The sequence below is a fragment of the Temnothorax curvispinosus genome, unplaced genomic scaffold, assembly GCF_003070985.1.
Source record: "Temnothorax curvispinosus isolate PA1 unplaced genomic scaffold, ASM307098v1 QBEX01004532.1, whole genome shotgun sequence".
In the NCBI taxonomy this organism is placed as follows: domain Eukaryota; kingdom Metazoa; phylum Arthropoda; class Insecta; order Hymenoptera; family Formicidae; genus Temnothorax; species Temnothorax curvispinosus.
Window position 1 is genome coordinate 1 of NW_020214312.1, and position 72,089 is coordinate 72,089.

Genomic DNA, 72,089 nt, shown 5'->3' on the forward strand with positions numbered 1-72,089 from the left:
GGTTTGCCTAGCTTCGCTTCGCCATTGACTCGTTTTTGCATATACAGAATCTATGTTAACGCGGGACGTTTCTCTCTTTCTCTCTCTGCCTCTCTCTCTCTCTCTCTCTCTTACATACACTCGATACAATCCGCATCGCAACAAAGTTTTCTGTTTTATTCTGAAAACCGAACGGTACTCCGAATAACGCGAAGAGGACGAGAAGAGATTGGAAGAAACTTTCGCGCAAAATACGCGATTTACATGACTTGGCGCGCCGTCGCTCAAAATATATTTCGCAGATAGCATTCCGTGACATTGATTATCTCGTGTATATTAGGAGATTCCGCGACGGTTCGACGGACGAGCAATCGACAAGTATTTCTTCAATGGACCGCGCAGCACCGATCGAGGATCCTATCGTCGCGCGAAGAAGAAGACGAAGTAGCAGAAGAAGAAGATTTCGGAAAAGGAGGATTAAGAAGAAATTCGATGAATCTTGTATGTATCTTTTGTCTCTTCTCGATCGGTGGAATTATCAGTCGATTCTCGGCGTGGGTCACCTTATTCTCATCTCGAGCAGTCTCCACCAAATGTTCTTTCTCCTTTCCTTTTTATCGCGAGACTTGTCCTCGATTTATATTCGTCCAGCGACGTTCCTCTTTATTTTGTAGTAGTTAACGATTATTAATAGCGAGTAGCAACAATAGCAGCAACAGCAGCAACAGCAATGGCGGCGCATTCTTCCCCGCCTTGTCCTCTTTGTCTTCAACAACAACGTCCGACAAGATAGCGTCCTGATTGCGTATCTTTCGCTGTCGAAAGACGTTCGTCGTAATACTGATTTACGCAGCTCGATTGACGAGATTGACTTATGCGCATGCGAACGTCGAGCGCAAGAACGATACGGAAACGATCGCGACAACGCGTCGTCATTATTGTTATCGTCGTCACGTCGTCAACGATCGGTCCTCCTCACTTGCCCAATCCAAATTTCATGAAGATCAGCTCCTTTCCCTTGGAGAGTATATCGCCGCCTGCGCTTGCACCCGCCATCTCGGTGAACTTCTGCATTAGGTTCGGCCCGGTGCTCTGTTGCTGCTGCTGTTGCTGTTGTTGCTGCGTTGGGTTAGGCTGCGTCTTGGACTGCGCCGTCGGTAGCACCGCCGGTATCCCTCTCATGGGCTTGTTAGCGCTTTGAGGACCGCCGACCATTCCGCCTTGCATCCCGAGACCGCCTGGTTGATTCTGCTGCGAGAACGGCTGACCCATCTGACCCATTTGCTGCTGTGGTTGCGATTGTTGAAACTGTTGCGACGATTGCTGCGAGTACCCTTGATTCGGCTGTTGCTGCTGCTGCTGGTACGGCTGATTCGGTTGTTGCTGGTACGGCTGATTCGGCTGTTGCTGGTACGGCTGATTCATTTGCTGTTGGCCTTGATAGTCCTGCTGCTGGAGATGCTGGCCCGGACCCTGCATACCCGGCATGTTACTACCAGCGACCCGATTGACCACGCCGCCCCTCCCCTTCCCCTAAAAAACAAAGAGATATGGTTAATTCGATCTTTTTTTCCTCTTGTCAATAATTGTCATCTTGCTTTCCTGTTTTGCTGACGTCCAATCGCTAATAAAGACGAAACGAATAAACCGTGTCTATTTTTTTTCGCCTAACTCAACGCGCGCTCTATCATTACTTCCGCTAGTGTCACTTCTGCGATGCTATTCTTCTATCATTCCGAAGATTCTACAGTTCGCTAACGCAAACAAATTGTCGGCAATTCGAAAGACATATGCGATGATTTCTGTTTTACATAATGGTGAAAATTAATTGACGAAATCCTGTGAGTGCATGTGTTGAGATAAAAAAACATAACATAAAGATAGAAACTTTATAAAGATTTTTATGTTTTATTTCCAATCCGTCCTCTTGCTTATAGTGTTGTGTTAGTGTTAGCGTAGGACATTCATGATGACTTATCGAGGCGCAAGGTACGTTTTCTTTTCTTTTATTTTTTAACTGCAATGATTTTTATTATTAAAATGACGAGAGATCAAATAAGACGAATGCTACGGCATGCTGCACGATTTAAAGCGTTTCACATAACATACGAAAATACATTGACATGAGCACACGTAGCTCGCGTGTCACGTGTCACGTCCGGCACGCGTGCTTCGCAATAAAGTACGACTCGTACTTGTACTTGTAAAAAGAAGAACACATACTACTAAGTAAAATGCAAAAATACTGACTCAAATAGTCGTCAGATTTCTCTAATCAAAAATACGAATTTCCTAATCGACTTTGCGAATTCTTTTCAGTCCACATTGCATAAAATTAATAAAATTCTCAAAAAATTTACTTGACCTTCTGAAATAATCAAAATCCCTCTTTTCATATCGTAGACATATATTATATATATATCTTGCAATATATTTTGCATTCATGCAAAGAATTGAAGATCATTCAATATTTATAGTAAAGATAGAATCGCGAGTTAAAGCTGACAGCGAAGCACAGAAAGCGACATGTAATAAAAAATGCATAAAAATACGAGACCATATAATTTTTTGTCAAGCTCCAGTCTCTATAACTCAATCCGATATCTATATTTTATCTATATGCAAAAAGTAAATCAAACAAAAAATATTCTGTCGATTCATCACATCCTAAACAGACAATGCAAACGTAACGAGAAAATATTGATTCGCTCTAGAATTTCGCAGTGTTCTCAATAACAAAAAATTCGAGTTTTCCTCTCCCCATTTCTCTTCGAAAGGAAAATTAGCAACTTGTGGTCACGCGTGGAAAAACGACTTGTCGATCACGGACAGTCGTTGAACGTGGAAACCTCGGTGTACCTCAGGAACAAGCGCACAAAAAGTGTGGATAAAAAGCACACACGTTTGACAAAAAGCACACGAGAAAGAGAGAGAGATATATATATAGAAAGAGATAGAGAGTAAGCGCACGAAGAAATTCACGGAAGAGGAGCGGGCTCACCTGTTGCTGAAGGTGGGGCTGTACGGGACCTTGCTGATGGGCACCCATGACACCGCCGCCGGGTGGCAAGTGACTGGGCCCATGCTGATAGGACGTGGTTACGGTCGTGTAGCTGTGGTGATTCGCTTGTTGATAGGCTAGATGCGGTGGATTGTTTTGATGTTGTAGTTGATGTTGTTGGTTGTTCATTAGTGATGGTGGTGGTGGTTGTTGTAGTTGTCTAGAGTCTAAGTGACAGACAGGGACAGACACAGGCACAATGCAGGCATCTAGCAACAGAGAAGAGAACAGAACCGTGTTGTCATTCATGGCGCATTTATCTCTTACTTTTCTTGTCTTTTCTTTTCTTCTCTATTTTTTTAAATCTCTTTTCCTTCGAGTCGATCGAGCATGCCGGAGTATTTGTTATTCCGAAAAGCCGCGAGACAGATCGTCCCGAGACGAGATCGATAGATCATTCGAACAATTCGGCGAAGAGTCCCGGAATTACTTGGCGAGGTCTCGTAAGTCACGCGAGTCTCAACGTCGCCGTTCATTTTCCCGGTATTTCTGGACGAAAGTCGCGACCGTCTGTCGTTGTACCGTTCGTACCGTTTCGATCAATGAACAAATGGAAGATTAACGTAATCGTAAATGGCCAGCATGACAACACGACACGAACGACAATCATGTGACACGACGACCATCGATCAGTTCAGGCACACAGAAACAGATCATGTCGGTATAAAGTAAACTGTTATATATCACAGCGACATGATCGTGTGTATATAATCAGTCGATTAAATATATATATAGTGTAAATATATAATATATACGTATGTATATAATATAGACAGAGAGAATAGGACAGATACGTAGAGTAATAGTAACAGAGGCAGATAGTGCCCGGAGAGAAAAAAAAATATATGTATATAAAATATACGTATACACGTAATTGTAATCATATATACGTATATAAAAAATACATATATATGTTAGATATATACTTATATAATAGAAGACATTGAAAGCAGCTTGGTGTTTTATATTGCATATATATATAATATATATATAATCTATCGTCGTGTGTATGACAGCACGTGTTTTCGACGGACGTTCACCAAATTCACTTTATATATACATGTGACGCGGAGAATTTCTATCGGTGTGATACTTGGTAATAACGTTTGACGATCGTGGTAACAGTTAACAGAATAACATGACGTTGTTGAATGCCTACGAGAGCGTGGGTATCGGATGTATACACTGCTGGTGAAGAAACCGGCGTGCGTGTGAAGCGACACAACGAGGCCCCTCTCGTCGAGGGGCACGTGTAAGGCGTGTCGGACACGCGGTTTGCACACTTTGCTCCAAAATAATTCCATCTAATTATACGCCGCATGCTCATTCGGCTCGAATTGCATATCGATTCGAACTCGCCAGATTGCGCAACGCTAACAATTAATATATCAGTGTGTGGCCCTTCTGCCTGTCGTCTGGCACACATCTGGTTTCGTGTCTTGTGTTGCTTGACGCTTGCATTTCCGTTTTTTTTTTCGCCCACACCGACGCGACGGTATCGCTTATACTTATCGATTGTATCTCAATCATGAAACGATCTAACTGCACGTATCTTTTCATCTGACTGTGTGCTTCAAACACTGAAATAATGCGTCGCGTCGCGTCGGTGTGAAAACGTACGTCAACAACCCCTCGAGCCAGTTTCAACATCCCGTTTGGTTCGAATCGCAAGGAGATTGAATCTCACTGACACGCGAAAATCTCTAGCTTACAGAAAAAAAAACCAATTCCTTTTCTTAACAATTTGGCAGTTTGCGTTTTTTGCATTGCGCTGCGGATGCTGCGTTACATCAAAACACTCACTCGTGGTGATTGGGAAACAGTATCAATGTACATACGGAGGAAAGGAATTTGGCTGTCAAAGCAAAACCGTTATTACTGCGATGCGACAATGCTTTCATTATCAAAAGCAGTTAGAATTGACATTAAAGCGAAATTTATTCTCTTTTGATAAAATGGAAAAATCTCGCCGAGTGAATTTATTTGCGAAAACAAATTAAAAAATACAAATAAATACAGTAAAAAAAATTAGTATTTTTAACGAATTTTTTTTTACTGTCCATATATAATAATCCGGATATGCCATAACAATGTAAAATACGTTAGACCGGCAAACTTTTTTCTCCGTGCAGAACACAGTTAATTCCGATGTTCGTTTAGGCTTGAGGAGCTATTCGTGCCCTGATAATTGGACTATAAGGAGGATTTGATGTATATGAATGGTATGTGATTGCGTGTTTACCTTTGCCACGTCGGTGACCGGCCGGGGGTGGTTCTCGAGGAGGTGGCGGTGGCCCCCTCGCGCCCGGCCCTTGGCTCTGGCCGCCAGGTCGCCTGCTACCCTGCGGCGGTTGCCCCTGATTCTGTCCGGGTGCCTCGGTAAGGAAATTACTCGGCACTAAACCGCGCACGCCGTTCAGCTCGCCCATGTAAAATCCGTCATCGTCCATGTCGCCGTAGACATATATCTCGTTTCCGGTTTGGAACGTTAATTCGACTTGCTGCAAAATTAAGGCTCAATCAATAGCAAATAATGAAAACAGCAAAAATTATTACAAATTATTATATAAACGTGCAAATGTGGCAATCAATTAACTATGGACAGTTAACGGATTTTTAAAACTCCAATTAAACATGTACCTAAGTAATAGTGAATTTTCAAATTTAGAGTATTAGGATAAAAATCTTACAGCATCAACGTTAGGAGATAATTCGTGAGGATCATAATCATAGAGAGCTATCATCTTCTTCATAGGCATGCTCGCATAAATGTCTCCCCATCTCTCGCTCTGTGCAGGTCCTCTTCTACTCGGCTGAGCTTGACCTGGTGGATCTTTAACCTCTTCCACCATGTTGTAAGGAACATATCCTCGCCTATTGCGACACTCGCCCCAGTAAAAACCATCGGCATCTTTCTCACCGTATACCTAGGATAAAAAACATTGTATAAGATTTTTATATTTCATATAATGCAGTGATTATCATTTTGCAGAGATATTAATATGAATCAAATGTGAAATTTTTAATGTACTTAGAATTCATCTAAATTTTTGTAAAACAGCTGATAATTTTTTACTTCAGAACATTTAATTTACATTTGATTTAAACTTAATTAAAATAATTTCAATAATCACAAATATTAAATGAGAATGGTGGTTGAATAAGATGCAGGAATGATATAGGATATAAGAACCTTGATGGTATCGCCTTCGGAAAATGGTAATTCCTCTTCACACGCATCTGGATTCGGTGACATAGTCGTAGGATCGTAGTCGAATAGCGCCACGAACCACCGTTGTCTCTTGTTCATTTGTTGGGCTACATTCGGTGGGTGACTCGCCCCACCTTGAGCCTGCGTTACTCGTCCACCACCACGATAAACCGGTCCCCTCCCTCTTTGAGATCCTGAGCAATATTAAAAAAAAAAATGGACATAATAACATGTGACTCGTAGATTCATTTTGTTACACTTAAGGTTGATAGATGAGTACACACAGTATAAATTCTTATTTTACGTCAAGGCTTCAGCGAGAGAATTGAGAGTCCGAAAGAGGAGAAAAGTGTCACATAAATACACATCACATTCAGGGTTTATCTTCAGAGTTATATAAACAGCAATTGTTCGAAACAATTAATTAAAATAGAAAGGAAATGAGTGTTAAATTAGAAATTGAGGCAAAGAATGCACAGAATTCCATCACAGCAACACAGTGGCCATTATATCTACCCGTTTGATCATAATAAGGATCTTGTGGTCTACTGCTGGGGCCGCCCATGCTAGGAGACCTATGTGCTCCAGGCGGGCCCTGAGGATCCATTTGCGGCCCATATCGATGATGCGGGCCGTGATGCTGTGGTGGCATTCCCCGCGATCTTCGCGTGGGATCGTCCTCCTCGCTATAATTCGCTTCGCTCGCAGAATCTTTTGTGATTTCCGGAATTCCTAGACGAGATAATTGAAAATCGCGATTAAGCATGAGTATATGGATCGAGCAGGGAAGCTTGGGTTGTACGGAAGTCATTTATTGTCGAACCCAGATTCCCTTGCTCCTTTATATTTTTGGATATTTACCCATCTGGGGGATGCTCTGTCCGGGGTAAATCTCCTTGTCGGAGAGATTCTCCTCCGTCTCGATGATAACCTGACCGTGGGCGTCTACTCTGTTGCCCACGTGTCGTCGCATGTGCGCGGGTATATTATGTCGATTTTGGCCGACAACGCCGGACATGTAGATCCCACGATTGGGATCATTCTGCTGGGGGCCCATAGTAGACTGTTGGGGCTGCCGTTGATCCATGTGTGGAAGTCCATGGGGCGGCGGCATGTGAGCGGCGGCACCACCCCGAAGCACGCTGCAGGGTATCGCTGTTGCGCAACTATCACCCGACTGACTTTCCCTGCTCTTAGTTCTGACGGTGATGTGCTTCGGGTTGAGACCCATGAGCTTGTGTATGTCGACAAGCGCGTGATCTCCGGTGGGGCTGTCAACGTCGGTGACCTTCTTACCATCGGCGTACACCGCGTAACCGGTGACGGCCGAACCGTTTAGGGCAACAGGCTGCCAGGTCACTAGCAAAGTGCCGTCCTGCGGTCCAGCCTCCACCTGAAAAATTGGATAATGTTATGCATTATTAATGCCTAGAAAATTTTTTTCTTAAGGATCGTTGACAGAAATTCCTGAAAATCTAATATCTAGTTCTGGTCGCTGAATTTTTATTCTGTTTCTGGAAAACTTCAGAATTTAACATTGCTTTCAGAATTTTTATCCTAATAAAAAAAAATTGTAGAATTGTAAGATTGAGATACAAATGTAAAGTGATTATATTATATTTATATTAACCTGGATATCGACCGGAGGATCCGGTAATCCCTTGGGCAACGTCTTAAAGTGGACGTGGCAAGCCAGGTTGTTCGCCGCCTGAGCATTTTGGTCCTCAAAATGCGTCGCCCGCAGGTTCTTCGCCTTGACGGTCACCCTGTATATCGTTGACGGAGCCAGGCCGGTGATGGTGTGCCTGTAAACGCCCGGCTTCACGGTTCTCACTTCCACGTTGTTCACGCATACGACGTGCTGATGATTGCTGTTACTAGGTAGCCAGGATATCACGGCACTAGTCGCCGTGACGTTCGATGCTTTAACGGAGGTCGGGCCCAGCGCGACGTCTTTACCGATCACCATCGTGCAAGCGGCGTCGCGCGACGTCCTTCTCGAATGCGTAACCGAACGCACGCTTATCCTGTGCGGCTGCATCAGCGAAAGAACGATTTCGAGGTAATTAAAATGGATTACACAAACAGAGATGTACATTTGACATTTTTATACAAGTCCTTTTATACAATCCTTCATTCTTATACATGCCCTGAAATCTCAGGGCTACTTAAACTTCATGTGCCAGTCTAAAAAATTTAAGACAATTAATATTTTCTATAAAAATCTTCATATCGCATATAATATCGCAGGTTCTATAAAAAAATTCATATCGCGGGTAATTATTTCTTATATTACATCATAGGTAATTGTGTAAATCGTATTAATTAATAATTATAATTATTTCAAATTAATTTTAATTTAATTAAATATTTTAATTTTATTCAAATTTCAAGTTTTTCTTTGAATTTGTAAGTTCTTTTAGGGGAATCTGATGAATAAAGATTTTTATTACGAACCCGTGTAGAATCGACTCCCTCCACCAAAGCCCTGGTCCTCTCGGTGGCCTTCACCGTGACTTTCAGCACGCCGTCCACGTAGACGTGGTAAGACTCGAGTTGATGTGTGTTGTCGGGAGCGGTCCATCCAATCAGCACGCTCTTGTTGAGTTGCCGTTCGAGCGTGAGGTGCTGCGGCGCCGGAACTAGGTCCGAAAACATGTAGACTTCTTCAGGAGGAAAAGACAAAGACAAAGCCTAGCTGTAGCTAAGGATCTCTCACTATTGTCTATCTCTCTAAGCCAGCCTAAATCCAGCCAACACTTAACACAGTGCAACGATTCAGTTTTCTGTGTTCCCCATTTTATTTTGTGACTATTCGCTCCGTGAAAACCGGTTCAGGCTTGGACGTTTTATCGTGTGACAGTGTGACGTGTATAGACGTCTTAATCCAAATTAACAACATGCAACAAATAAGGCAAAGGAAGGAGCCACAGAAACACGCTGAGGATTTGGTATTGTTTCTTAAGGTATTTCACATTGAATTGAACATACATGCATACACATCGAACAGAATCGACAAATTGTGGAAGCAAGATTTTCTCTGGAGAAAAAATTTTTAGTTGCGTCACAGATCGCGTTATTTTGGTTTAACGTGTATAGTTGTCGGAAAAACGTTTCAAACACATCACTGAAAGCGGATTAACTTTTCTAGAGATGATCCAAGTACCATATATATCTACATATTTACTGGATTACGGACGTAGATTTAATATACATTACATTCTCTAATTCAGAGTTAAAGACATGCGTCATGCAACGTTTTGTAGATCAATGAATTGTTAAAGAGTACTAACCTGGTGGTTCCTGCTCATCCTCCTCCGCGATATTGTCGAGTTCCGCATAAGCGGATAATTCTGCTTGACGATTCCGGTTCCCTTCTTCCAACGCGGCTAATTCTAAATCAATATCTTGCAGATAGCACTAAAATAGATCAAATTAAAATTATTATTATCATCTATACAATTAACGTTCTCTAAATAAAATTTTGATAATATTCTTATTTTCTTCTGATTATTTTCATACATCAATACTATCGTATTTTCAAACATTAATACTATTCTTAATCCTATTTATCGCAAAGATATAAATGCAGGTAGAACACAAATATAAACGCGTTGGCTCGCCAAGTACCTCGTTAGCTCTCATATTGCTCACTTGAGGGATATTCGTCGAGACGGAATCGTCTACGTCCCTGAGGCCGAGAACGGCTTGATGGAATTCCAGAAGATCGTCGCCGATCAATTTCTGCACGAAGTTGGCCGGCACCAGACCGCGTCTACCGTCGAGCGTTTCCGCATCCAGGAACCCGTCTTCATCAGGCTGGCCCCAGACCAGGAGGTAATCGCCACCCTGGACCGGTAGTTCCGCTTCCGGATTCGCGTTCGGTGAGTGTTGGAACGGCTCGTAGCTGAAGCGAGCTATGTAAACGTAACATCTGCCCTTGCCGGGCACGTCCAGCATATCCACTTGACCTTCGGGTACAATGTCGTCGGTGTTAGTCAATCGGTCCAGGGGATTCGTCAGTATACTTGTAGGGATCTTCGGCATTTGCCTAGGACCCCCCAAAAAATGGTGGCCGGTCGCGGTACCGGGCGCGGTCGGCGAACTGGCGCGCAAGCTCTGCTGGATCTGCTGGATAATCGCCTGCGTCTGAAGCTGACTTGCCTGCGACTGGGCGGAGAATTGCTGCATCGCTTGTAGAGGATCGCCTATTGCTTGTAACAGACCTCCCGAACTAGTACCTGCACAGGCACGTGTTATTATCAGAAAATTCATTTGAATAATGCTACGACTCATTTTTTTAAAGTCGGAAAAAAATTTAATTTATTCTTTACCTTCTTAAAAGTATTATACTAAAGATTAATCTTTCAATGATGTGTGTTAATGCGATTCTGACCTGAGCTTACGCCCGGCGTCCCGAAAGCGTTGGTCCCGACGGTAGTGGAGTATGTCGTTCCACTGGTGGCGAAAGTGCTCTGACCGCTGGAGAAAGGAAGAACAGACTGGGGTACGCTCGTGAGTCCGAGAGTGGAATGATAGGACGTGGGATACAGCGGCAACGAGGGCAGCGTCGTCTGCGGAATGTTCGTCTGCGACATAGTATAATTGTGATGCGGCAACTGGGTGTTGTAGCTGGTCGCGCCTGTGCTGTAAGTTCCATTTGGATGCGAGGCCATGGACAAACTAGGATATGTCGTTGCCTGTGCGTGAGACAAATCAATCATTGTGAAATTTATAGCCAGCTTAATCTTCTTCGTAATTTTCAATGTTTTACTTTTAACGATATTACGATAAAACTAAAATTAGAAATGTACTCGTCATAAAAGATTGCAACACTTGAATCAACGTTAATTTATAACTGTTGGAAACTATTCTAGATAAATATTTCGTAAACTGGGTGCTAAAAACAGTGCCATCCGTTCTATCTATAGGCCTCCAAGAATTCATTACTTCGTTTACCTGCTTATAAGAAAGTAATCATAATTGAATAATTGACGACATACCTGTTGACTCCCATTCAACTGATAATTCTGGGCAGTCTGGACAGGCTGTGTATAGTGAGGTATCACGCTCTGGCTGGCCGATGTCAGGTACGTAGTCGAGGCCGGATGCTGCTGCTGCTGCTGCGGTTGCTGCTGTTGCTGAAGCGGTTGCTGATACGTTTGCGTATGTGGATAGCTCTCCTGATACTGATTGCTTCCGAAGTGTGAGGTGTGCGTTTGTTGCTGCTGTTTCTGTTGGGATGGTAGGGCGCTTTGAGAATGGGAACTCGACAACTCGTGCGGTTGCGATTGTTGCTGGTACTGTTGAATTTTCTGCTGGAAAGCGGGCTGCGACTGACTGCTGGAGAGTGACGGTGCTGGCGGGATCGGCTCGCTGTAGTGATATGGTGGTCCATTCGGCGTCAGTGGAGGACAACCAGGCATCATCGGCGTTAATGGCATTGGTGAACCTGCGTACTGTTCGAGAAAGAGAGAAAAGTTCTTATCAATAATCAGCAAACACATCAGAGGGAGAGAGTACTAGTACAAATTGCGACAAGAAAGTTAATTATTTAAATAATTAGTCTTGTTCAAATTAATGTTAAATTTCTCTCAATCTTTTCGTATAAAAATTAGTGAGAAAGATTGTGTAACATTGTATAATATTACGTAAACGTACGTGACCCATCTGGGTAGGTATCCCGAGGTTGAGGGCGTGTGGATGAGGTGGATGTTGATGCTGACCGAGGTTGGGAAGATTCTCTGAGCTGGACCTAAGGATGCTCTGCGTAGCCGAGGGTTGCTGCGTGGTTATCGCGCTCCGCGTGTGGTCCAATTCGTGCAAAATTCTGCCGCTAAATTTATTTTGATTAATAAAAAATCCGTGCGATTCACTTACAAAAGTCATACGTAGTTAAAACAACTGACGCCTTTACAAATAATGTTTACGCAAACGCCTTTATACTTAAATATATGTATAGAGTATGTGAGGAACGTCAACTGTGTCACGCTGACGAGTTTGCAAAGCCAATTTGTCTCGATTAAAAAAATCCGTTTTGTCGATCCGCGTACCTATTGTCCTGCTCGATCTTGGCGATGATTCTATCAATCTCGGAGCAGGTTGGCGGCCAAGTCGACGTCGGGACGCTCGTGGACGTGACGTGACTTATAACCGGTCCCCTACTGCGTGCACGTGACAAACTGGTCAGCTCCAGCGACAGCTCCTCGTGCCTCACCATCTGCAGCTCGATTTTCTTCTCAAGCTCTCGGATCTTGGACTGCAACGCCTCGATCGATTCCGGGCCCTGATAGCGTCCTGCTATCTTCTCCCGCAGCTGGTTCTGTGCGTCCGCATGCTGCCTCTCCAGCTCCGCTCGTAGGGCTTCCGTCTCCCGCATTTTCTGAAAGAATCGATCGTATGATTAACGTCATAAATAAATTTGTCAATATCCGACACAAATAAGACACATTCTTCGGCGCGTGATCGACGTTATGCGGTAGTCGTTACGTAGACACGACAGCGATTTGCTAAGGTTGCGCCGATATCTCGATTAATAGCTGTTTATACAGACGATTTATTGCTCCGAATCACGCAGTAAAATTTTATACGAAATGGATGTTTATGTATTTTTATAAATGTTTGATACTAAAAATAAAATTTAATTGCAACGTACACTCCGTATGCTGTGGTAAATATGAGGCAACTCCACATTACACAGGAGTTTTATAATAAGATTTTAATATAATTTCACAGAGTTATCTAACGTTTCACACAGAGAGTGGAAATAACGGATAAAGAAAGAAATCGGTTCGATTTCTAATTTTGCGGTCGCGAGACTTTGTTTTTAATAACCCGGAGCGACGTGTAGTTGGATACGCGACAAGAATGTCACGTTTGAAATGAAGGGGCCGGGCTTTTGTGCTTCGATTGCCCGGAAGGTGCGCGCAACGGATCTCCATTATATACAATCTAGCTGTAGAAATCTCTCGTCGAAAAAAAAAAACGATATCAAGAAAACAAGAGGATAATACCGATAGATGACATTCTCTTTGACATGTCCCCTTTAATAGCTTCTTTATAATTAGCCGGCAATTATGGCCGTGACGCCGCGCCGATCGCTTTATAAACAGTAAAACTGCTTACCACTTCGCGAAATTAATTGGCTCAATTATCGCGATTGCGGTAGATTGAACTTCGGTCAGGTCAGTATTAATTTCCCGCGTACACAGATTTCTGGGGTCCGCTTCGAAGCGCGCTCGCGGCGTACAAGGGACATAAATTTCGGTCGTTAACGAAGTTTGAGCGGTTTATTTTACGCGTGGCGAAGCCGCGAATTAAAGTTCCCTCGAGAACGAGCAATCATTACCGGAACGCATTAATAACAACTTTTGTTTTTCGTATTACGTGCGCTTTATCGAATATCGGCGAGCGCGGCGCGCCGAGAATGAAAGAGAGCTTTTCACGAGCCGCAGTTCATTGTCGATGGTTTACACGTAACTTTCGCGCGCTCACGTGTATATTGGTACATGTGTATATGTATGTATTGATTACACGCACATTACCTTTTCCACATAAATCTGTTTAATTTCAAGGACTTTCGATTCGCGACAAAGTGCACGCACGTGTGTTTCGCACATTCATTAATATCGCTTCGCAGGATCTTTAATTTTTGACAACTGCAAAATATCTCACAAGATGCTTTTTCCGCAAATTCAGAATAACTCAGTTTTCCCTAATGTAAAAAGCAACACGCAAAAGTCTCACCTGAAAACATTTAAAAAAGAAGAAAATAAAAATGGTCGTTAAAACATTTTTCACTATCTTGGAGATTGTATTTAATAAAAAATTAAATAATTATCAATAATACACAAACGAGTAGAAGTAACATTTTCCAAACTGCGTACGAAGGTAATTAATTAAATCCAGATAACAAATTCTTAAGATAAACATTTAAAAAATAGAAAAGGCACGCGCGCGCGCAAAATTGTTTTATTACTCATCGCTGATAACGCTCACCTCCAGGATGGATTCGAGAACGACTGCGTCCTGCATGTTGGTGGTTCTCGTGGAGGCGGTAGCCCCGACAGCGGATCCGGTACCGTGCAGCTGCGGAGCCTGAGGTGCCGTGGAAGCGCCACCTCCAACACCACAGCACTGCAACATCCCTGAAGTCTGAGACCCTCGCCAGTCTTTATCGCGGCCGGTCTCCCTATCGATCTAGCGTGTGTGTCTAGGAGCTATCTTAATTAATTGGGCGGCCTTTGCGCGGCCCGCCGAGCCGCGCCGCGCACCGCACGACGTTCCCACACACACGCCTAACAGTGCGGCTCTATCGTAGTGCAAAAGGGGACACTTATTTCTCCCATCACGTGCGTACCCTGCCTCGGGAACGAGCCGGGACTTGGTCTCGTAGCACTCTCGGGAAACGGGGGGACCTCGCGTTTAAGGGGGACCAGCGTTCTTTCGCATCGGATCGCAGGCTGATTCGCAGTTAGATATGGGGTCATCCTAGGACAAAACGCACGTATGCAGAATATTTTTTTTTAATCGTTAATAAGTGGCTCTCTCTGACCACGCCTCTTACATTTTCAGATTCCGGAAATAAAATGGATATTTAATGAGAATGAAATTATTGACGTGCTCGTTAATTATAAATCTATAATACAAAATGCGAGGAATGTATGTCGTCAGCCAAATATAGCGTGAATTAGGTTGCATCGATTTGGCCCTTCATTTGATAAAGTTGCTTTCAAGCATAGCCCGATTTTCTTATCTTGCTTATCCATTTTACGTGCTGCCGTTAAACCAGACATCTTTTTGACGCGCTGCGTAAGGCTCTCCGCAAGTCTTCGTCCAATTCAAAGAAGAACAAAAAGATTATTAATTTAAAGACCATATTTTGTTGTAATAAAAAAAAATCTTTTCTCAGCTCGATTCTATGTCAAATAAAGGGCAACTCCGTGATTCGACTATCGCGCTATTAAGCCTAGGACTCAAGGGTTGTTAAGCCGCTAGATTTACTGCGAGAGTTCCCTGTTAAGTGAGAAAGTCAATCGGCGCCGATTATTGGCAACAGGTATTGGCGCGAGGAATTCGATCGAGTTCGTAATCCGCCTGTAGAAATTCTCGCTCCGGTTTGCCGGACTTCATGGTCGACGATCGCTCGTCGCCGTCGCCCACAATGAGCCCAACCGACCGCGAACACGTATGTAACTTTAACACCGGCGGCACAGCCAGGGAGTATTAACTACAGGGCAACTACGAGTTGTACAGTCGCTCTCGTGCGATATTTCGTGTCGACACGTCGCGTGCGGCCAAGTGCCCGATCGTGGTTTCCACGCGAAAAACTTGCCGCGATTGAGCCCCACACATGCACACAGGCACGCATACCCACGCATGCACCCGCACGCATACGCCGCGCTTGTCACAGAATCTCGTTAACGTGTATGTTGCGATCGAGCGACACGTGCCTCGTTCGAGGCTTCAGTTAGCGATTTACGCGCATCGCCGAGTTTCACGCCCTCGTCCCGTCGTCTCTGCGTCTGTGCACCGAGATAAAAGCGCACAGCAAGCGCATCCGGCTAACTCTTTCCCCCTTTCTTCCTATCTCCACGATCATCAGAGATCAAACGTGAGTGCTTTTTTTTTTACTGCGACACTCCAATTGTCGTCAGTCATCTACGTTTGTCGCGCGAACGCGGAAGAGAACAGTGCCGCTCCGACCTGCGTTACCCTCCAGAAGACTAGAGCAAGAACTCTTTACGTATATTTTTAATTAAATGTCACGCAGTTGGAGAAAACTTATATCGGCAAAGATATACCGAATCGATGTAAGATAACTTAGCGAAAGTTAAATTGTTTGCATTATAAACTCAAACATTCGTTATATCGACAGGATTAAACGCGATAATTGACGTAAGAGCGTGTTGTAAAAATCACTCGCGCACATTGTATAATTGACAATGAAGTGCAAAGAGAAAAACATCTCTCGCTAGGCGCGAGCCTCTCATTTTTCTTTTCTTTCATTGCCTTCCTATTAATGCGATTGGCAACTCCCTCGGGTACGCTTCCATTCCCTGATGCTATTTAATTGCCGTGCATGTTCCCGCTCTTTGTTTCTCTTTCTCCCGACACTAACGAACACAGTGAAAGCGAGACGATCAGGAAATTATCCGCCTTTCTGCCGCGCAAGTTCATGCGTTGACGGACAATCAGCGACGTAACAATGTGCACAGAAGGAATGAAATGCGATAAAACAGGCTACGATACGAGCCGAAGAATCGATATAGTATCCCGAAATAGCCGAGTAGTAAAAACAGAACTTTCCGCCGCGTGCATACGGAATTAAAAAAAAATAAAAGAGAACAAATATATCGCGGATATGTATTATGCAAATATTTGTCGTTAGGCTGAGCGTATACAGTTCCGTGAGAAGAAATATGTGAAATCTTTAGAAAACCGATAGAAAAACCGTTCCCGACCCCTCTATCCACGCATCGCGAGAGTTAATGCTAGACTCCTATATTAGTGCCGAATTATCGATTTTATTCCGCCGCACGCGGTTCAGCTCTCGCAGCTTAGGTAAATACATCTTATCGCTGTTACTTTATGGCTACTTTGTTCCTCGCGGCGCGGAACTCTTCCCGCTTGTTAACCCTTTGACTGCCGATATACTTCCGAATGATATATAACGAATGATCGTCGAACGTGAACCGGCTGAATTCTACATTTAAATTGGAAATGTTCACGTTGAGTCTATAAATAATTATGTAAACAATACATCAGTAGAATGCAGAATAAAAGAGATATATTGTTGAAAAAGATTTCAGAGTTTTCATTAGCGAGACTTGCAGAGAGAACAATTTGCGATCAATTGTCATTTATACGTGTTAAGAGATTTAACACTTGAATGGATATTCATTAGGTTCGCAAGAGAATTTATTTCGCAGATGTAAAAGTTCTTACACAATTCTTTTGTAGGGTAAAACATTCCGATTAAATTACACGACGATCTCGGACCGTTTTGAGTTAAGACGAGAATTTCTTTCGCTGAGAACGGATTCTTTGATACTTCTGGATGCTTAGTTTAACGAAGAGCACGGAAATCGCCGCGGGAAATCGATATCATAAAATTTCATGGGTCTGATAACAACACGGAACGTAACGAAAGCTGTGGAAATAGATAAAAGCAATCTCGTTGCGATGAAGCAACTGAACGTGTGAATGGAAAGTAATGTGCGGAATACGGGCAACGAAAGAAGACTAGCGAGATAGATTGAGAGAAGCGGAGGCAGCGATAAGGAGATCTATCAAGACGAGGGAAGTCCTACCGGGTGCTGGCTGATGACCAATTCGATCCAAGATGCAGACGAGAAGTGCTACGCAAGCAGTTGGATCGGGCGATATCGAGGAACACCTCGATGGCGGACGAGATAGCGACTGATACACGAAGATAAACGGGCGGAAATGAGCACTCTGGCAAAACCCGAAAGTGGAGGAGTGCAAAGAAGTCTCGTTTGACCGCCCTTCGAAGAAGAAACGGAAAGAGAAGGAGAAAGAGGTTCTGATAAAATACTACACTTCCGGCCACTGAAAGCCAGCTCTTGACGATGATTCGGAAGGCGAATTCACCTCCGGAATACTCTTAGCACTCTTTGACGCTCGACGTGCGGCTCGGAATTGAGCCTCGTGCAATCAAATCGACAGTCAAGACGACGTCAAGGAAGGAACGGCGGTGGCGAGGGGTTGGAGGAAAGACGCGCGATTGTAACGGGGAACGAAGGTACACCAGAGACCCACGGAACGACTTTCCCCGGCGGGGGCACGACTCGAGTGGCCACGGCACTGCTTATTGATCTCACTAAAGGGCGAAAGGTACGTAGCGTACATGTGAACCCGGTGCGCGCCGGACACCACTGCACGTCGGGCACGTAGTGCAACCACTGTCGTAAGCAGCAGCGGTGACGGCAACGACGACGGCGGTGGTGGTGGCGGTGGCGGTGGCGGTGGCGGCGGCGACACCACCGACACTCCACGATTATCGTCCGCCATACTGGTCCGTCGTCCCGGTGCCGCTGCCGCCGCAGCCGTCGTCGTCGCCGCTGGCCACTCTCATCCCCATCACTGACACTCTTCCGCTACGGACTGTCACTGTGAGCCCCGACACGTTGAGATTGACGAGATTGACAGGGTTGACCGGATCGGACAGGCAAAGGGCTCACTCCCGGGAGTACGTTTCGCGCGAATTATACGTTCGGAGGTGCCGCCTGCGACGTTCCGCTCGCGTCCGCGGCACTCGCTCGCTCGTCGCGTCTCCTGGTGTCTCGAACATCGGACGTCGCAGACCGGCTGTCGAGCGGCTAATCGAGTTTTCCTTTCGCACTCCCGTTCGCACTCTTCATCAGACACTCCTCTCTGTCGCTCGTTCTCTCGCTCTCTTTCTCTCTCTCTCTTTCTAGCTCTCACCCTCACCCTCGCACCGGACTTGCATCAGCTTCCACTCTACCTCCTCGTCGACGCGACACTTACGATGACCGAATCGAAGGGATTGTGGCAGGCCAGGGCTGCTGCTGCTGATGAGCGAACTCTCCTCGGTACTCGCCAAGCTTTTTCACTCGGCTATCATCCCGTACAACCCCCAAGATCTGCTCGGCCGTGGAAGGCAGGCAGGGCTGCTGGAGTCGGGGGTAGGGGGTGATGGTGATGGTCGCTTGCCGCTGTCGGGGGCGGGGGGTGACGGGTGGGGGTACAACGGCCCGTGTGGGGCGGAGGTGTACCCCCGTACGGCGTACAAGCGGACGGCAAGTGCACGGGGGTGGTCGAGGAGAGGGTAGATGCGCGCACCAGGATGCGAGAAGCGTCGTAGGGGCGGTTGGAGAAGCGACAGGGGACCGGCGGGGGCGAGGGCAGGGGCTCCCGTCACCGCCAGATATGGGTCACTCGGCGATCGATGCCGATATAGAGTCGCTGTATCGCCGGCGTCCGTCGCTCACGATCTCCCCTTACATCACGTCTCGCTCGCTCTCGAGTCGCGATCTGGGGGAATGGAAAGTGGTCCCCTCTCGCCTACGTCGCGGGGACGCGCGTCAGCTCGACCGCTCGCCGGCGCGGCGCGTTCGTTCGCGACATTATCATCGGCGACGGGGGGCGACGCGGCGTTAAAGGGGGGTTCGATCGACCGTGCCAAACATGGCGGCATTCACCACCCTAGTAGCCGATACCCTGGAAGTCTAGTGACTTGGCGAAATGGTTCGCGTCGCGGCTACATGGGGGTGTAGTTTTCACAAAAGACCAATCAATACGCAAGAGGTGATCCTACGATATCTCTACTCTCTCTCTCCCTCTCATTGTCACTCTCTTTCCCTCCGCTCTCTCTCTCGCTTTCTGTTTCTCCCTCTCTCACACTCTCTCTCCCCCAAACTATCCCGCCACTGACTCTTTCCAACCCCCGTCTGCTCTCCCTCTCCTTCGCCTCCCTTTCCTCCACCTACATCTATTTCATTTATCTAGCTCTGTTCCACGACTCCCTTCTATTCGTTTCATTCTAACTCGTCGTGCTTTCTCCTCTCGCGCGATTTTTCTCATGGACGAATGGCCAATGTAGAATGACACGAAGGCAGGAGGGGGTAGATTCGCGAAGATTCGGAGAAATAGTCCAATTTTAACGCGGCGTCGCCTGTTAATGCACGCACGCCTGTCCAAAATTTCCTGGTGCGGGAGAGACGACAGTACCTTCCTCGCGGTCTAAAACGATCTTGCCGTATCACCAGGAACGTAACAACTTCGCCCATGTAGAGATTCTGAGTATGCTTCATGCCAGTCGAAAATTTCGTAAGATGATTGCGCGACTGCCGATCGCATCAATCAACGCATAAATGCAAAGGTTCTGCGTCATGCCTGCGTCTCGTTTAACTTTAATAATTTACAACAGATAAAATAGTTTTAGATATTTTAATTAACTCATAAAAGAATATCGTTATTAATTGTAAGTCAATGATAGCATGCAGTTAATGATGGAGAAATAAGGAAGTGGGAGCCTTGGCACACTGCCACGCAGACTAATTAGAATGCAATTTCCTTCAGTTACGTTCCTGCTGTCGTTAAAAGAATTATGTGTACTCAAGTAAATAATAGTCTCAACAGTTATGCTTCCGATCGCAGATTAAATTAATTCACGTGTGAGCTATTCGAGATAAATAGTTTCGCTGTGTGTACGATACGGCGAAAAAAATCGGACGCGTTGCGACGCTGATGGTTCGCCACTGCGATTCAGGACTCGACATAATGCTGCGCAGGCGTCCGTTGACGTCATCGGGTCTAAGGCACGGGGTGTTATACGCTTATCAATGAACGTACGACGCCTACGGCGAGTACCTGTTCTCCAGCCAGCGCAGCACCGGCGAACACACCCTCCGCCGATCCTCCCTTACTCACCGGCCTTGCGACCGCGTGCCCTACGTGCTCATTCTCGTCGGTAGCCTTGCGCTACCTGATCGCCGTTCATCGGCCAGGTGTACTTACTGGGAGCGAGAGATGAAAGCTGATGCTGCGATACCCCACGACCCATTTTCTCACGAACGCGTAACACGAGGTCTAGCCGAAACGCAGACGGATAGAAATATCTTACCCGGGTTTTTTTTTTTAACTTTTTAACAACTACTAATTGTCACAAATTAAAATTTTATCTTGAAGTTAAAATATTCAGAAAACATTATCTCTGAATTTCTTTTTCTTCTGAAGACTGTCTTCTGAAACCGTTTTCAAAGTTATATAATATGTTAATGTTAAATTAAATAATCAATATTGAGATTCGTGTACACTTATACAGAGTTGAACATTAGTTTTCCATTTGCATGATTTTGTCTTACAAGATTGTGCAACACAGCAAATTCTTTTCTAATAGCCGCTCGCTGCATAACTGCATTTTCCCCATTGAGTAATTCGAAGCTCTAATCGATCGTCGGACCGCGCGATTCGCCTTCAATCAAACGAGCTGCATCAGCGTCGCTTCGTCATCAGTTCAAACGTTTACTATTAATTAACATCGTATAAGATATATTGTATTCTTTTTTTTTTTTTACGTGGAGAAATCTACTACTGGCCATTCGACCGATAGCCCTCTCTTGCGGGAGGGGGAAGACCCCATCGCCTCCGTGATAGGCGAAGAGAGTGCCGGATTTTTACCGGCTAAAACTCCACGATGGTCCTGGGGGAGTCCCGGGAAACGCTGTGATTCTTCCGATGCTCCCCCGGAGATATATTGTATCCTCAATAAAGGATAAACAGAAGATACTGTTTTCTTCCAAATTTAATAATATGATTCAAAATTAGTATTTCCATAGCAATTCTTATAAAAACAATTTGTAAGAATAAATAAGAAATAGTTGTCATGATTACGTGGACACTAAGAAATTACTTACAGTTTCCAGTTTATATCTGCCGATCTCGACACACGCTTTCGCTTTCACATTTTTCACTCTCCATGGTTCTCGGTGATTATACCAGTTATCATGGTCCCGGACTCCAACATGCGAGTTGCATTACAGGAAATTTCTCTCGAGTTACAATCTGTAAACAAAATGCCCTTCAAAATATTCATTTGCTGGAAATGAAGCTATTTTCGATCTAAGATACTTTTTAGGCAAATTTCAACTGTTTCTCTCCTCTAAAAAAAAAAAAAAAAAATATATATATATATATATATATATATATATAAACAAGTAAGGTCGTGAATCTCTTTCTCTGGCAGCAAAAAAACATCTCTATTCTTAATTAAGGGAATACCTCTATTATTAAGTCTGGGTCTGTTGTTGCTGAACTGGCTGCGCTAGTTTAGAGTGGCATTATCTTTTTCCTTCCAATGTGTGGAGTAAAAAAGATGAACTCTGAATTAGTGCAGCCAGTTCAACAATAGAAAACAGACCCTATAATCTCGTCATATCAGCTCTAATCTTTCTTTACGGTGACCGTTTATATTAACATCGCTTCTCTTGCATGCCATTTACTTACATAACATCACAACGCAACCGGTTTTAACATATGTAAGAGGGGGATATTTTCCTTATGCGCGGGCCACTACAATATCCGATGCAACCGACGGCGCGAGTTAGAGCACGAATTGCAGTTGCCCACGGTGTGTTCGCCGAACGTATACTCCGCTCAGTGCTCGAACGCGCGTATTTCTGTCGAGTACGATTAACTGTTTAGTTACGTAAATAAAACATATAGATCATCTTAAAAGTATATATTTTTTTTACGCTGAGTATATTTTTAAACGCGACTTAAAATAGTCTATAGTCTATATTGGAAAACAAGCAAACTATAATTGTAGAAGCGTACGTAAATCGAACGTTATTAAAAAACTTTCTTGAAAAATAAAAAGAAAATTGGATTCTGTGCAACAAGTATCGTGATTAATCAATCTTGGAGAAGAAAACGGTTTCAAGCACGATCTTTGACGACGTTTCTTGATTATCTTCAGGTATTCGATTTTTTTTTTTAAATCGACAACAAAAAAAAATCGTTTTTGTAATTCTTGTGACTAGAATTAGAATCATGAAGGTATATTAAAGTTATTTTGTGTCTTGTATTTACGTTTTTTAATTTCCATTCGTAAAATTTCTGTTCATGTTAAAACCGTTCAATCGAAAGTCATCGTTACATGTACATATATCCAATTGTGTGAATAATGCACATATATATGAATTCAATACTCTACTGTTAGAACATATGAAACGCACATTAATTTATGCTGGCGACACCCGCTATATAGAGATCGATACGTCAATATAAATATACGCGATACTGTCGCGAGTATCGTTGCGCACGCACATCTTTTGTTCCCTAATCTAATCTAATCTAATCCCAACATATACAATATTTTTGAATGTGAGATACAATTTTGAGAGTGTTAAAAACAATTTTAGTTTTAATCCGAATGCCGAGAACGCGCAACAGTAATTACTGTAACGCCATTCGAGCGAGATTACATACCAGCTATTCGCGAGTGACGGTTCTTACGTTTGCGGTGAAAGTTTCATTATACGCGGGAAACCTATATGGACCGCATTTCAGCTCCACTTGACTTTTATACACTCTGGTTTTTGCGAACTTTTCATCGTATTATTATCTCGCGTGTTTACGTTCAGAAGTGCTTTTAATTTTGATAGATCGTTTCTTCCCCCCCTAAAAAAACATTTAACGAGATTATTATACAGTTGTTATCTTATCTTAATACCGATTTTTTATAGGATGAAGTTTGGCCACACGATCGATGATTCGCGGAAGGAATACCCGGAAATCACGGACGAGCTTTTGGAGGATTTGCAAAAATGGGCGAAAGAACGAGGCCTCCCCAGAATTCCCGATGAGCAATTGGCATTATTCGCGCATAGTTGTTACTTTGATGTGGAGGCCACAAAACGATGCATGAACGTTTATTATAGGATGCGAGCCACGGTTCCGGAATTTTTTAGCGACAGGGATCCCAGTCTGGACTATCTACAACGTTCTTTGAAAGCCTTGTAAGCACTTATCAACACCTCTTAAATAATCTTCGTTCAACTAAACGTTAAGTAACGTGAAAGGAAAGCTTTGTTTCGCAAGTAAAAGAAAATTTTGTCTCGCGTCGCGCGTGTATGGTCCTCACGTCACGAATATAAGAAATCGCGGGAATAATTCGAAAAAAACCGACAAAAAACCTTTATAATATACATTTATGCGGATTGAGCTCATCGATTCGACACAAACATCTTAACAAAAACATGTTATTCAATATGATTTCACTCCGATAATTTCAACACGGATGCCAAACGATTTCTGCCTCGATCGATCCTTCTTTTTCTCTTTAAATTCCTTCACGCCCTTCATTTCACACCGTGCGTACAAATTGCGCGTCTGCCATTGGACCTTACGCTTAATACGGCCGCATTAAGTATCTTTATCGCTGTAATTTTTCCGCGTCACGCTACTACGGCGCAAAATCCACTTGGTATCGAGAAAGAGCCTTCCACTTTTGCGTCCTTGACTTTTCGATTCCGAAAATTCAGTTCTTACAAAAACAGATAAATTTTGTCTCATCTGTCTACGACTGTCCATTTCTGTCATTTTCTTTTTATGCAATGTATTAAAAGTATTAAAAAAAAGATCAACTTTTAACTGTGCTGTAGGGAATTTGTGATGCTTCCCAAGCCTGATAAAAATGGTAACCGGATAATTTTTCATCGCCTGGCGGATTCGCGGCCGTCCAAGTACGTATTCAACGACGGCGTCAAGCTGCTGATGATGTCCGTCGACGCGAGCCTCTACAGGAACGGTTGTTCGGCGGGATACATATTTCTTTTCGACATGGCCGGCGTGCGACTTGGTCACCTGACCAGACTGTCGATAAACAGCATCCGCAAGTTCTTCGAGTACCTTCAAGAAGGCATGCCGGTGAGGCTCAAAGCCATGCACGTGCTGAACGCGGTCTGGTTCATGGACAAGGTGCTTGCGCTCATCAGGCCGTTCATGAAGCGAGAGCTTTACGAAATGGTAATTTGATTTCCCAACGGAGTGTGATTCAACATGATGAAATCTGACAAATCATCCTGCATTATGAACGTATTCTCTACGAGGTGCAATCGCTAGATTCTAATTTTTGCGGCTGCCGACTTTTTTAATTTAACTTTGTGAATTAGCTTTGATCAAACTCGAACCGATCGGGATTGTACGAGTTGAAAACTAGATTCATACATGCGTTTACATACGTGCCATGAATACACATTTCTGCGCACTGACATTAAGAGGATACGTTGACATTTCTGGCCTCGTGCATCCGGCAGGCGGTCACGCCAGCGGTTGATTTTAACTTTCGTCACTCCGTAGCTTCATCTTTACACGGGTGACGTCTCCGACGTGTATCCACATGTACCGCCCGAGTGTCTACCGAAGGACTTTGGTGGGGAATTGGACTGTGTTGCAAATCTTCATAGTAAGTACATATTGCGCAATGGCAAATAGCACCGATATATCGGCAACGACATGTTTTACTGCATAAAAGAATTCGGTTTATTATTAGAACTAACTTTGTCGGTCGCAAACCGACAAATAATTAATATTGATCGTTTTAATTTGCAGAAGCGCACTGCATGAAGTTGGATCAATTGCAGAAATATTTCCGGGAGGAGGAAGCGCTGTTTCGTAATTATTCGCCTGACAATATGACGAGTCCCAAAATTATGTCGGACACTATCGAGGATCTAAAAAATTGTCACAACGGCGATGACGGCTGATGCCCAATCTTACGTTAAAAAAAAATAACGTTAGTTGGTTGGTGCATAATGTAACAAATAGCGTAAGACACTTATCGTATGATGTACAGTTAAATAAAGATACAATCGCGTGGCGTCATTACCGCTTTCTAATTCTCATGCGTGACTTCTCGCAGATAATCGCGTCCTTGACTCCAAAGAGATGCTATCTGCTCCTTATCCTCCGTATTCCTTTCTTTTTCATCAATTGAAATTAAATGTGTGCATCAAGAAGAATGAAGGATTTTTCAAGTCCTTTTTTAAGAAATTTAAAATAAATGTGTCAGAGAAACCTAAATAAAGATCTCTTGTGAATAGAATTCCAAAATATTATCAGGGCAAACCATTTTGTTCTGCAACCTACTTCTCTACTACTTCTCAATAAAACAAATTAATTTTGTCTTAAATTTTAAGTTAAAATGTGTGGAGTAACTTGGCTAAATAAACTTTGTAAGAAGAGAAAAATAAAGAAATACGTAAGATTTCCTGTTCTCAAATACAGCGCTTCGAGACAAATTCCCTTTCTTTGATCAAATAATACACAATTGGATATCATAAATTAATGAAAGTAACCGTAAAATTTATAATAGACGTAATAACGTCGTCTAAACGGCTTCAAATATCGATAAAAGTACCTCCGAAACCAATTTCAAAATATGACTCTTGAAAAATCTCGTCAAAGTTGTTAGAGGAATACATTTCGTCAAACGTTCAGTTATTAAATCAAATTGAAGTGAGTTGCGACTTAAGTATTTAAATTTAGTAGTTAAATTTTCGATATTGGAACATCATTTAGCAAGTAAATTGACGAGTCTACGACCCAAAAAAATTTTCTTTGCGAATGTATAACGGATATATTAATCTTAATTAGCAAAGTTAATTAAACTTATACATGGTACTTATATATGGTACATTTATCAAAACTACGTTATATCTCGCTGGAGAATTTCTTGACGTCGGTAACTCTAGCAGGTTTGATTTATTTACGGTTGGCAAAGTTGGCAGGAACATTACCGAATATAAATAACTTATCGGATCGGCATCAGTCTTTCGTAAATTAGAAAACCTTTCAATAAAATTCAAATTTTCAAAAATCGACAAAGTATTAGGAGAATATAATTAGATAAGAGGTGGCACTAAAACAAATCTCATGATTGATGATTCTACGAATTCCTTAGAATTTTATGCTTGAAGATTTGAATTACAAAGACCCAAACTGGTAAATTAATAAAGTATCAGAGAAATATAACGCGATGAGAGGTACGTACAAGTCAAAATTCCGAGTTTCGCAAGCTCTACGTGTTGCAAATTTCTTTTTTTTTTCGTTATTTTAGCATAATTGCCGTGTCGAGACGTATAAAGTACTGACGCCATCTAGAGAGACCGTTCCTTTCCAAAAAGGAAGAATCAGAAGGCTCGACGGAGAAATTCTCGACATCTACAGGATCGCACCATATGTCGATGCGATTCACGTTTTCGTATCATGTTTACATTCATTTATACATAACCTTTCGGAGCACGTTGGAGATGAAAAAACACCTTGTTGATATCCACATAGCTTCGGAGATACTCGGCCTGTTATCACCCGGCGATGCGTATACACAAGTCGCACGAGTCGATGTCGCTCGTTCTTCAGAGTCTCATCTCGCGTGATCGTACCTGAAAGTTTTTCGATTATAAATATATTCAGTTGATGCGCGCATTAAAGCAACAGTGAAATTATAACAAGAATTTAACGAGATTTAATCGGAGCTTAATCGTCGTTATGTAACATTGGTCATCGAACGCACAATTGACGTCCTCCAAAAATAAAATCTTGTTGCGCGGTTTTAGAAATAATCGTGCAAAATGTTAATCACGCGATTGCTGGGCGAGATTGGTAAAAAGTGGTTTAACTTTCGGAAAACCACCAGGCGGAGTGTGGAATCCGCCAGAGACACGGTTTTCCGCGGTGGTGTTGTTGTCATTAGCACCATCTTCATAGTATGGCTATCCATATTTCTTTACACGGTTTTTTACTATTCCTACATGCCCAGCATGTCGTACGTACGTCCCGTGCATTTACAATTCAAGTAAGTTCCACTTACGGTTCCGCATTTTGTGTGTTAATTCTAAAGTATGACAACGACAATACTTATTGTTAGATACTTTTCGAGGATGTCAAGGTCTAAGGATTGTGAACAAAGTTCACTACTGAATTTTCACGATAATAATATTAATGAAATATTAATAGTTAATGAAATAATAATAATAATAGCTGAGTGTCTAGTGACATCCAATGTTTGCCTATGGAAGATAATGATAACAATTCAGTCGAATTATGTTAAATAATAATTGGATTTAATGGTATTTAAATTTTGTTATTAATATTTATTTAGATCGTGCGACGAGCAGAAGGGAATTTGTAGCTTTCCGCAGGCTCATGTGCAGTTGACCAAGAAACAACAGCTTCTGATGGTAGGGCAGCCATACAAAGTAAATTTACATCTGGAAATGCCAGAATCGCCGGCGAACAAAGAGCTCGGTAAACCTGATTGTGTGATTGCTGATTTTAAGAATGTTCAATCGTGTTCTATAGCTAGTTAATTTTCTCTCAAGGTATGTTTATGGTTTGCGCGCAATTGCGGAGCCGCGATGGATACCTGGTGGACCATACGTGTAAATCAGCTATGTTGCATTATCGCAGCACACTGTTACACACGCTTACAACTCTCACGTTTTCACCTATGATGATATTCGGAAACGCTGAAGAGAAGCAGGACATTGGTCTAGAATTGTTTGGCAACTTTGAAGAGGATCAGGTAAGGATTTTAGTACACGGAAAAAAAAATGAAGTTGTTTCAATTAAACGTCAACGTCACGGGCTGCCACAAGCATAAATAGTTAATTCAATTGGATATTATTGGACCAAATATTTAAATTATTAAAACAATTATCTGATGTTTTTTATTCATTAATGTCAATGTTGCATCAATAAATTTTATCTCGATAACACTGATGCTGTTGATACAAAAAATGATGCTGTTGATACAACATCATTTTTCTTCCGTGTAGGATTTTTTATACAATTATTTTATACAATTAGTTTATAAGAAATATTTTATAAGAAATATCTAATACTGGAATGTAATTTTAAATATTCCAGAGTCATCCGGTAACAATTATCTTTATCGAGATTCAATCACGACATATAGAATTCTATTCTGCTAATCTTATGATAAATGCCAACTTATCGGGATTACGTTACTGGATGTTTTATTGGCCAATTCTATCAGCCTGTGTTGGTATTGGTACAAACTTGTTTTTCATAATGCTTGTGTGTACGCTGTCATACATACACTTTGGAACTGAAGAGGAAAATACGGATGAGAATTTCAGTTATGAAAAGGGCGAGGTAGAAGAAGATAATGATCTTAAGAGCGATTGTAAGTTATTTTGTAATATGTTGAGTTTATTTTAACATACGACGTGATGCATCAGAATTATTAAAAAAAAAAAATTATCCTTTAAAGCGTCAGACCCATACGATACATCATCTCAAGAAGATACATTGTCCGTAACAGACCTCAAAAGTGAGGAGAAGAGTATAGAAGGAGAAAAACTTGTTAAGGGAGAACCGAGCTATATCCAGGAAATTTCCACACTAATAGCTGAGTCATCGAGTGGAGCGTTGGTTAAATAATTTATTACGCTTAGAAATGTGATTAAGTCTATGTAATATAAGAATGCATTTTACAAATAGTTAACTATAAGTAATTTATAATTATCGAGAAATACTAATAAGGGAAGGAAAGAATTGAAATTGAAATATATATATATATTTTCTTATTTTCTACACGCATTGTATCTATAGTACCTTTTTAAACCCATACGATACTACTCGATATAATTTTAGAAATGCTTTCTGAGCATCCATGAATATGTCGATCCTGCATCAAAATATGTTACAGCTGCATATGCGTCCCGATGGAATTCAAGGACGGCAAGTTTTTGTTACCGTCCTTTGCTCTAGCGCTTCGGCAGAGTACTTCAAGAAATTGTACTTGATACGCTACTTCGATTTCAATTATTTTTTATGCAAACCTTTTGTGCTTTTGTATTCGGCTCTAAGAATCATCGAGAATTATTAAATCGAGCGTCTGAGTTTTTTATTTATTTCAAGAAATTTCTCTTAATTATATTGCTCATTCGGATAACGTACTTTGGTTTAGCTTATTTCAATTAGGGACATACGATCGGAAGAACCTTGTTTCCCATGCTATGGAGCGTCAAAAAAGTTTTATGGACCCCTGAATCTGGCAACCCACAATACAACGGAGTCGTGCCGGCAAGATTCATTTATCTTTCTGGAAGAAAGATTTCATTAGAGAACAATAAGACACTGATGACATCAAGTCGTGGCATTTCATTGAAAAATTATAATCCAAGTTTCAAAACAATTCAAAATTTTATTTTCGTAGAAATCTACGATAAATGAATTTAATATTAGCATCCAAATGCTGTCATTGTATTTTAATAAACTTTGCAAAGGAAAGATATCGTTATATAATAAGTACATAAAAAAGGATCTATATATCTGCATTTTCATAGTATTCTGTAATATTCTAAAAACTCTGAATTTAATTGATTTTTCTACGTATGCATATATTAAATGGCTTTAAGCATTATAAATGTCTTTCCTAAAACGAATACATTTCCTCGTTTCGTTAATTCTCTATTTCTTCATTTCTTCAATTCTTTATTTCTTCATTTCTAGATACATTTTAGGAAGTAATCGTCTGATAATTGGAAGATATTCGAGATTGCTAATACATGCAAATGTTCGCGATTATTCTTTTCGAAGATGCAAAGCATCCGCCGACAATCTTGTACAACTTGATGCGGGTTTCATGGGACGTGTCGTGGTCACGGAAAGTCGATTGTATCAGCGTGGTGCCTAAGGGATCTCGACAAGCGTCGTGTTTTCGGATAATCTTCAGGGTAAGCCGCGGGCGTAATTCATAATATTCGGACGCGTCGGTGACGCGTTGAGAGACACTGGCTGCCCCGGATGACTGGTCGGTTAAGTTGAGATACCGGTCCCATCGTAGAACTAGCCGGGGCTCGAGAACCGAGTGTAGCGATAGTCATTCCAGCTTCCGTGAGATCTCATGCACGAGCACGCGAGTGCGCGTGTGTGTGCGCGCGCGAGTGCGTGAAGAGTCGAGAAAAAGGAGATGAGGCGCGCGACGCGTGGAGAAGAGGATAGGAAGCTGAAGGGACGGGACGCTGAAGAAACACAAGTCCGAAAGGGGGAAAAGAGAAGGAGTGAGAGAGGCTGGGGGAAGATGCTGGAAGAGAGCGCGGAGATATAATTTAACAACCGTGTACCAGGCGTTGGTCGTGGTCGGCCGGTCGTGCCCGCTTCGGCCGTCCTCGCGGAGGCTCGTGTAGGTTCGGGCACGCGAGAACCACGCGCATCAAGGTCGCGGCCATCCACCTTTCCCTCGCGGCAAGTGCACGCGCAAGCTACGCCGTCGACGTCGGGGTCCGGCCGACCCGGCGGCCAACGCGGCAACCAGGATGACCGGCTGTCTCGATCCCCCAGGGACGCAGCCGGCGGTAGAAAGGGTTCCACGAAGAGCGGATCCGATGATCCTCTCTCGATCAACATCGCGGCGAAGAATCTTATTCGTTATCCATTAGCCTGGCTCAATTTCTTCGCGCTTCCTCCGCGGGGTACCTTCGAGGAGAACCCATTGTTCTATTGTAAAACCTTTGTGGAAACGGGATACTTTTACGAGATGTTGGTTCCATTAACGCCTCTTTCGCACGGATTGCAATTATTTCTTTTTTATAGTTAATTTAGGGGACGAGGAGTTGAGATGAAGAAAATGAGAAAGTTGAGGTACTTTAGAGGCGTTTTAAAGGAGATACTTCGGCGTGCATCTTCTTTAATGTTAATACAGAGTTTACGCGTCTTTTATTCTTTTCATTATTACATTGTATATTGAAGGCTACGTGGATATATGTGTGTACAATATATTCACTTGACGTTAAAAGTCGTAAATTAACAATGTAACAAAGTAACGCTTGAGACAGCATTGTCTAAATTTTAATATTTTTTGCGCGAGTGCAATACTGTAATACAGAAAAAATAAATCACCGGAAAATAGTACAAGGTATAGGTACTCGAGAGAATTAGAGATCGCTTAGCTTTTTTTATGTGACGTCTGTATCATTTTAAAGATATTTAATTGATATTTAGATATTTTCGTACACTGTTAAATTCGGAGTGTCAATTATACTCAATTTGAATCATTTTTAACCATTCCTGTTAGGTTCGCCACTGCTTCTATTCAATATGACGTTAATTTGACTTAAAATATGACTGTTAATTTAACTAAACCAATGAAAAGTTAAACTAATATTGTTTTGTGTTAAAGTAATAAATTTCAATACACGTGGTAGTTAAAATAACAAAACGTTATTTAACTCAAGAGATTGGTTTAAATTTCAACCTTCAATATTTTAACAGTGTATAATGCATATAGAATTTTAGCCTTTTTATTCCCTGGTATTTGATACTGGGAAAATATCTAAATATCTATTAAATATCTTTAAAATGATACAAGGCGTCACATAGAAGAAGCGATCTCTAATTATCGAGTATACCTACCTCGTATTATTTTCCGGTGATCTATTTTTTCTATTGCAGTACTGCATTCGCGCGAAAAGTATTAAAATTTAGACAAACTACGGAATTATTCAACGATGTAGTGTCTTAATTGGTGGTGGTATATCTTATAATTAACGCAGGCTAAAGGGAAGAGTGATACAATTAGTAAGTTACAGAAAGTTTTTAACGTTAGAACAGGGTCGACAATTAAAACTCGAAGTTTAACGAAAGGGAACAAGCTAGTTTTTTCGCGACTTATTTTTCGCATTATTCTCCCGAATACAAAATGTATTTCTAGTATCTTCGCGGTACTCATTTGCGAGGAAATAGGCAAAGCTGCGGCCCTGGCTGAGAGAAAGGTGTTGTGAGCGGAGTCCGTCCTTCGAGAAGAAGCTGGGGTCCAGAACTAATCGTCAAAATATAAGGGAGCCCGTCGAGCCACCTGCTTGATTCGATAGGATACCGGTTACAATACATCAGCGAGAGGATATAGCACTATATTGAAGAAAATTATGGTGAGGCGCCGGCCGCGGACGGTACGCTGCCGAGGCTGCCGCCGCGCCGCGCCGCGCGCTTCTCGTATTATGCTTGAAGAAAGAAAAAAGAGAAAATTCGACAAAGCTAATTTCCTTTAAATTCCGCGCACGTAGGCAGGTGTGGGAATACGCGCGTGTGTTTCTGCGAACGGCTGAAATCAATAAGCGCTGCATGGGATATCTGTAATCCGTAACGATCATGGACAGAGAATCGGATTGATGGCGGATCCAATCGGTATACGCGTACCGAGAGACAGTCGAACATCCGTTTCAATTGAACGTGGAATTGCAAAGAAACAGTGTCAAAATTCTCTCTCTATCGTGTCGAATTCGGACTGGCGACTCGGAACCAATTTGCGAAATCTAGTGTAACGCGCGCGCGCGCGCGCGCGTGCATCTTCGTTCCCGCGATCATCCGCGCGGCCAGCTTCCCCGGCCATCATCATCCGGCACGATCTATCCGCTCATTTTTTTCTAGCCCCATTACACGTAATGGCGCAATTTGTGTGTAATGCTGGAACTCGGACGCTTCCGCCGGTCCTCGGCTGCGTCCGGCCACGCGAGCAACACGCGATCCGGCCTGGACCGGTTCGGGGAACCTGTACCCATCGGAGTCTGCGGAGGCGCAAAAGGGGAGAGAGAACCGGTTGCCGCGCGCGTATCTTTCCTACCTGCCGACCTGTGCGTATATAAACCCCACCCCTTCAACCTCCTCAATCTACCTCGCCCTCTTATTCCACACGGGTTTCTGTGTGCGCATACACGCTGATTTTTTGCCACGAGAGGGGAAGGGGGGGGAACAGGGAAGGGAGGAAAGAGAGAAAGAGGACTGGGAGCAGCGGGCAACGGAAGCGGGGCGGTGGAGATCGGAGCGAGGTATAAGCGGCAGCAGAAGATAGCCGGGGGGTTTGACCCTGCCAAGAATCCCGCATCTGCCTCTGCTCCTTCTCTCTCTCTCTTCCCAACCCCGCGCGCCGTCCGGCCGGCTAATTTGCCGTCTCCGACTGACCGTGGAACCTGTTAGCGCAGCGAAATCAGCGCGAAGATACAGCCGAGCGAGAGGCGGTTCGAAGATAAACAATCCGTTCGCCACAATGGCCGGCAAAAATATATAGCCGATTAATAGATCGGAATTATTCAATGTCTCTGTCTCTGCCGCAACGATGTTCCACACCCATGCTCGTAACCGTTCATAACCGATTTATTAATCCGCCGGTTTAGTATGTGCTTAACGCTTTCCTTTTTTTTCCATGGTCCCCCATCGGCAATTACCAGGCCCCGTTAACGCGCGGCGCGTCGATATCTTCATCTCACGCGAGCTAGAAAATATCGACGCGCAAGAATTTAACGCGATCGCTTACAATTTCGAGTTTTATATATCGCGATATCGCGGTCGGAAGAAAAAACATATGGGCAAGAACGGAAGGAATAAGGGCGAAACACTGCGTCATTGTTACCGTCGCGCTACATCACAGGTTTTCAGAAGTGCTGAATAAGCGTTTTTAATGCGTCACCCGCGACGCACCCGGGCGACGGCGACGATGGATTAACTTGTCTTTCTAATTCATTAAAAGTTTTGTGCAACACGTTTCAGATATTTATCTCGGCGGTTCTTTTTGTCCGGTAGGAGCATGATTACGCTTTTGTTTTCTATACACGACGTCAGATACACAGGACCACTCCTTTCTCTCTCCCTGTCCTCCTTTCTCTCTTTCACTCGGCCCGCCTTCTTATAATGCCCTTGCGCTCCCTCGTTCTTTCTTTCGGACGCGCGCGGTAAGGCTGCTGGCATCGGGTGTTTGCGGTTTCCCGCAGCCCCGCAGCGGAGCGGAGAATGCACCTGGACCGACTTGCGCGCCGACTTCTCCAAGGTACAATCGACGATCGCCGTTTGTCGGTTGTGCTCGGATTCCTTCACGACTGTAGAAAGAGGTAGAGAGAGAGAAAGAGAGAGAGAGGGAGAGAGAGGGAGGCCAGGAAGAACGAGAAAGAGAAAGAAGTCATTTCTCTTTTGCGGACCGAACCGAAAAATAATTCGCTGTAAGATTTATCAGCGTTCCGTGTTCTTCGCGACGTAAGCATCTTGTATGGAGCAAAGAGCGACAACAACTGGCGGAGTTGTTTTTTTTTTAAACTTTAATGACAGATTCTTTGACGAAGTCGACTCGCTTTCAGCGAGGATGTCGTGATGCCGATGCCGCTCGAGCTATAAAGCGAGTGCAAAGAGATGCCCTTGCGAAATAAGCACATAGATAAAAAAAAACCTCATCCTTTTAATATTGGGACACAATATGCAATTATTCCCTATCGGTTCTCGATAACGTTAGTCTGTGAAATTTATAAAGCCGCGTTTATTTATCTCGATTTATCCACGACAGAAATCCACATTTTGCGAAAAATACCGCGATCGTATTACCATTGAAACCTTTCGACGAGCGAGTTTCTCGGCAACGAAGCCGCCATTACGCTTCTGCTAAGCCGTCTTAGCCGGTTTTACAGGTTTGGATTGACCACAGTAAGTTCACACATTACGTTGTTTCGTTTAAGCGAATGCCTTCACAACGGGCAATTGAAGTTTGAAGCTAAACTGCATATAATGATACTTATAAAGTAGCGCTTTGAGAGACTCCGTAACTCCCCGTAACGATCGCTTTCCTCTTTACGCGAAACGCGTCTTTATTATAATATTAATTCCACTTTTTCTTATTTAAGAGCCACCAGGCACTTACTGTATTAGTCAAAACGCTTATTATCTACGTAAATGCGAAAATAAATTGCCTTTTGAGCGCGGATTATCGAAGGATACACGTTCCTCGCGTCCCGTCCGACCTGATTTCCCTAAACCTGGACGTTCCCTGTTCATAAAGGCCTCTCCTATAATACGCTCCCGGTCGTGGATACGCATCTTCTTACAGAGACGGCCGGCGTGCACACACGAAGCGAACAGATTCGCTAGTTGAGCAAGCGTCGTCGCTGAGGAGAAGCGATAGGATGCTGCGCACCTGCTTGCCTCCAGGCAACATAGTGCTCGCTTCTTGTCTGTATCCACCTCTTTCTGATCTATTCCTCTTGCTTTATACCAGCGGTTTCCAACTTCCCTTTACGCTATATTTTTATTGCGTATACCATACTGAAGTCTCTTTAAAACCAGTTACGTATATATACGTCACAGAAAACGAAAAACGAACTTTTTAAAAATAGTTTTGAAATAGTTTAAAAATATAATAGTTTAGTTTAAAAATATAATAGTTTTGAAATATTTTTAAAAATAGTTTTAAAAATTGAAGTTTTAAATTTAATTGTGCAACTATTCGGGTCAGAAGCATTAAAAAGGTATAAAGAAGGACGATTCGCAATTCGATTTTCGTTTAAGTGACGAGTGGCCCGATCTTTTATTCATAAATTATATGTTAATCAAAGATAAGAGTAAGGATTAAACGCGCGTGCCATCAAAAGCAGGAATTAATTTTAGTTTCAGTATCTCGCATGAATTCTAAATGTCTGCCTTTAATTAGTCACTAGTAAAAAAAAAGAGCTACTTTTATTTTACATATTTCTCCGTTTCACGAACGTGCGGCGCCGCGGCGTCGCGACCGCTCTCGTTCGTCCAACACGAAGTTGAAAGCGTTTCGCGCGCGTGTCGCTAAAAATATCTTTAATTAATGTAAATGTTAATGAGTTTTCCCTCTGAATTCCGAATGCGGGACCGTTCGGAATGCCCGTGGACCCGTAAACGTCCACGAAACATCAGTTGGGAATCTCTGTCTCGAAGCGAACACGAACACACTGTGGAACATTCTCCTCCGTGATCCGGTTACTCTGGACATTATGTAGCCCAGTAGCAAGAGCGATATCTTACCAGAGCTCGTCGCGATATAAAGGCTCTATTAAATTTAATTACAGCGAATAATCAATATTACAGCTCAAACTTTTTAAATCGCAGATGCATCGCACATATATATATATATTGTATCTTCTTTTTTTTATGTATATTTCTCTTTCAACTTTCACGTCGCGCGTTCGTCGAAGAAAAGAGATGTTATATATTAGATGCGCCTTGTCATAAAGAAACTAATAATCTAAATTCTATCTTGTAGAGATAATTGCAGCTAATTGCTTTTACGTCTCTTCGATACTTGGGAAGCAACGCTGATTTCCCTCGTGCGATATATTATTAGTGATAACCAGGGTATAAGTAAATGTGTAACTGTAAATTATAGATATATGTGTGTCACAGAGGATTGTAAATTACGCCCCGTGCACTTATTTACATCCGCGGAACGGCATCGCGCGTCTAGTCTCGGATTACATTCATGTATTGTACATGTCTACGTATACATCCGGGTCGGAGAGATTCCCTTGCCGTATCACCACCTTCACGCCATTATCCTTTCCGCACACGTCTGTCACCCGTCCCCCACCCCCCCCGTACGCGCGGTCTAAAGTTTCGCGCTGGGAAATTAGCGCGAAAATTAGCGTGTCCTCGGTCTCGGGCAAAACGGCGCCGTTCGGCAAAATCCGCCTGTTCAGAATTCGCTATCGGGAGATCATGGCGTACAAAGAAGCCCGTGACACATACCCGGCGGTTAATGAACTTGCCGAGGGTGGAGTTGGGCGATCCGCCACTCGATAGTTAAGACCTCGGAGAAACAACTATTACGTTGAAGTTTGCACATTAATTTGACCGTTGGCCCAGGCTTCTCCAAACTTTGTCCGACTTGAGATATTCTTCAAAGTAACCGTACGAATCCCCCCGCCCCACCTTCCTGCCGGGAAACTTGCTGGCGTCGCGCTATTGTGGGCAAAAGGGCTTTCATTAGGAGCGGATGGGCGCTTTAGCTCGGCGCGCGGCGTAGCCTCGGCAAACCGACGCGACGCGACGACGCGTTATCGACGCAAAATTATTTCCGCGTGACTCGACAATTTTTGTAAAATTTTAAATTTTCGAGTTTTACGGAAGAAACGTATTACGCCGCTTGCGTCATCGCAATTTTATTTCACGTACGCTTTAATACAGAACGAACTAAACCGAGTAACGGTAATCGGAGTACATCTCGTTGCGTCGGCGCGATATGCCAGTGCAGAGTATACACACATCCGCCTTTTCATGCTATTTGTATACCGTAGTTCCCCGCGCTCTCTTGCGAGAGGATAAAAGTAATTTGCAGGAATGGCAAATAACGTTTTCGTCGGAGGCCGCGGTGAACGTATAAGCGATTTCCGCTTATGACATTTTAACATCAACGGCATCATTGAATCCGTCTCGAGTATCACAACGACGGGCTAGCAGAGACTCGGCGCGCGTGTTTTCACGGTCGCAAATGGAATATTTGCGCGGTGTAACGGCGAGGGGCAAGTAAATATTTAGGATGCACACTATGCGCCGCAATTTCCTCGTTCACAGAAACCGCCCCGGTACCGAAGCGAGAATACAACGCAATTTCCACCGTGAACTTCCCTATACTTTTCCCTCTACCTAGGAACGTTTTTACGGGAGTAGTTTTAACGGAAAAGTCGCCGGTGCAGCGATGGTACGTCCGTCGATACGAGCGATAAAAATCTTCGTTGAAGATTCCAAAGAAAAAAAAACGATAAAGGATATTACTTTAAAAATTTATATTTGACAGGTTCGTGTTATAAAGAAGTACTAGAACAAAAATTTGTGTTAAAATAAGACCTCTATATTAGATTCAGTTTATATCGTAATAAGCTGCTTTATAAAGTAAGCTGATACACAGCTTAATTCCTTTCTTTTCTTCAATTTAACACGCAACAGTTATTTTTCTGCAGTTTTTATCAAACAAAAGGAAGATGCGAGATATGTTAATGTTATGAATTAATTATAAGATAAATGTATGTAGAAAATAAATGGATAAATAACAAAGGACTCTCGATAATGAAATTAAGTGACGAATAAAAAAGAGTTTTAAAAGTTAAACGCAGTTAACGATGCGTAAGATTACATTATATCGACCTTTAATAACTACTAAGGTACATAATTATAAATCGGACTTCAGCGAGCCGAAACGATTGGCCGCCGACTGATTAATAATATAATTATGTATCTTATTAAAGATCGGTATAACGTTAACCTACGCACCGACAACCACGTTGAACTCTCAAAGTTCGAACCTCTTTCTACTTGTCACTTGTTGATAGAAAATAAAATAATGAATTAAATATTCGTACGTGAGGGACCGAACGTACCGCGAAAGCGCTTATCGACACGAGACAGACGGATAATTGAAAGCGGAAAGCTCGTATGGGGACACGACTGACTACCATCCTCCGTTCTCGCGATGCACTCGAGTGCAACAGACACTGGGGGGCGTCATACAATCGCCGCCGACCCGCTGACACGTTTTGTTTTCGGTTCTCGTGTCAGCCGACTCAATTAACTGACGTGGCGGCGGCGACGGCTGGCTCCCGCCGCCTTGCTTTCCTTCGTTTCTTTCTTTTTCTTTCCCCATTCGCGCACGCATCAGCCGCACGTCTGCCTGTCCGTTCCTTTCCGACTTCTCTCCTTGCTATTGCACGTGCGGGCCTGCGTTTCATTTTGACGGCGCGCGTATCCGCCGTCGGCTTTCGCGGGGACACGTACCGCGACGCGTTTTAATTGCACTCCCAATTAGTACACGCGCTCGATCAAGGGCCACTCCACCACCGATTGAAACCCACGTGACCAATTTGTTAACGTTCGAGCCTCTTCGAGAGATGATGGCGTTACGTGCAGTATTTACGGCCTTTTTCTCCTCTCATGATCAACATGATCTGTTGACACTGTTGTAATAAAGTCAGCAACGAATTTCTACGCGTGAGAGAAAAACGTAATACCCGCACACACGCAGATGCAAATGGACGCCTACTGAGAACTACAAAGAACGATATACCAGAACGACAGGCACGATACCATCCTACCCCATGAATTTAAACCGCAGATCAACTATCTACTTAACAAGCACGCAATCATCAATAAATTATACGTTTCTAGGCAGAACGTTGCTCGCTCTTATTTGTTAACTGTCATTCATTCGATCTCTTTCTTCTCTCTATCTATATTATGTTGGATGATGTAAAAAAATGATTCTCGAAATATAATGATTCCTAAATCTAAAAATATTGCGAGAGAAATTCATCTCTTATTAAATTTCGGCCTCCTATCAAAATTCCAATGACGAGAAAGATATGTAATATCTACGTATTTTATTTTTGAATGATAAACGCTTATATTTTGACTTAATAAAATAATAAGATATAAAACAAAGGTAGGAAAGAAACATCTTGAAATATATGAAAAATGACAAAAGCGATGGTCGCGCGATTACGACACGCTTCTAAACGGTGAAAATTTAGTCCCATCGAATTATACAGCTTGTTATCGCGCGCAAACAGAGAAGGCACGGACAGCGGGAATGACATTAACGAATAACCGCACATGAGAGGCCTCGCCAGCACTCTGTCTCGCTTCCCGCAGCCACCAGCCCTCGTCCCACTTCCACGACCCTACAATTTCTCCGCCGGTCTCCCCACGCGACCCTCGTGACCGAAGCTGCACGCTTTAACCGACCTCGGGGTTGTGCTTTCGTGAAATCTGGCCAAACTTTCGTCATAAATAAAGGGTAAACAACGCCACCTCACCCTTCCACTTTGCTCTTTCTCTTGCCGAGTCCTCGTAACTCATGGCCCTGTACTCCTTATGTCAGCCACCACTATTCGATCAGATTTCTTTCTCGGACACGACATTCCTCGCATTGATCTTCTACTAAAAATTAATAACAATACTTCTCGTGGATTACTTAATACTTAGGGCAAAAAGAAAATTTTATAAAGCAAATGGTACCTTAAGATAAAATAGATTGCATTTACTTTTCTTTCTATTAGTTTATTCGTTAGTGTGAAAAATGTATCGCATATATCTTTCTCTAAGATGCGTATAGATCAACCTTTCGTTTGTAACTAAACGCTACCGATAGTATCGCAAGTTGGAAACTTTTGGTTTGCTTCCTTTTTTTTTCGATTCTACTCTGTGGCTATTTATAAGATGTTGTGTAAATGTCTGCGTCACAGCGGGAGTAAAGGAACGTGGGATACCACACGATCGAGGTTAAAGTCGCGAACGATTAGGGCGAAAGCGTTTCTCGAGGGACGGTATCTCACCCCCTCCTGCAACACTACACCAATCTTGTTTGCGACCTCACATTATAACTTCCTTAAAGCCCGCGCCGTCGCCCATCTCAGGGAGACATTCTCATCTCGTAACCCTTAATCGTAACAAGCGGGGGATCGCGGCGATTTTGATCCCCCTTGTAAGAGCGGCTCACGTATCCTCTCGCGGATTATCAGCCGATTTAAGACGGCGCGACGTCGTTCTAACGAAATTTCCCGTTATTGGCATATCCGCGCGCGCGGATTTTCCTTTCCACCCTTTCGAAAAGTTTTCGCTCTCGTACACACGGCACTTTCGGTGTTGGAGGATTTATCGCTCGTTCCTGCCTCCGGCCCCGGCGATTTAACTTTAGCGCGTTTCGATCCAGCCGAGTTTTGTCCTTTGTATCTATGCGGCGCAGGAGAAGCCGGATCTGCCAGCGACGAGATATATGAGACGTCGGCTGGTGGTGCGCTCTTTGAAGATAGGAAAATTGTTCGGCAAGAATTAGGTTTCAGCGACGTTATAACGAATACGCGCTCCTCAGAGACATTGAAAGGCTATCTCAAATCGATGGCAAAAAATACGACGAGACACAAATTTATGTAACTTTGCGAGAAGCGTACGGCGGTTTCCGGAAAAGCGTTTTAGTATCCGAAAGACTCTGCTTTTAAACCTCATCCATTTTCCTCGGCGATGTTTCTGCCCTAAGTGGCGTTATGTCTAAGTCAACCGTGTAAAATTGGCAAAAACACCTTGGGGTGTAAAGTTAGAGTTTCGAGCTTTAAAAAGCTTTAAAAAGCTTTTTTTGAAAAACAGTTTCGCGATATGCAACGTCATAAAAATTGAAACTATATATTAAGAAATAAAACTGTATTTCTGGATTTATAAAGGAATTTTTAAATGCGTTTAGAATTGTGTGCTTTCGTCGAGATCAATAAGTCGTTTACATTTATATTTAAATTTTGCGAGTAGAAGATAGTAACGCGAATGAGAAATATTTCGTGATGTAACACAAGTATATTTGCGTGCAGAAAATTAATTTATTGTATATAACTACTGGCGCATGAGCAGTATCAGTGAATTTAATACTTCAGGAATCCCTAATTATATCGTATCATATGTATCAAGTGCATTTAATCTAGTGTACGTGTTAAAAAATTTCATTTTTCTTTTATTTATGCTGAAAGCGGTATATAACAAAGTCTTCAAATGTTTAAAAGTTTTTTCCAAATTTCGTTAAGTTAAAAAAAGTGTTCACGGCAATTTTTAAACATATCAATGTAAAGTATTAAACAAGATTCCAAATTGTAATATTTTTATAGAGATGTACGTGTTAAAACATCTATGCGACGCGACGAATTGTTTTACATGCAATTTAGCGAACGCTCGAAGCGGCTAATATTATATGATCGAACCGTTCGTTATTTTGAATATTTAAACGTCAAAACGTAATACGAGCATAATTATTATAGCTATTGCAAATCATTAAATCCGTTTGGTTGGCACTCAGTGACATATCGTAATTTCAGTCGCAACGTCGAATAATTGTTATTAAGCGCGCATAAATACTGGTATGATCGCGGCGCTTCAACATCGCCGGCATATTTTTAACATTAGATTTCGCAAAACCGTGCAAATTAGATAATGCTATAATACTCATAAATAAATCATACTCATACATAAATCTCACGATTTTATGTACGTACTGATTGTCAAATTTTATAATTTATTGCATCCTCATTATAATACATATATACATGTGGATTTTTTACGTTTTGCTATATAACATTGTTTGCAAATATAAGAGAAACGGGTTAATTAAGAGTCATACGCGGTAAATAATGCGCGAAAGTTATTTCTATTTAAAATTTTTTTTACATATTTTCCAACCTTAGTATGTGAAAATTTAAAATCAAAATAACTTTCGTGCATTATTTACCGCGTCTGGCTCTTAATTAGCCCATTTCTCTTATATTCGTGGATTTTCAACGGAGCCTACATATAAAATTATAATAGAGAGAGGGGGGGGGGGTTCTTTTTAAGTTATTTCAGTAAGTTATTTCTAAAACAGCTCTCTCTTCTATATGTATATAAAAATTATTTCAGAAATAATTTATTACAAAAAAGCTCATAAATATACATCTCTACTGTATCTATGATGCCCCATAGCTGTAATTAGCTACCTACTTTGATACCAACGTTATGACTTTCGCATGTCGTGCTGGTTTTGAAGGAAACCAGGTTCTCTGTGCTCAAAGCGCTTTGCTTAAAGAGCGTAGCCAAAGCTAGGAAACTCCAAGTAGTGGTTATGATGCGGTTATCCGAAGCAGGCTTTATAATTAATTCTATTGTTTGAATCGGCTACATGATAAATGTATACATAAGTTTATACACACGCAACATACATACATATATGTATATATGTATGCGCTCTTTTACATATATATAAATAATTTTGTATATTATACATATAAAATGTCAACAATTACAGAGAAACCATGATCGGCCGTCTCGACACCTTTATGCAGTATGGTACACCATTAATTGCGTCGTGTGCGTTATACCGTTCCGCATCTCTGTAGCGAGATCAAACGATTACACGTGGTCGCGTGTGACGTGTCACGAAAGGCGTCACGGGAATACGGGAAGAAGTAATTTTTATGCATATTCACAATGGGCTGCATAAAAGCGTTCAAAAGCAAGTTTCTTTTTACCGGGGCTATTAATAATGGAGGGACAAATTGTTTTTTCTTTTCGCGGTTACAGTTCACTGAAGCTGTCTAGATGATAAAGCGAGATTGCCTCTCGCCCGGGTACCGACGACTCCTCCCTTATTGTGCAATCCGATGAACGATTTTTCCGTTTCAAGCAAAGCCCGCGAGTCTAGGAGGCGTCATCCTTCCTAACGGGGCGGAAACGTTTACACGTACCAGTACGCCCGAGAACACGCCGGAGTCTGACGCTCAAGCCGCTTAACAGAGTTTTCACGAGAATCTCGTAAATGCCACGTTTCGAGGACGGCTCGCAAACCGACGAGAAAGCACGCACGTACACCGTGCGCGGCGTAGCGCGGCGCGGCGGACGGGCTGCTTGAAGAATGGCATGTTGCGCGAACCGGCCTGAGATGCTCGTAAGGGTAAATGGACGACGGGGAAGCTCGGCGAAGGAGAAGGATAGCGGAGGGGGTGGGTGGGTGGGAGGGGGACGAGGGAGGGTAGGACAGAGAGCGGATGGTGGATAGGTAGGCAGAAGGATACGGAAGAAGCTTCGTTCGCGCAAAGGAATGATGTATGATCTATCCGTGCCACGCTCTGCGGTGGCGAGATTTTCAACCCCTTCATCTTTCCGTACTTAAATCCTATCCCTCTCGTGCCGTGCCCAGCCGTGACCAGCTCGCCGCACGAATTGATGGTGACCGTCTTCATAAAAATGACCGTAATGCATTCCCGGGGTAAACTTGATCCAGTTGCGAGCGGCTCATCATTTTTCTCTATACTTCCCTTTTGACGTACGAAATAATTTTGTGTAGTACGATTCTTGTCGGGGATGCGCGTATATGAAATTTATATTACAAGGAATTATTTCGATATTACCCTTTTTTTTTGAATGATCTAAATAATGCCCCAAAGAATTATTCTCATACATTTTAAAATAAGATTTAGTGTCTAGAAGAAATATATATATAACAACTATATAAAACTTAGTTTATATGTATCTATTATTTAATTAATATATTATTATTTGGATTTTTCTTTGCTCCCCAAGAAATAAAAAATATATGATTTGTTTCTAATTGTTTTCGTGTAAAAGTTTTGTTCCCCATTTTTTTAGGCCAAAATTACGGCATTTCCTAGAGGAAGTTATAACTCTTTGCAACCCTTTGCTCAAGCATAGGAACCATTTTGCCTAAACAGTACACGAAAGCCTCGCTAGATGACATCGCATGTAATATTGGGGGTTGATTATGCATATTTACCGCATAAAAGACTTTTCGGCATCTGATACAACTTCGTGTATTTTTCGCTTCTTATATTACGCGGCGCGCAAGACCTCGTTTTTTTTCTGCGGACGGGATGAAAGTAAGCTTACTTCGCATTACGTAACATGTAGAAAACCTTAAATATAATCAAATATTAAGAGAAGAATGTGCGAATTAAAATTCTGTGACGAGGTGCAGCGACAACCGTCTGAGACTTATAAAAAAAATAATGCTTAACAGAGCGCTTAGGGGTAAACAATAGTATTTTTCGTTATGTCATATTAGACTATATTTTGTGTAGCGTGTAAAGCTCTTCTCACGCTGTTCCGCATGGTCCACGAGACGCGGCAAGACCCCGCGAAACAAACAATGCACTTTTCGTGTAACGTATATTACGTACCTTTCTCTGTAGCCCCGTGGCCCATGTGCCGCGCGATACGCTTCGTTACAAGGTACACTGCGTTTGTTTCTCAAAGCACTGCGCCACTCTGCGTAGCGCATATTATTTCTTGCAAAAATTCCTTTTTATGTTAATAAGAAAAACGTAATAACCATGTCTTTTGAGACCAACTGATTTTCGCGCGACTCGTTTTGGAATATTCGTTATTCCGCCCAGATATTTCCCTCGCGGTACACGATCGTTTTCGCTCGAAATAGACAAACTGTCTTGAAATAGACTATTCCACGTGAATTGGATCACGATAGAAACGCCATTTAAAATATTTGCTGAATTATGTAGTAAGAAAGAGAGAAAGAAAAAGAAAGACAGAGGGGTGGGAGGGATTTTCTGCCTTGAACGTTTCTGATTTCACTTCATACATTTATTTTCGCGGCTGGATACACTTCTTTCGACCGGCAAGGCTGTGAGCTAATGTAACGGTTTAATTAAAGAATTTTACTTGGTAATTAAGTCACTTGTACTTAATGCAGGCAAAGGGATACTTTGCAATGACAAATAGTTGAAATAGTTTGTCGTCTGCGCGCAACTTTGCGTTATTTTGTTGAAAAATAGTTAACAAGAAAATTTAGCAATTAAATACATTTGTAACTGAAGTGTATTATAACATAATTAAATGAAAACAATTTTAGCACAAGCAATTAAGTTTTCATCATGTAGCGCGATATAAGATGAATCTTCGGCAGCAGTTAACTTCAAAAATTATGTTATATAATATCGCAGCGAGGAATAAATAAAACTCGAGGCGCGCGAAACTTTCTCCCGAGTTATATATTTGTTAATCCCTTCAAATTTAATCGGCTTAGGTAAAAGGATTAAGTTACACAAAATGCAAAGAAGAAGGAAAGGAAGGAGATGTTTGGGACAATCACACCGCCTATTTCTCCGCTAGGTTGGACAAACTTTCGTAACTCTTCAATTTCCTCCGTATATCGTAAACGTAATTGAAATTTCAGACGAATAACCTACCGAAGCAACTTTATATCTTTCTTCTTAATCTCGGGGGGAATAACTCACCCGAAATATGTAGCAATATCTTATAGTATACGTGTAAGCATAACTTTCCGCAATAAAAGAGGTAATATTCTATCTTCTTTTTCCAAGTTCTACATCATTGGAGTTCTACACGTCGGTTCATTCAGAGATGTCCTGTACGATTTAAATGGTAAAAATCCCAACGTCAATCTCTTCTGGCGCTCGGTATTACAAGCAATTTAAACTGCATCGATATGCGGCGGGGAGATTTATGGAACTCATGGATAGTCAATTCATGGCGCATCGATTGACAGATATTTCTGAACAAACGGCCTAATCAAGTGTGAATAACATGTGTGGGGCGTTAATAACCTCACAACAATCCGACGATGAAATGATGGTGATTTTAAAACTGCCAGCCGATTTTCAGCAGGGAATTGTTTTCGGTCGGTATATGTGATTTTATGTTCGAAATAACGTTTACGTAATATTTTGACGCGACGCCATTTGCGAGTCTGCTATTCATTTAGAAACGCGATGCTGTCGAGCGAAAATTAAATATGATATTCGCATTGCTACCCGTGTATGTACACCTGACTTATATATCAGTTATTTTTATTCACGCCCGTTCTATTAAACACACCAGAATTAATATCAAAATGCTAAGCATTACTGTTGCAGATATATTCTATTATTGATCTGCGTTGTTATACGGATTACCGTGGATTTGCATTGTATTGTTTTAAATAGATACCGTAAATTAGCTTCGCTGACGGAGAGGTTTAATTAGATAGAGATTGTCCGGTATAAGCTTACGATTTGAAAATTCGCCTAAAATTAATTTTACGGTAAATTAACACGCACTCGCATTTTTCTCTTTCAAATTCTTAAAATAGTAGAGTACACAATCCCGTTAACGAAGTGACGGAATTACATCAGAAACTCAATACTCCTCAAACAAATTTCTCTTCTAATGCAAAATGCAAGAACTTTTTTCTTATTCTTACATATAGTCTCCGCGCGAAGAATATGCAAGAGGTGGATTAATTTGGCTCCAAAATTTGAGCCGTCTTATACGCGTTCCGCGCGCGGCTCTAGACTTTCTCTAGTATTCCATAATATTCCTACGCTCACAGATGGGGTACTCGTTCTCATAATTCATCTCACGATTCTCACGGCTCCGTGGATTCAGCCAAGATTTTACAATATCTCGTACAAGCAAATTATCCGAGATCCGTCACATCGACATCGTGTCTTTTGATTAAGTAATACTTCGTCGTCGACTTTTCATCTCGCCTTGGTAATTTCACTTACCCGTTTTTTTACGCCTTGCTGTCCTGACACTTTCTACCCGTCTTACGTCTCTCTATCTCCCCGCCCGATTCCCGTTTTATAGTTAAGAGTGTTCGAACATTTGCTATATAAATCTTCCACGTCGATCCACTTAAAATGCGTAACGAAATTGATCGCTATGCTAGATCCGCTTCTTGCGTGAAAAACCATTCATCTTTCATTAACGCTCTCCCGAGCGCTCTCCTCATCCCTTATGGTAAAATTCTAATTAATGTGGTCTGTTCGTAAAGAGTACCTTGCCCTATATCGAGTTTATTTTTCACGTTACAAGAATTAATTCTAAAAGATTATTGCAAGATATACCGCGATGCTGCGGAGAGATCGCTATTAGCCGTATAACAGCTTTGCGTGCACATAATTGATAAATATGAGGCATTACGACGTCGTGTTAATTACGAGATAGATGTAACGTAAGCGTAAAGGTCATCACTTAATACTAAATGTGTCTCGTTAAGCAACGATTTCTCGTCGCGCCTCTCGGTCATCTTATCCTCTAGTCTCGAGGAAAACTCTACGAACTCCTCAGCTTTCCTCTTCTCTCTTTTCTCATTGTTTCTCCCTTACGTACGGCACGCCTTAGCGCTTTCCTTACCTTGTAAAATGTACGTCGACTTAATTGGACGAAGCTGCCGCCTACTTGTGACTGTTCAGGCTACTTATACAAGCCGGTAAGCACTGCGACTTGCGGAAGCAGCAATTCCGAAACACGTTAGCATCTCCTCCCTTTGGGATTCGTGCTTTTACGAAGTAGCTACATTTAAAGCGAACAAAATCAATCAAAGTGAACAAAATCAATCAAAGTGCGTTCAACTTTTGAAATAATTAGGTGCGTCTTTAATTACTCAATTACCGTTATCGGTCGCTAATTGTTAGATATAAATTATCCCACGATAACAAGTTACAAGACGAAAATAATGGCCAGTCTGATAATTATCGCTCCAATTTGGTCTTCACGTCACGGTTTTTATTGTAGAACTAAACGTATCATGTGACTAATTTTTCTTCGTGCCATTAATGAATATTTCTTTATGCGATTCGCCGTTAATGGTGGTAACATCGCGATGCAATCTCTCCCGTAACGATATAATCATTTGATTAGCTGCACAATGCCTATCGGTAAAGTATTCTATGTACATGTTTATATAGGCGGATTTCGTAAACGCGCGTGGAGTAACAACAGCCGTCAGCAGTCGACGCGCAAAATTGGTTCGTGACGTGTTTGCCGTTTCGCGTGCACCGGTGTGCGTAACACAAGTAAATCATGCCGACGACAGTCGGCACGAGGAGAGACATAAATGTTGATCTAAAACATGCACTATACTCGCGAAATGTGTCGCGTGAGCCGCGAAAAAACAATCCGCGATAAAAATATCTCGTTCATCCGTAGTTCTTTGAGCCAACGAATGACCGGGAGAGATCTGGGGATCGTCGCAAAGATTAAATTTTAAGGATGTAAGTAGAATTCACATTCTGCGTCCCCTTTTATGTGAATATTGCTTCAACGGAATTCGCAATTTCGTCTCGCGAAGACTCTTAAGACGTTAAGAAAAATAAAAATCACTGACGTTCCTGATCCTGATCTCCTGATCTCCTCCAAAAGGAACGACAATTACAAATACAAAATCGTCAATCCTGCGCCCTCACTCTCCATCCTGCGGTTTTGAATCATCGTTATACGAACGTTTTCAGGTACGCACGTGCGCTTAATGGGTCCCGGATGGTAGCGGAATAAACGGGGCTTTAAACGCCATAACAAATGAGATCTATCATTTAAATCGAAAATGGGTCGATACGCGAATGCGGCTTTACATACGTCAAGGTCCGATGCATGCCGGCATCGACCGCAGCTCGCGAAGTCACGGATGGCTTCCGGTTGTGACATGTGGTTTCGCGGCTGATAAGCCGTAACCGCGAAACCAATATTTTGGAGGCGAGTAGCGCAGAGATTTTGATTTAGCCTAGTGTCACCTTAAAAGCATATCCGATTGACGATCCGTCGGAAAATACGCGGATTGTCAATAACATCGATTATCTTTTTAACTTTCGAAAACAGCACGCTGCATGTCGAGCTGCGGCATCACGACCATCGAAGAGACAGGAGCATAAAGATAGTATCTTCGCGTGATATGCAAGAATAAAGAGAAACGTGTGTGAACGAAAAGTCATCCCGTTTATAAATTACGTTGTGTACTGCTCAATATAAAACTTACGGGAGAAGATAGCGTGCAAACTTCTCAATACGGCGCCGTTCTATTACTTCCTAAGCCTGTGAGCTTTACATAGAATATCGTAAGTAACTCTGGCACGTGTGCCGCGAAAGAATATATAAAAGAATATTATTCTTAAAATCTTTTCGGGTGAAATGTCGAGCTCTCGCCGTTACTCGAGCCCGCCGCGAGAGAAGCTCGAGATTGCGGGAGAATATATCGATCACGTCTATACCCGAAAATATATGGATTTGCTTCCCGAGCAAGGGGGCTTGCGTGTGCTCGAGGCAGAGAGATCAAAAATCGGTAACGGGTTTTACTAATAAATCCAATATTTCAATCGCGAGTCACATCAATCAACGTTATACGATTCCGCGCGATTGTTTCGACAGAGCAATCTCGGAAGCCACAATTAGAAATGAGGCGATCAATTCGCAGGATTTCTCATTACGTCAGCTCGCGATTCCATTACCGTATAACGCGCCACGAAGTTATTGTTCGGGGGGGTATTTTTTTTTTCATTAATCTTCTCGCAAACTCGTGCTTTTCCGAAGAAATCGTCAGAAGTTCGCACTCCCTTTTTCTTTGCACGGCCCTCTTCTCTATCTCCCTTCCTCTCTTTCTCCCTTTCTTTCCCTTTTCCTTATACCCTCGTCGCTCGATACTCGAGCAGAAATGCTGCCGCGGCACTCGACATCCTCGCGCGCTCTTTGGAGCCCTTCAGCACCCTCTAGCAGCCTTTGAGACCCTTCACCTCCGACATTACCCGCACCCCCGCGGTGCTAGTCACCACTAGTCATTTCAGGAGCGACCGCTCGCCATCGAACAAGATCGACGTGCGTCTGAAAATGTTGCGTCGCGTCGTTTCTCCTCGACGTTCGCCAAATTGCGAAGACACGAGCACGCAAAGAGGAAGCGCGCGCCAAAGGAAATAAGCGGGAAATTTGTTCTAACGAAAATTAATTAAAATATTGATTGGCAATATCGTAATTTTCATCATACTCCGTAGCGAATAGCAACGGATGAGAGGTCTCTAAAAGAACACGTAATGTAATCCAATGTAGCTTAAAATATATAGAAGTAAAACTAATTTCCTTCGTAATATTCCCTTTTATAATATTCCCTCATTTTAATATTACAAGATTTACGATTAACTAGAAAACTATCTCTTTATTTCTCCCTCGTGTAAGAAGATCTCTCCTCAAGGCGACACATCCGTTTGTGGATATTACTCGTGCAATATAAAAGTGATTCGCGACTACCATCTGAGACGCGGATTTATTTGTATAAAATCCGAGAGACGACAATCTAATGTATGAACGCGTATAAATGTGAATCTCGGTTCAACAGTCGGTTCAGCCGTGCGATATCAACTGTACTCGTCACGCAACTGTACTCAAATATGCACGAAGCATATAACTGATTTTGTACGATTATTCCGTTCCGTTAGTAAATCACGCAGCGGAAAAACCACGGTATTTTCTCGCCTCCTTTCCTTCCAATCCTTTTCTTTCAACGTTCCTCCGCCACGTAGCGCGCAATTGGCTCAGCAACATCGGGGGAGACGTGTCTCGTACGATAGAAAAATTCTCGGATTAAACTGCACCTGCCGTGTGCCCGTGTGCTATGCCCGGCAAAATAGAACTATCGATAAAATTGTAATTTGCATCTAAATTGCGACCTTCTATGTTACTCCTTCAACTGGATAACCACATTTCCCGAAGTAACTAGTCGGCGCGACTGTTGCGTCATGGTCAGACGCCGCGCACCATCGGGGATTTCGCGATGCGCGTTTCTACGAAGTAAACTCGAGTAAACTCGAAATGCCTGAATATGAACCGACGTGTGGTGGGCTTTAGCGTGTGTTCCCATCGCCAAACTAGATTACATTCTTTTGGAGAAGACTCAACTCGTAACTGTTATTATGCAATCTTTGATCTTTATATAACGATACCTATACGAGTTTACATCGCTACTTCGAAAGCCCAGGATATTTATTAATGTTACGTTATTATTGACTAGAATTATTGACGTAATAAATCATATATAATTATTATTTAATTAACACTAATTACGTAACATTCACGATAAAAATGTGATGCTTATACGAAATATAGTCAAGTGATGTAATACGATTCTTTCTTACAAATGTGCCTAATATAAGTCTAATACGGGAACAATGGGAATATCCCTTCGATATCGCGCGTAGGGACAACATTGTAATGGCAGAGGTGGTAGCACAACTGTGGCGTGTTAATATTCGGTTTATCAGTGTAGGAAGAGCAATCCTGACTTTGTTGATCAGATGAATAATTTAGAATGCGAGAGATACGTTTATACATCTGCATACAGGGATATCTACGGTCATTCGGATCATAAATAAGATGCAGTCTCTTGTAAAACGTGTATCGCCGTATGATTGCGGTGATATTTCATGATTCTATAGACGGGAAATAAATCAAAGTTCTTTTTTTTTAATCATTAAAAATATTGCCGCAAGAAATACTTTGAATTGCTATACGGTTATTTTACTTAATTACAACGGTGATCAGTCATAACATTCATATCACGACTGTCATGATAAATATAATTATAGTATCCGACATTCGCGTCCTCGATCATCCGTATATCTTCGCAGCACCTGCTTCAGCAATCGTTTACGTAATCCTTTAACTTCAAGCACAAATGTCCTAACATCTTTATTCATACTTTTCGAAAAATTTAGCTTGATAAATAGCACGGAGGCGTTCGCTTCATTTTATTCATACGGTCCAGTGTTTCATATATCGTGCACTCCGAGTGATATTCAGTCACAGGATCAAATACGTCGAGTTAGCTTCGAGGCATACGAGCACTAGACGTCCAGCAGAAGTCCAGTGGATTTCGGTAGGACATGATAAACGTACATACGGCATTTACTGGACGTATGATACTGTCCTGGAGAGAGAGGGCTGTTCCAATCTCGTAACCTGCATTAGAGCAGATATAAAACCAAGTCCCTTTGAGCCGCTCTCGCGGTGGCACGGCAAATTTTCTCTATTTTATTTCATTTTTTCCTTCGAAAATGAAATAAAATAGTGAAAATAGCAACGTACACCGCGCTATTTTCGGCAGACCTCTCTCCGACCTAGCGTCACTTTTTTTTTAGATTTTACGAAATTTTTAGAGATTTAATATTTTCTTTCTCCTCTAAAAATGTTGAAATAAAATGATCTAATTATCAATATATTCGTCAAAAAGCTGCTCGGTCGTTGATATATTGGAAACCGCGGGAACCCATCAGCAGTTCCCGCCTCCGAAGCTCCCCTTTTTTTTCTACGCGCGAGGGTGAGAGCCTCTAATAAATTCGCTGAGAAAGACCTTTGACTCACGGTGTCAAGCGTGGGGTTGCACAGTCACCGCGAAAACTCGATCCTTGCACCCTGTCTAGACGCCCGTACCTCCACCTGTGGTATTGATCGTGGCGCACCAATGGGATTTTCGTCCGACTAACATAAAACGTCGAACTTGCGGGAATTTCGGACGCGTCACGCACATGCGAGCCGGAATGGGAACTTTCGCACGGAGTTGGAACGGAAATTGTTTTTGACGAGTCCGAACTGTCCGGTTTACATAGTATAGGGGGTTTTGTACACGCGCGGAAACGTAGACCGGCCGAACTTTACGGGTTTCATCGCGATATTACGCGGATATCCGTTAATTCGTTGATCTACTCTCAGCGGAACATAATTTCGCAAAATAATATGCCTTCAATCAGAAGGATCGCGCCATCGAAGCCAAATGACATATGAACGGTTTGTATCGCGCGCATAAAAATATCACGTACGATTAAAAAGAAGAAAGTCATTCGAAACGGCACGCATCGCTTGGCGCACGATTGTAACATCGCTTGACATCGATATATCATGCACGGTGTCGCAGTTAGAGTCAAAACCGTACGATTTGACATCCTTCGCGCCAGTCCGCGATAGTTTCATCAGGTTCATCGTCGCGTACGGAGATTCGTTTCGAAGCCTCGATAGACGCGAGCGCGGCAAACGGCAAGCCGTACGAGCGACACGGTGCGGCGGGGCCGAGCCGATGGGAAATGGGATCTCGATTGAATGGAAATGACGTTCAAAGCTGGACACGTGTACTCTGCGCGGAATGCACACGAGTAGTGCTAATCGGTGTCTATGGCAAATGTTCGTGAGTGCGTGTTCTCCTACGTGGAGTGTTAATTTCGGTCGCAACATTCGACATGCCCTTACACCTTGTCGTACCGCGCATAGAACACAACGCGCGGTAACGATAATGCGCCAGGCGTATTAACGACCAAAGCATGATTTCGGCTTCCCTTTAACGATTCAATCCTCTACGCCACTCTACGGTCTCCGGATTCGCCGTACCTTTGGATTTTAATTCGCGACGCGACGATATTTAACAGCATAATTGCAACAGCTTTTCAGATGCATTAGATCGAACTTCTGACTACATATTTTATATGTCTCTTCAGATGTAGAATACGCTTAATCTTGCCGAGACTCCAGGTACACATATATGTACCATCAAATTTAAATTCAGGACTAAAGTTTAAAACAAAAAGAAATCAAAAACTGTTTAATTTCTTTTTTTGCATAAATCTAATGGTTCATATCAGTATCATGAAAAAATATTAATAGTGCATATAAGTACCACCACCTATCCTCTTCATTTTTCCATATTTTTTAGTATAAAAGTGAATGTTAATTTATAAGAGAACTAAAAATACAAAAAGTTTCCACTGTTCTAGATAAATATCGTTTTGAAAGAGTTAAGCGAAATCAGGTCTTACTACACCTCACGTTGTCGTGTTGAATGTCGTGTGAAATGTAAATGAGGCTGTCACTTTCTTAATAAAAAATGGATATATCAAATTACAAGAAAAAGATCTAGACTAAAGAAAGAAAAAAGTTGGCGTTTGCAGAACACTCCAAAAATAGTATGAATTAAAAAAAAATTGGTTATTTAATCACATTATAGCATTATGCATTCGATCGTTTTTCTTTATCTAAGAAATAAAAGCATTTTCGACAAAAAATATTGATAAAAAATAGAAACTTCTCGTAAAAACAGATCATTTAAAAATTTCTATTGTTAAAAACAAAAACATCTTTCGCAAAATTTAAAACAACTTGATATATTATTCGAAGTTTAATTAAAGCTCCAATACTATAACTATTTATTAGAGATTCCACCTTTCTTGCGTCTATTGATCTTAAAGCTATTTTACGACGCGCTGTCTCTCCCGAAAGGCTTTGTTCTAGCTAGAATACAGCTGCTACGGTGTTGGATTACCGAAATCTTAGGGGCTCATGCTGTCTGTTCGCCCGTTTGCCCGTCGGTGAGAGTCCGGTGACATTACCGGATAGGCAGTAAGATCTGTACGACCGGCGCTAGAATTTTGATGTCGGAGATGCCGGTCCTCCGCAAGGCCCTGGTCAGTTGAGCAGGTAAAAAAAGGGAAAGATACAATGACAACCGCATATAAAGTCATCGCTTTTTCCTTTGATGTCTTTATCTAAATGCTAATTACTTGTAATAATTCCCATAAAGATTAGCATTACAGGAAACATCTGGGAAACGCGTGGGAAAAGAAAGAAAAGTTTTTTACATAGCACCGAAAGTATTCTGAAACTCTTCTCAAGCTCTTCATTCTTAAACACTTTTTAGTCACGTATTAATTTCCGTCTCTGTTTTTCTCTGAAAGAGAAAAAAACCTTCGTATGCAGCACATTATTTATATAAATTTGTGAAACAACTGTTATGCAGATGTAGATCATACGATAAAATATCTGCATTATTTAATTCGCAATCGTGTTATTAAATTTTATATTTCCCGAACGTTTTGTGGTGACTTTTTATGCATGAAATGTCGCGGTGATCGTTTACATTTTATCACGACAATTCCTGTTATATTTAACTTTTTCAAACATAAGATATTGTAAAAATGTTATTATTGTATAAAAATTGTTAAAAAATTTTAATATAAATTAAAATAAAATCTATTATAAAAAAAAACATACATACATTTTGTTGATACTAATCCCTGAACTATATATCATAATGCCGTTACGTTCTTTAGCGTATACGTCTTTATGATATCTCAGTGACGTTATCATTTGGGTAATTAAGTTTCACGTTGTCGATAACGTTTGCTCGGATTAGGAACATTTTTCACGTGACTCGAGATAGCCCGACGATTAATCATCTTATCACGTGGCGATACTTTTTCGTGCTTCTCTTCCAAAAGACTCTAACGAGTCCTTTCTCCGCTTTCTATGATTATTATTAATTAAACGTCGCACGGAACGAATTACGAGTGGAGCCAAGTCCATCAGCGGACGTTTGCGCGAGAGACATGCAGGTTAATTAATACGACGCTTTTTCCACGAGCCATCGTATCGCGCGTGTACATATGGTTTAATTACTGTATTAATATGACATCATAATTGAACATCGCAGGTTGAAATATTCAGTCTGCGTCGCGGTTCGCGCCGGCCAACGGTAACTTTTCGTTAGATACTGTATACGCTATATAGCGATAATAACTCAGAGGTGAAGTAAAAGTAGATCGTGGAAATGCGATCGCGCTGCCCAGAGATGCGCGACACGTGAAATATATCGCTAAGGTCGCGGTCGTCCTTTGACAGTATGCTGATCAAAATGGGGATGCGGAACGGCGGAAAATCGGCGAATACATCTGAAACCACGTCTCGCGCTTTGAAGCGCGTCTCTCTCTCTTTCTCTCTCTCTCTCTCTCTCTTTCTCTCTCCCTCGCGGCAGACAGATTTGCTTGAGGTACAGCGCTAGTTCCCGCCGGCTATGCGCTTCGGCCGAAGTTCCACATTTGTATGCTGAAATAGCGACGTGATATAAGTTCAGGGTCGAAGCCACTATGCGCCTGGACCTATCCCTCTATGCGGCGAGGTTATCCGGTGCTACGGAAAGTTTTCCCGTTGCCAATCAAGCCCGTTTTTAACTTCTACGTCTCTCCGTTGCCCCGCAGACGCGTTTCCGTGTATACGTGTTAGGTTTCACGTGTATCCGGTGTATATGTAGACACGTATACACGATACCGCCCGTTCGAGTCCATCCGAGCCGGGAACATCGTCACATCCGTCGCATCTGTGCATCAACCATTCACTTTTTTCGTGAGTTTCCCCCCGCCTGGCACCCTGCCCTCCGCGTCACCGGCCCCTCTGTCTCTGCTCCTTACTTGCCACCATATGACGCCCTTTTCTCGTCCCATACTCCAACTACGCTATCCTAAACGTTACACCAACGGTACAGAACCTCACAAAAATCGCGCCGCGAAAGGAACGCTATTAAAAAGAGATCGTCAGATTTTGCAAACTGAAAGATAACGTCGTAAAATGACACGAAGCGAAATTCGGAGCTGTGTATGTTATTCTGTATTTTAAGTTGGCTCGATAACGTCAGGTGTCACATCACTCTGCAAAGAGGTCGACATGGAAACGATTACATTTTTTTCGTTATTGCATAATGTCGTTTTCGAGGCACGGATATGACGCTACAGGACCGAGATTGTTATCGAATTGTCATGGCAGTTGTGCAACCTCAGTATACCATTCCTTCTCTCCGTTTGTCTTTGTGCCTCTATTAAATTACTACTAGACCCCGTTATTGTAAACAACTGTGAGAGCAGTACTGTTTCGTACGTAACACTGGTCTGCTATCGCAATATTATTACGCGCGGTGGCTGTTCTACTTCCATTAATATTCAAACGGGTCGCAGTCGGGTTTTTCTTTTTCTAAATTCAAGGATCTTGTAAATATTAAATGTCAAATGCCCTCGTCAAGTATCATCGTCAAATATTCATCCAATACATGTTTAAAAAGGGATCACTTTACCTCCGTCGTTTCGTTTTATTTTCCATTCTTGGCGTAAAATCATTATATACGGATATTTTCAACGGCAATGTCGTACAAAAGTACGACGTTTGCTCGCAAAGCTAATTATTTCCATCTGTCTCGGGCGCTGACTCGGCGTCGACTCCTCTTCCTCGTGTTTCTTTCTCGTAGAAGCCGAGACACTGGAGACTGCGCGCGCTTTAGCTCGAAAATAACCGAGTCGGGCGTTTCTTTGTCGTAGAGTAGAAGGATCTACAGACGTTTCTGCGAAACGTCGAACGACAACCGCAGGAAACGAACTCACCGCGTTCCGAGAGTTTCGTAGAAGCGCCCGGCGCGGCGGCGCGCGTCTTTCCTGTGATGATCGTTTAGTAAGCTAAACCGCATCGAAACTATTCCAAATAAACGTCAAACGACGATTTTATTTTCGGTTTCCAAGAGAGTCGGCGGATCCAAGTTATGCATTTGCGTAATATCGGGGATATCCGAGGAGGTACTGAGCGTTTCAGGGAAACTTTTTCTCTCGCATCCCAAATTTCTCTCAGGCTTCTCTCATAAATACACAAAGAACGTCCGGAAAAACACATTTTCCTTTGTGATAGGAAAGAGTTGTTACGTTAATTGAATTCTCCCGTAGGAGGCAGGGAGGGCGCCGCCGCCGCGCGCAGTGCAGCATCGCATTACAACAAGAGTCTTTACTCGCCTCGCCTTACAACGACAACGGCGAATTTCGAGAAAGCAGTTATCTCTTTCGCTTCCCTACGCAATTTGATTTCGCGTTATTCAGTCTCACGTAGTTGTGAAAATTCGTAAAGGACTCTCGACAAGAAGATTGGCCGGAACAAAGCAACGGGGACGGGAACGGGTAGGCTACTGCAGAGTTGAAAAAATAATGATCGAGCGAGAGAAAGGGGAGAGAAGAAGGAACGGGAGAAGGCTAACTAGTACCGACCTTCGTTTCGTTTCCCTTCTGGAGCAAGGTTGAACACTGGCAGCGGACACCAAAATGCATTTATCGTTTTATCCGAATAGCGATAATAATACGCTGACTGTCGTGGCGATCACCGTTAACCGCTGTAACGATACTGACATATTTCACTGCAAATTGCGACCGAGTGTATTTATGAAATTATACGGTACCGCCAACGACGAGCCAATTAAACGATATAACGAGTATATTTGTTCAAAATTGCATTTGTTTCCCACGACGGGAGAAAACACTAATGTAATTCTCTGGGCAACGCGAGCGTTTGAGAGAGACGCATTCTTCAAAACGTCCTTTAAACTTCTCTCGCAAACAAGCTTTGGTTTCAATTGTTTAATCGTCAAGGCGTGTGCGTCTATGCAGACCTCCATTCTCGGGTGAGATGTGAAAAAAGAACGCGGCGGCCTCTAATTGTCGTCTCATTATTTGCGCTCGGTGACAAAATGGAGAAAAAGAGAGAAAAAATATGACATGAGAGAAATAGAGCGAGCGAGAGAGATAGAGAGAGAGAGAGAGAGGAAGAGGGACAACGTTGTTCGCCGCAATATAATTTACTTAATTCTCTCTCGGTGCACCAGGGTACGAGCTAACTTACGTCCCGGGTATAACGTCCTAACGATAACTCGGTTTTCAGTGAGAGCACGTTGCGACTGGTCAGTTCCAGCAAACTTGACTATCTGATAAGGTCCCTCGTAACTAAATCGAGCCACACAGTACGACCCGATATATATATATACATATATACATATATTTGTATGTGTATGTGTGTGTGTGTGTGTGTGTATACACACACACACACACACACACACACACACACACACACACACACACATACACATACAAATATATGTATATATGTATATATGTATGCGCGTTCACGTGCGATACCAACGCGGAATTATTCATCGGAACTGATCAACAATAGAGCGGCATACTACTCTCGTTCAGAAACAAATCACCTTTCGAAGGCACGGAAACCGATTTCCGATTATTCCCGCTTCTGGCAAAATAGAATATTTCATTACCGTCGCGCACAAAGTGCGCCTTGCCGCGTAACGGTGAAATTGTTGTTGATGCACGCGACATGAAATATTATGCATAACTTCAGACTTCAGCGTAAATAATTTGACTGAAAGTATAGTATGGAAATATATATTAAATGCCGATAATATCACGAGTCACTGAATGTGAAAGTGCCATAGATATAAAAAGGAGGGAGAAAAAGGCGAGATACGCCGAAAGGGCGAGGAGGACAAACTAGGGAGGAGGAAATGCGGATGAGACTAGAGCGCCAGGCTATTTTCATCCTCTCTCGACTTTTCGTGATACGGGAGATCGGGAAGCGCAAGATGAGATGACTTTAATTCACTTAATTACGGTAATTATCCGTTTGAGACTCGCTGAATCCAAAGGCGTGTCGCGCGACTCGGCGCGCCCGAAAAAGGACGGAGAGAGAGAGAGAGGGAAGGGAGCAGAGAAAAAAACGAGAGGAACGTTCGGCTGATATCACGATTTCCTGCTAAAAATTCGATATTCGTGTCTGACGAAGTCTCTAAGGGGAGGGACGCAAACATTGCCCGCGCGTTGTGACTCATTACCCTGTCACGTATGCGCATTAATCCGAAGGCAGAAGGAACCCAGCCCTCGGTGTACGCTTGTATACGTGTACGTGTATGTGTCGTGCAGTCAACGTGGCTAGACGTAATCGCCCGCGGCTATATCGTGTCCGATGAGGCAGAGGGTTGTCCGAGCGTAGCGTAGCGCGACAAGTGAAGTAGCGCCAGTCGTGGGGTGGGTGACTCAGGGATGGTCGCTCGCACTGTCACGCGCCCCTGATGTTGTCGCATAATTATCATAGCGAAAACCTATGCATCCTAAAGTCACGTAAAGTGACGTGTTTTCGTAGGTCGAGTATCATCCGCAGGGATTATGGCGGAGCATAAGCGCCGGGAGAGACCGAAATAATTCCAAAAACCGATATTACTATTATACGCGACGGAGAATTGCCCATCAACAAATTAACAAATATCTCTGCGCTCCCCATCACTTTTGTTTCAAAAGAAAACCAATATATCATTCGCGGGTGAATTTACGTCACGAAGACTCGACATTAGTTAATTGACAAATAATACCGCTTCTCTATTTGTTTCAAAGAACGAACACATCACTCGTCGCAGTCGTGACGAATTTGATCTGGCAAATTGATAGATAACATTTTTCATACTCTGACATTTAAACAAAAAAAAAATATATATATATTTTTTGTAACAGTTTTAAAGAATTGAATTTGACGATAAATGACGTTTTTGTAACTTCATCATTTTTTAACAAGCTGATATTCGTTTGTCACAAGTGTAAGAAGATACAAGGTAAATAGGAAGATGTGCGAAGTTCGCTAATTACTAGACGTTAAAATAGTAACGGGATACGCACGGATGCAGGCTTATTTAATACTCGTTATGCCCTATTTTACGCATCGTTAGATCATGTTCACGCATAACCAATTACAGCTGAGAGGCAAATCTCGACTAAAATAAGGGGGGGAGGGGGAGAAGATCCGCTTAATCGATATTTGATCGTTGCACCGGGATGAATAACGACCGTTAGGTCGTATTTTCCTTCGGACTTCTACAACGGGAGAGTAGTTCGCCGATAACGAGTTTCATCGTTTCATTGCACCTAGGTCGCGTCTTTTGAGAGAAAGTTAATGATCTGCCTCTGGAACGCCGTTGTGGTCGGATAGGATGTTTTCGGCTCATCCGGATAATATATCTGTCTTTGGTTCTTTCTGGGCATAGCAAAAAGACTACGCCGCGCGCCGGATAATCATTTTAGTTTGAGAACGGATTTTACCTCTGAACGGGAACAATTTTTACGTTGTCGTATACTGAACATCGAATATTAAAATATTCATCGTGATACACGTTCGTCAAACTTTCTCTCTCTGTCTCTCTCTCTTTCTTTCTCTCACTGAAAAAAATTGCCAAGTTTCTTACAAGTTCCTTCTGCCGAGTAACTTTGCGAGTAGTTACGTTTTTTACTCTCATTTATGTACCTAAGAAGATGACATAGCTACGGTCTCATAATGTATTTCGCTGAAATATGCATAACTAACATAATTAATGAATATCATTATTTTGATGTCAACATCACATTATTTGATAATGACACTACGGCGGCGCGACGACGTTAAATTGATTAGTCGGTATCAGCATTTTTTATCGTTCATCGCCGCGTAATGTACGATGATACTTATTTTCCACGCGTGGTTAATAGTGTTGCGTGCGCCATATGTTTCGTTTATCGAAACGATTTATTTCTATTACGTTTCATGTTTATTAAAGTTGTAATAGTCAATTTGTACGAAAACATCGAAAACTGTCGGAATCGAATTCGTTGAAACTGCCGTCACGCCCGCCCGGTTTGTAGAAACGTCATTCCAAAATTTTTAATTGCGAATGTTATATCTGTATATTTTTTCCCCATAAAAAAAGAATTATTCCTTTATTAATAAATTATTATTAAATTGTAGAAAATCATTTCCCCACAAAGAGAGAAATTATTTGTTGGCTGTACATGTTGCATAGACGTGACAGCGTAACATCTTCGCGCGCGGAGTTTCTCGTTCCGCTTGTCAATGCGACGTGTCATAATCAATATTCAGAATGCACGCTAATCGAAGAGGTTCCGGCAGTAAATCAGAAACCATTCGAAGCGCGGATGTTGCGAATTGGATTCGGTTTTGGAAATTGGTTATTCAGCCGCGCCGAAAATATAGCCCGCGGTAAGGTTGATCATTGAATACGTATTGATATCTTTGTACTTTACGGAAAATGTAAATGATGTATATTTATTACGTTTTATTATCCATCTTTTACGAAAAGAGGATTTACGAGATATTCCAAAGTATTCGCGTATCCTTTCTGTTACAAACTCCTTGAGCGATCTTAGATCGATACTTTCGTGGTAAAAATTTGATAACAGGAATATCGAGTTCTGCTCTGCTCGCCTATACGTCGGTTATCAATAGATAGTCTCAAACAGATTTTTGAGAATTAACTTTCTTAATTTAAATTAACTAGCTTCTTTACGCGTAGCTGATCGACAAAAGCTTTATGCAGTAAATCTCAACGTAGACGCGACAGAACGTGACTTGGGATCATTTCCAAAATGATAAAGTACGCTATTTCAAAATAGGCATCACATGCTTCGCGCTCATATCGAGCTAGTAACAGATGACCGAAAGGTGCTGAACCATGGCGCTCCATGTCAGAAACTGACACTGTTCGATGCTTTCCGCCGTCCGCTATTACCCAGCCCTGCTCGGTATGAATACATTATTACGTGTATCGGCAAGTAACGCGAAACATGAATTCAATAGCCTACCGTACTCACATTTCACACTAGATACGTACCCTGTTCCCCGTCCCGAAATATTATTTATCTGTTATGATCGTATATCTGTATAACGTTATCGTTGACATTACCGTGGACTGAAATCCAAATAGTCACATTTAGCGCCATGAATATGGACCTGTTCGGATAATAGTATGCGCTCTCTATTCGTATTTCATCGACTGAAACGGGTAGCCGACACATTAAATCTATTCTATATTGATTGATACCTTTTCCATGCGGTTAATAAGGGGGAATTAAACAGGCGAATTAATTACGCTTATTGTTCACTCTCTTCAATAAGATAAATCGTGTACGTGCTCGATAATTAGAAATTGACGGGAAGTATCGTGGAAAATCGTTAATTGCGACTTTCACAATTATAATTGCGCGATTTTGATCTTCGACATTACGCATCTTCATAAACGGATCTCGAATTAAGATTTCCGTTAAAAGAAAAGAAAGTTCACCTAATATTAATTTATTAATGTTAAAGAAACGTAAGACTTTGATTTACGACCTGAGCAATATTTCTAAGAGCACGCTTTTATATATTCGTGGTATACGGAGAACGTCGATTCTCAACCTCGCCGATTGAGCGAGGTCCCCGAGCGCGAGAAAGAAAAGATTTCTTGTTACGCTTATGTGCGAGCGCCCGAGAAAAATGAAAATACGTCACGTCGCGGTTTGACACATACAGAAATACTGAAAGGAGGGCCGCGAAATATTCGCAAAACTTTCGAACGTACATACAAACGATGCAAATCTTTTCTCTTCTCTGCCCCACCCTTTCTCGCCTTTTTATTTTTTTTTCTTTCTTATTCTCCTTCGCTACGCGCAAAGGCGCAAATCATTCTCGGCGCCAGCTGCTGCAACACCTTGATACAATCCCAAGAAAGTCGACTGCTTCGACAAAATCGCAGTCTTATATTGGCGTTACGCCCTCTGCTATAGTGTCATGAAAATAGAACGGGGAGCATATACGTTTGCCAAAAGGGGATACAAGATGTCCCAGAAGCATACCGCTTACTGCAGTACATCACAATTTAAGTCGTATAAGTTTATTTTTCTTAATAATATATTAGAGCAGTATATTATAAGTAGTTGGGAGAGTAATTTGTTGGACACACACATAAATGTACCGATATTAAATCAAATATGTAAATATTCAATAACGATACTATTACTCTATATTATAATATTATAAATATATTATTTGAATAAATATATTATTAGATGAAATATATGATTTCAACGGGGAAAGCAAGTACGCTTTCCGACTGGCAAGTACGCTTGACACATATAATAAAATTAATAAAACGTACAATCGATGTAAAAATCTCATTTTATTTAACGTGTAATTAAATAATCTCGGTAATTCGATTCGACGTTTTTTTTTATCTGTGTAGGGATTATATGTTAACGATGTCTTTTAAAGATTAATAGGACATTTTAAACATTTTTATTTTAAAATTTGCTATTATAGCATTTAGCGATATCAATTGCTGTACACAAAAAATTAAGAGACAAAAAGTGCTGAATGTGAAAATCAATAATAGGTGGTAAATCGGTACGTGTGTAATGGCTTGTCCATCAGATAACTTTGATCGTTTACGAGTCAGAAATCGTCGCGACCTCGACATTTACATGTTAGGATTTCCAACCGCGATTAATCTCTTGAATACATCATTAAAACTTTTTTTACGATTTTTTTGCGCGGCCGCCTGTACGAAAGGACCGAATGGAAGAATTGAGGTAGCCGTGCGCGGTATACCTCGTGATTCGACACAGGACGCCGATGAGCGCTGAATGGTGAACGGCGGCAGCGGGCCATCCATTCCGAAACTCCGGCAATTCCTGAAAACGAAACTTTCCGGCGGAACCGTTCGATGCTAATGGCGGAACAATGGCCGCAAAAACAATTGGATAACTCGACCGCGGGGGCGGGAACCTTCATAGCTCCCGTACGTGGCTGTTTGTGGGATCGCCACCCCAAAATCGACCGACACCCGTCTGCATCATTCGTCGAAATTCAGCCGTTCCGCAATACGACAGAAGATAAAAATTAAGCCACATGAAAACCTGGCGAGGGCAAGCACACAGGATACGCGCTACTTTTGTTATAGCTTCGTATCATCATTGTATTTTATACATGTATGTTTGAGAACAGAATATAATCAATAAACTGATAATGAAGGGAATTACAATCTTATTGTCAGTATTAGGGATATCAGATTGTGGCGATTGTGGTGCAGAGAGAGATGTACGTTGGTCTAGTGAGCCGGAGAATCCGAGTTCAAATCCGATCAAAAATTGTAGGTTTTTATTCGATCGCCACCTCTCGGAAGCAGGGGATGGCAACCCACCGAGAGTATCCTGTCTAGCTCTCTATATTTAGAGAGGAAACCGATCCCCCCAGGTTGGGGGTTAGGCAACAATAAGTAAGCACAGTTTTCATATTTGCTATATGCTTCGAGTTGTTTCCTAAGCTTATTTTCCAAGGATTCACACTGGGTTTTCTTCCCCGTGTTCGTTAGTAAGAGCAGAATATTTTATCAAGGTAAACGTTGGCAAGTTTTCCATGTGTTGCGTTTTAAGTTCATATAATAAGATAGCAGAACTTGAAGCCAACATATCTGCTCTGCAATGCGCGCATTAATTATATGAAATTAATGCGCGCATTGCAGAGCAGATAATTTGGCTTCAAGTTCTGCTATTTTGTTTTGCCTCATTTCCAATTTAGATTCAAGATTAGATCGTTCTTGAATCTTTGACTCATAACTACAACAGAGTATTCGTGTCGCAATATTTTATCGAAATTAAAATTTAACAAACGTTTCGATCTGTTATTATACCATTTTTAGTGTCATAAAAGTTATTTAACAATAAAAACCGGTATGAAGTTCACAAATGCGCATAGCTCGCATTAAGTATTCATTTACAAAGTATAATACGTAGCTCGCACAAGCGCAAATCGTGTTCTCTCGAAAGTATGAAAAAGTCAAACAATAAAAAATAAAAGTTGTGACATGAAAACTTCTAATACAGGTTTTTCCCGCTATCCGAAAGTAGGGCGTTTCTATATGAAACCTTTCATAAGCCGCGTAAAATGAAGAAGCAATTACCATTAATTCATATACCATTAATTTATATGGAAAATTTTTTTTTCGTAAAAGTAAAAATCCTCTTCGAATTTCTATCGATTAGCGAAAACAGGTAGTGATGTAGGTCTTTTGTAAAAGCATAATATAAAGCGAACTTTCGAAAAGCACCGAGATACCTGTATTCTCTCTGTAGAAAGTCATGTTGAGAAACTGTCATCTCTAACGTTATTAAAAACTGATAGGGATGTATATCGACAAAAATTTTTGTCAATTTATTGAAAATTACATTGATTTTTGTCGATATATGTTCCGATCGATTTTTAATAACATTAGAAATGACAGTTTCTCAATATGACTCTTCCCACAGAGAATATTAAAAGTTTTCGTGTCACATTTTTTATTTTTTATTGTTTGACTTTTTTATACTAAGGGAACATGATTTGCGCTTGTGTGATTTGTGCAAGCTACGTGATTTGCGACGAATACTTAATGCGAGCTATGCATTTGCGAAAATAGCTTTTTTCCAGTTTCTATTGTTTAAATAACTTTTATCACACTGAAGATGGTCTAATGACAGACCGAAACGTTTGTCAAATTTGAATTTCAATAAAATATAGCAACATGAACACTTTGTTGCTCTGATGAGCCGTTTTTTCATCAGTTGATTTGTTAATCCTTTGATCCTCTTATTGTTAGAATACAATCAAGTCCTATATTTTTACGATAAACCTTTAATCAGTAGCTTCCCTCAAGGCGGTTCGAAGGCGGTCTTCGTTCGCGACGTGTATATTCGCGGGATATTGTAATTGTGTTTGACAAACAATCTATAGATTTTTGTCGGCCTACGGCGACGCGACGGTCGTCTCACGCCTTATTTCGAGACGCACCGTGGAATTTCGAGTGTCCGCAGCACGCGATGGCGCTCCTCGCGATCCTCAGCCGTAGCGCAGTTCAACGGGAGAGGCGAATGCCCTTTACTTCGCAAGATCGACTACTTGTCACGTAGGTGCAATTAGTTCACGTTCAATCTGCCGGTTCGCTCGGATCGAAATTGTGCCGCGCTGCGTCGTGCCGTCGAGCAGCACCGCCAACGGCGGCTTAATAATGGAATTGACAGAACGACTCACTTTCGATTCTATTAGCAACTGCCTCGCGATCTAAATGGTCACCACCGTTGGCCACCGTCGATGGCTATTAATCGCCGGTGTATCGATCAGCTCTGGTGCGGCGACGGCGACGGCGCCAGCGAACGATTTGCGTAACGCGTAACGGCAAATTTGTTTTGACCGCTAAAGTGTTGGAGAAATAATTCCGATGATTCGTTGACGGTAATTAATGTTTCGCAACCCGGGCGAAAATTATCCGCGATTCTATCGGAGAATATGAATTGATATCGAACTCGAAGCGACGATGTAAACCATTGCTGATGCCGCGGTTTCGTGCGCCGTGGTGTCAATTCGGATGCGCTCGATCGAAAATCATATAACGCGATATCGACAGGTGTACCTGTCTAAGTTCCTACGAGCTGGAAACTTACGAAATAACGCAACATTCAAGAACTGCAAGCACGAATGGATGTGTCTCGCGTATTGTGCTTACTGAGCAGCAGTTTAAAAAACGTAAAAAAATATGTTCGCGAGACGCAAAGTTTTCCAACAATAATTATTTTAGAAAGCATTTTCCGAATTCTTGAACTCTTCCACCGAGAATCTCTTCTTCTCGATTTTACAAGCATATATTGTTCGGTTACACCGCGTAGACGCGGCTTCGTCGCAGCCGCACAAATTTATTAACTCGCAAATCTACATTTATGACCGTTATTTATAGCCACTGTTACATAGGTGTATTATAGCTTATAGACACATTTTCAAATTCACATGGTACGTTTTCCGGAGTGCCTATACGCGCGACAGCGCGTCGTATCGGCGGAACACGCGGTATGAATTGCGAGTTCTTTATGACTACGACTTTCGTCGCCCCCATTCTCTTCGACGACGACGTATCCCGCTGCCTTTTCCGATCCACCCTCGCAGCCTTGCGTCGCACACATATTTACCCCTCTTCGACATTTCCTGTTCGGTTTATTTATCGTCTCAGGCATGGATTTATCTTATAAGGTCTTCGCCTCTCTCCCTTGTATTTTAATACGTATAAAAGGATGCATATAATCATATATGAAATATATATGAAATAAAATTTCTGCTTTTATTGATCGAGGTAGAAAAAAAATTGTCCATATAAAATGTAAAATTTGCTTCTACTGGAGCACAAATGAATGAATAAAATAAATGAAATTTTTATTATTAAAGATTTCAACATAAAACAAGTCTGCCTTTTTTTATTTGCTCGAAAACATTTACATTTAATATCTCGATCGCGCGCAAATATGTAATAATAATAAATATAGAATCTTCAAAAAAGGTTTATTTTACAATGACCTGCAGTCTCTCTGCAATGTATACTAGGTGTAAAATGTCCGCGAATTATTTTAAACGTGAATCTGAAAAGAAAATTCGACACGGGCTGTCGTTTGTTCAGAGTGTTCAGACACAGTTCTAATTATAGAGCGTGCTCGGATTAATTAGAACTTACTTCCTTCCTAGAGAAAGTACTTCCGCTGATGTGCTAAAATAAAATCTCGCTTGAAAGGGGTCCCCTAACGAGAAAAATTCACGAGCTTTTAAATTCGGTCGAGTAAAGCGCGTATAGTCGGCCGTTAAACTCCTTCCGAAAAATGCCGTTTCAACGGGCAGCGAAAAGATATTCGGAGGACAGATTCGCCGTAGGAATAAAATCGCATATATCTTTAGAGAGGGATGGTTAGAGGGCGAGCAGGGGGAGGAAGAGAGAGAGAGAGAGAGAGAGGATTTTATCGCTCGAGGAACGACAGTCGTCGCTTCTTCGCGAGTCGACTAGGATATCGTTAGCCAGAAGAATGCCAGCGCGGCGGTACGACCCTCACGACGCCGAAATCGTCGTCTCCGAGTAATTTTAGGCCACCCTTCCCATCCGCGTTTAAACCTGCCCTCGTCTGGTCTCTCTCCTTTTCCCAATCCTCCACATCCGGCGCGAATCCGGATACGTGGCACGTATACACGTACGAAAATCGGCTCGTGTGCCACCCGGGTGTTCCCCTTTGCGCGAGACACGAAAGAGAGAGAGAGAAAGAGAAAGAGAAAGAGAGAGAGAGAGAGAGAGAGAGAGAGAGAGGGAGAGAGGGAGAAAGAAAAGTCCTCTCGCGCTCCAGCTTTTATTTCACACGACTTCCACGAGTCCTACGCGGCGGGCGACGACATGCTATTCTTAGTTACCGGAGGACGTGCCGGCGCGGCGCGGCGCGGCACGGCACGGCGACAAAAGACAGATTCCAACAGCCGGCGATGAACTCCCTAAAAGGCGAGGAGGAGCCGTGAAGGAAGGGCACATAACACGACGTGCGACGAGGGGTCGCGCCACCTGGGTATTTACGAGGTGGGGAAAGAAAGAGGGTTGTGTCGTGTGTCGATTGTCGTCAAACTACATATCTCCCGGAATTCCAGCTTTCCGCTTTTTCTCCGTAGATTCGACAAATTACGTATTGAGATAGTGGTTGAATGGAGATAGTAGAAAAACCACTTGTCAGATCAAGAAACGATAGTATTATCACGATATCCATAGAATGTTGAGACAACATTCTTCCACGTTAATTAATTGATATAATATATTAAACTAGAATTTTTGCGATTATATATATTATTTTTCTATTGTTTCCAACAAATTGTTATAGAAAAAGAGAAGATTTCGAACAGGGAGGAAAAGCAAACAGCGCAGCGAAACTTGGAAATGCATCTTGCGATAAGGCGTACAATTTAAATATTGCAACGAAAGTTGAGTTTTTCGCTTACATTATTTACGAACTAAAGCAAGCTGAACTGCGAAGTTTCCGCTATAAGTACATATACGAAAAAAAATGGATTTTCTTATAATATAAAATTTATATTTTTACGAACCGTTTTCTCCGTATTTAGAATAAAAAGTCCATGCATTATGAACTTCATTGTCAACGTTGTACAGACGTACAAAGTTAAATATTCAAAGTGCTATTTTTGAAGAAGTACATCGTTATGTAATGAAGTTATGTAATAAAGAAGGAATAAGTAATCTAAGTCTAAATCTGCAGTTTTAGTAGTGAGAGAAATAGCTCGCGTTCAAGCCAATGGCGCAAAAGTGCTCTTAAACAGACCTGCAATTTAAAGTTTGTAGATACTTGTCGAGGATACTCGGAGCTTTTCTAATTGGGATAGTTATAGTCAACCGTCACTTTATTCCTCATTTTTTAATCTGGCAACAGCAAATTGACTTACGTAAATGGCGAAATAAGACACTTATCATTCTGGAAACAGAAATTACATTAATTTCATGTTTGTCCGAGAGCAAGATGACGCACTCGATTATCTTCATCGGGTTGAATAAGACTTAATAAACGGCGCAAAATTGTCACACTAATCCTATATCGTGCTCACGACTTCGTCGTGCAAAAATTCGATCCCTCAAACCATCTAATGGCGTGTCACACGACATGAGTAACATCCATTTGCTGATTAAACCTCACGTACGCGAATAAATCTACGCCGAACTTAGTTTCGTTACCGCGAGTTGTCGTCTCCAAATGGGGAGGAGGAAGGAAAGCGATCCTCATTAACGAAAATGACTCATGACCATTATTGCGTGAAGCTATATAATTATTTACTACGATATACGCAACGCGTCCGGTCTTCCTTCTTTGAGAAGTCGACGAGGTTTTACCTCGATAGATCGCTCGAAAGAGAGAGAGAAGTCCCGCAAACGCTTCCGCCATCAGATCGTCCTTTGATAAACGATCAGCCTCGACCGGACGAGGATCGGTTCCCTGGTTTTCTGTGCGATGGGGAGATCATACGGGGAACAACCGCACGGATGAGAGCCACTGATCCGCTCGACCGCTCCTCGCGTGATAAACGATCCAGCTGCATCAGCGATACCGCCGTGATCTCAGACGGAGAAACGGAGCGGATTACGATCGCTAATCGGTTTTGATGTACGATAAATCGTGCCTCCGCCCTACTTACTTTGCAGATTTTATCTCCGACCGGATTTTTCCCACAAAAGCGAGATCGATAGCGGCTATGTAATAAGCGCGCGAACCAAATCGAGCAATATTCACATTCAAACTCGGATTGGAATATCTTTTGCTGTATACATATGTAGAAGCGAAGGCAATCGTGTCAGTACTGCCAGTACTACGATAAACGCTGCGACTATGATTTAATTCACTTTAATCAAATCGTTTTCAAACATTAAATATATCGTTGTAATTCTGATACGTGGATAAATCGATGAACCGGCCACTTATGTCCTGCCAAGTTCTTTGACTAATTTAAAGTCAATCAATTCAATAAAAATTCGATTAATCTCTATCAGTTCAAACAATTTTTTTAATATATAAACGTTCCCCGATAACTAAATATTAAATCAAAATTCTTTTCATGTTTAATCCATTTAAAATTAAGAATAAATATTTAAAAAATTCCCGTTCAATTTTGTAACTTCAAAAATAATCAAATTCTACATAAAGAAAAATATTTGAGACAGTTTTCTTTATTTTGCTAAGAGCATCCCTAAGATAATTTTTAATTAGTTTAAGTCAATTCACTCTTCAATTATAAATGAGGCAAGGGGACCGAAAGATGCGAAAATACTAAAGAAGACGTGAGAGCCACTGATAGGAGGAATCGAGCCGTTTGTACACTCCCGCGGCAATATTAAATGGCGGAGGCACAGTCAATGACTCCTCCTAGGAAGCCGAGAGAGGCGCAAAAACTTGGAGGAATCGAAGCAAACGGAGAACCCGCTGTTCG

General features: G+C 42.1%; 3 protein-coding genes across 14 annotated transcripts; 2 read left to right on the forward strand and 1 right to left on the reverse strand.

The window, feature by feature from the left end:
* Nucleotides 1-6: 6 nt before the first annotated feature.
* Nucleotides 7-18,845, reverse strand: LOC112453601 (RIMS-binding protein 2). 10 transcript variants are annotated; one of them, XM_025014436.1, is made up of 17 exons: nucleotides 18,762-18,845; nucleotides 14,250-14,387; nucleotides 12,305-12,633; nucleotides 11,913-12,087; nucleotides 11,255-11,710; nucleotides 10,648-10,951; nucleotides 9,906-10,492; nucleotides 9,545-9,671; nucleotides 8,709-8,917; nucleotides 7,882-8,286; nucleotides 7,113-7,644; nucleotides 6,768-6,983; nucleotides 6,234-6,445; nucleotides 5,731-5,967; nucleotides 5,283-5,541; nucleotides 2,981-3,249; nucleotides 7-1,512 (listed from the first exon to the last, which is right to left on the reverse strand). In XM_025014436.1, exons 2-17 carry the CDS (start codon nucleotides 14,283-14,285, stop codon nucleotides 955-957), a joined length of 4,911 nt encoding a protein of 1,636 aa, XP_024870204.1. In that variant the 5' UTR covers nucleotides 14,286-14,387; nucleotides 18,762-18,845; the 3' UTR covers nucleotides 7-954. The 10 variants fall into 10 exon arrangements, with proteins under 10 accessions (XP_024870204.1, XP_024870202.1, XP_024870207.1 ...); XM_025014434.1 differs by having other exon boundaries at nucleotides 14,250-14,405; nucleotides 18,762-18,822; XM_025014439.1 differs by having other exon boundaries at nucleotides 2,981-3,117; nucleotides 14,250-14,463; nucleotides 18,762-18,819.
* Nucleotides 18,750-25,622, forward strand: LOC112453603 (alpha-tocopherol transfer protein-like). Of its 3 annotated transcripts, none has more exons than XM_025014444.1 (5): nucleotides 18,750-18,826; nucleotides 23,483-23,755; nucleotides 24,401-24,764; nucleotides 25,098-25,203; nucleotides 25,350-25,622. In XM_025014444.1, the coding sequence occupies exons 2-5, from the start codon at nucleotides 23,484-23,486 to the stop codon at nucleotides 25,502-25,504; spliced, it is 897 nt and encodes a 298-aa protein (XP_024870212.1). In that variant the 5' UTR covers nucleotides 18,750-18,826; nucleotide 23,483; the 3' UTR covers nucleotides 25,505-25,622. The 3 variants fall into 3 exon arrangements, with proteins under 3 accessions (XP_024870212.1, XP_024870211.1, XP_024870210.1); XM_025014443.1 differs by lacking the exon at nucleotides 18,750-18,826 and adding an exon at nucleotides 22,372-22,713; XM_025014442.1 differs by lacking the exon at nucleotides 18,750-18,826 and adding an exon at nucleotides 23,152-23,331.
* A 1,748-nt stretch (nucleotides 25,623-27,370) lies between these two features.
* LOC112453604 (seipin) lies at nucleotides 27,371-29,357 on the forward strand. Its single transcript, XM_025014446.1, has 5 exons — nucleotides 27,371-27,594; nucleotides 27,901-28,046; nucleotides 28,121-28,323; nucleotides 28,668-28,947; nucleotides 29,035-29,357. Exons 1-5 carry the CDS (start codon nucleotides 27,371-27,373, stop codon nucleotides 29,202-29,204), a joined length of 1,023 nt encoding a protein of 340 aa, XP_024870214.1. The 3' UTR covers nucleotides 29,205-29,357.
* Nucleotides 29,358-72,089: the final 42,732 nt, after the last annotated feature.

Bases quoted from the DNA above. Each gene is read 5' to 3' on its own strand.
- LOC112453601 (XM_025014434.1), bottom strand. From the start codon at position 14,396: ATGTTGCAGTGCTGTGGTGTTGGAGGTGGCGCTTCCACGGCACCTCAG. The intron at 12,634-14,249 runs GTGAGCGTTATC...CGATTCTTTCAG, and splicing joins TTCTCGAATCCATCCTGGAG to AAAATGCGGGAGACGGAAGC. The intron at 11,711-11,912 runs GTACGTTTACGT...TTTCTCGAACAG, and splicing joins TACCTACCCAGATGGGTCAC to TACGCAGGTTCACCAATGCC.
- LOC112453603 (XM_025014442.1), top strand. From the start codon at position 23,291: ATGGACCGCATTTCAGCTCCACTTGACTTTTATACACTCTG. The intron at 23,756-24,400 runs GTAAGCACTTAT...ACTGTGCTGTAG, and splicing joins CAACGTTCTTTGAAAGCCTT to GGAATTTGTGATGCTTCCCA. The intron at 25,204-25,349 runs GTAAGTACATAT...TTTAATTTGCAG, and splicing joins CTGTGTTGCAAATCTTCATA to AAGCGCACTGCATGAAGTTG.
- LOC112453604 (XM_025014446.1), top strand. From the start codon at position 27,371: ATGTTAATCACGCGATTGCTGGGCGAGATTGGTAAAAAGTGGTTTAAC. The intron at 27,595-27,900 runs GTAAGTTCCACT...ATATTTATTTAG, and splicing joins CCCGTGCATTTACAATTCAA to ATCGTGCGACGAGCAGAAGG. The intron at 28,324-28,667 runs GTAAGGATTTTA...TAAATATTCCAG, and splicing joins GCAACTTTGAAGAGGATCAG to AGTCATCCGGTAACAATTAT.